This window comes from Cryptomeria japonica, chromosome 7, assembly GCF_030272615.1.
Source record: "Cryptomeria japonica chromosome 7, Sugi_1.0, whole genome shotgun sequence".
Taxonomy (NCBI): Eukaryota; Viridiplantae; Streptophyta; class Pinopsida; order Cupressales; family Cupressaceae; genus Cryptomeria; species Cryptomeria japonica.
Window position 1 is genome coordinate 645,819,366 of NC_081411.1, and position 72,089 is coordinate 645,891,454.

At 37.0% G+C, this 72,089-nt stretch overlaps 1 protein-coding gene across 1 annotated transcript; it reads left to right on the forward strand.

Annotated features, from left to right (window-relative positions):
• The first annotated feature begins 33,489 nt into the window (after positions 1–33,489).
• Positions 33,490–35,654, forward strand: LOC131057442 (GDSL esterase/lipase At2g42990). Its single transcript, XM_057991627.2, has 5 exons — positions 33,490–33,789; positions 34,041–34,171; positions 34,425–34,658; positions 34,917–35,172; positions 35,271–35,654. The coding sequence occupies exons 1-5, from the start codon at positions 33,543–33,545 to the stop codon at positions 35,465–35,467; spliced, it is 1,065 nt and encodes a 354-aa protein (XP_057847610.2). The 5' UTR covers positions 33,490–33,542; the 3' UTR covers positions 35,468–35,654.
• The last annotated feature ends 36,435 nt before the right edge of the window (positions 35,655–72,089 follow it).

Here is a 72,089-nt window from a genome sequence, read left to right on the forward strand (position 1 = left end):
AATAAAGAATGATCGGTGACAAATTGATGCGTAAAGGTAGCCGAATAAGGTTAGGTGTGAACCATTAACACAATGCAGAGGTATAATTGGTTATTAAAGAAGAAGCCATCATTAATTATTCCAAAGCCGACTCATATGACACTTAACTGTTTGCAGCCATCACAACAAACAAATAAGTCAATTCCATGCACAATGAATAGAGAAATTAAGGTGGACAATGAATAGAGAAATTAAGGTGGCCAGTATATATCAAAGAAGAGTATTTGTCAAAGCAGCGATAAATAATAAGACAAGTAGTATTTGTTATGAGTCAAACATTAGTTATAAAATACAACTTCAGCATTTGTTGTGAGTCTGACCTTAGCAATTAAATGATGTAAGTTGGCTTAATGAAGCAACTTAATTTGAGATGGTGTCATTTTATTTTCTTTTGATGCGACTTTATTTTGGAAGGGTGCAATTTATCTTTATGCTGCGATCTGTAATAACGAGCATTTGTACCAAAAGGTGTAAGGATTACATCAATAGCAATATATATATTTTTAATAATGTATTGAAAGATTTAAAATTTTGAAATGTAAAATATGAATAAATGCAAATTAATTTCAAAAAAATAAATTTTACAAAAATATCGAATTTTTATAATAACTGTGATCATGATAGAATTTAAGAATGCTTTCTTCATGGTTCTATTTTCTATAGGTGGCTATTTGAGAGAATCCTACAAAATTAATTGAAGTAGCTAGATATTCATGATTGCAATAAATGAATATTTGAAAATTGAATATGGACATAAGACAATTAGCTTCCAGTATAAACATGATATACATAATCATTTTAACCCAAAGAATTAACCCTGACAATTGCGCATCTCTTGAAGATACTCTCTCTAATATAAAATATAAATTCTCTTCTTTTTTTTATTCCAGATAATGTCAAATGCACAAACAAATGTATTTCAAAGCAAAGAGATAACCAATGATTGCATGCAAACATGTAGGTTAGGGAAAAAAAAATGCAAGCATTGACAAAATTTGACTTTGAAAATTCTGAATTTGGACTCATGTCATATAATCTCATTATTTTAAATCATATTAATTATGTATATTTTATATTAACTAATTATTTTTTAATTTACAAGTTTCCAAAATCATATAAAAGACAATCTTATTGATTAATTATTATGATTAATTTTAAACATATTAAATATATCTTATCTATGTAACAAACAATGTGTCACTTCAAATGAAAAGAAATGCATATTTATAATTATTGGAATCTATAAATGAAATTGCTTAGATGGTATTATTAAGATAATGAAATTTTAATGTTATATTATAATCGATAAATATCTATAAAACTCATACACTATAATTATGACTTAATTGAAACCTAAATCATGCTAGAGGATAATTAATAGTCTGATCAGGAATCAATAATTACATATACTCAAATGCAAATGCCTGTTATCTCAACCTTTCAATCTTGAAAACTCTCAATGATAAATATTGGAGTATCAATTGAACAATTGATGACACGATTATTCTTAACAGATTTCAATGATATTATGTCATTAACTGTCTGATCAAAAATCAATAATTACATATACTGGGACTTCTAGGTGTCCTCTGGTCAATTCTTCTTGTCTCCTGCCATTTCCGGTTTTTTTTTTACCATATTGGGGATGTTTCTGAATTTTTCTGGGTGTAGAATTACATTCATGGCTTCCCTCACCTTAGAGTCCTTATTAACCCAAAGAGAAACTTTTCACAAATCTATTGGTCAGAGGCCCAGACAAGCTAATTGGGCCTGTTGGGCAGGGGACCAAAAAATTATTGCTGTTGATTCTCTCGGAGCGCTAAAAGCCGGTCCCAAAATGTTCTTGTTCACTTTGGTCTTTTCTTTTAAGGGATTCGATCGAGTTCCCTATGAATCGACTTTGATCCGGCTATCTTTTCAGCTAATGTAGGTGACTGAGCGGTCGGAAAGGCCGATGAAGCAGTGGAAAAGACCCTTTGCAGACTTTGACCAAATTTGTAAATAGCCGTGTCAAAAATGTCATTGTCTATGCATCATCCAGACTTATCATTTAGTCGTGTTTTTAAAATAATTAAAAATTAAAATATAATGAGTTTTTTTTTCAATTAATTATTAAATACAGTCAATGGTAAATTCTGAATGCTGGATAGACGTTGCGATAAAAAATACCGGTCTGAAAAATTCGATGGAAAAAGTTTGGCATGAGAAACGTAGATTCCAGTGGGGAGTTCCCCACAATATATATCCTATCGGCTAATAACATATAATTATTGTTTGATGCATGAATCAAATTAATGCTTAGAAGTTGCCTCTCTTGAAGAAAACTCTTCATTTAGACGAGTCATGTCTTTTAAATAAAAGGCATTTCTTGGAAGGTATTTTGCATGATATAAAATGTAACAAGATGGACTGTAAAAGTTGTAGATGCTTAACCATAACATCATATTTAAAAGATAGGATTTGTGAAGCATTAAGAATGTTGTAAAGAATTCATGATCAGATTTGATGGCAAAAGGTGAATTCTTAAAGGAAACATTAGGCATGTATTTAGATATATTTGTGAAAAGAATAATGAAGATATATGTATGGATATGTATATATGTGTGTCTATATGTATACATATAAGGAATATTTGTAAGAATAAATGAAGAATTGAAAGAAGAATGTATGTAAATTTGGTATCAAGAATATATGAAGATTTGTAAGCAGATAGAAATCAATCAATAACAGATTTTAGGAGGTTATTATAATAGTTTGAAGAAGAGAGCTATAGCAAAATTTGTGGAGAAAATTATTAACCATCATTTGTTGAAGAAGCATCACTTATAAGGTGGAAATTTGAATGGGTGGTTGGTGCCTCTAAGAGAATGAGGGATCGGTGCCTCTAGTGAGTTAGTGTTTATGAATTGAATGAGGGTTTGGTGACTCTATTGGGCAAGTGCTCACAAATTGAATGAGGTGTTGGGTGCCTTTTGTAGGTTAAGCCTATGAAATTTGTAACAAATTATTATATAAGCAAGTAATTTGTTGTGGTTTTCTCTCATAAGGGCTTCCACTTAAATATTGTGTTATTGTTTTCTTCTCATGTGCATGACTGTTGAAATTAAATATATGATGCTATTGTGATTGATAAAGTTTAAATTGATAAAAGTTGTTGGTATACTGATTCACCCCCTCTTCTCGTTATAATTGTGTGTTATCAATCGGTATTAGAGTCGGTTCCTTGGAACAAGTCTAAACACTTGTAGGTAGATCAAGAGAGCACATATGCCAAAGAGAAAAGGAAGTAAGGGAAAAGGAAATACCAAGCAAGTTATTGATGACAAAGCAAAAAATGCAAGAAATGAAGTGATAAATAGAATACCCTTAGCAATAGAAAATGAATTTTTTGAAGAGAAGACCACGTTGCAAGTAAAAACAAGATGAACTTAGAAGATGATTCCAAACAATATGGTGAGAATGATGATATGAATAATGAATACGATGATGAGGAAAGTTTTGAGAAAGAATTCTATCACATTATAGATGAGATTGAAAATCTTAGAAAGAAGAAACAAAAATTGGAGCTACAGTTTTGAGACAATTAAATCTAATGTAGGGTTGATACAAAACCATAAAGAGTCTGTAGAGATAATTATCAAACTAAAAATGCACTTTCAAGAGAAGTGCAGATCAAAGGCAAAAATTTGTGAAGAATTTGAAGAAGTGATTGTAGATTTAAAAGCTCAAATTGAAGAAAGCAAAAAGACTAAAGAAGATGTGAGAACCCAATTAAAATCGAGGAAGAAAACTATGAAAGGTTAGAATCTAAAATTGCTTCTCTAAGGAAGGAACTAGAGAAAACAACCACTAAGTTGAAGAGAAGTTTCAAGTTTGAAAAGAGATCTGAAACACTAGATGGCATCATTAATGAGAAAATATCACCATCAAATAAAATAAGACGTGGCTATAAAGAAAATTAGACATTCAAGGAAGATTCCAAAGAGACTCTTAAGAAGACAAATGATGAAAAACAAAAAGTTTTGAAGACATATTCAAAATCCCTATATATAATCCCACCCCACCCTTCTCAATATAGTTGTATTCTTATCATTTAATCCATGTAAACCTACTATAACTTCCCTAATCTCTAAACAATAAAAACATGAATAAAAATTTGAAACCTGTAATAAAACCTAATCCTTAAACCTTAAATTTATTGTAGGAAGTCAGGTATAAGCATCATAACATATGAGCTAGCTAACCACAAAAACTAACAAGTTATAAAAATGAGTCCTAATACAATCAATAAAGGAAATGAAGATAAAATACTAAAATTAAAATGCAAACCAAAGCATGTATTCCCTTCATTGTTCCTCCATTGGCTTTCTTTCTCCTTCAAATATGATGTTTGTGGATCTCACCTACAAAGCAAGTGTGCTACAAGCAAGATGATAAAAAAATAGAGATGAAATCGACAGTGTAAGGTGTTGACTCTTAATTTTACATTAAACACTAATAGCCTTATGGGAAATTTAGTGATGGGGTAACTTTTGCGCAAAACTCATTGAATGACCTCCGGGTTTGAGAAGTTGTCTCTTCATACAATTGGGGGAGAAAAGGGGTTGAGGAAAACTTAATAAGATACACCACTTGGGAGATACACTGGAATATTTTTTAAAACACTAACCGTATATGAAACCCAGATACATGTAGTTTTAAATCTCATTCAACAATCTACATGCTCAACATCGTTAGAGAAGAAGATCGGACTACACTCTATTCAACATAATATGACATTCACCATTCATCCAACAGATAACAAGTTCTAAAACATAGTTTAATTTGTAGAGCCTCACAACATATATCATAAAAGTTAATGAATCTAAATATAGCACATCAGCCAATTTACTAAGTTTCAAATAAAACAACCACAGAGGCCATGGGCACAATTGGATATGTTCATCATTCACTTAATTTAATTAACATAAAGGCTTCTTAATGAGCCAAAGTCTAAAAATGTTCTCTCGGAAGTATGAACCTCTAAGAAAGAAGAAAAACAAGGCCTATATAGAGCCCCCGGCTCTTAACAAACAATACGCAAGCATTGGCAAAATCCTAGCAACCAGTTCTGACACGAATCTCCTAGTGTGGCACTTTGCGAGACGCTACCCAGCAAAAACGACCTTCAAAGTTGTTACCTTAACCACATCATGGCGACCCCTGCACCTACCAAATAAGAAAATTGCAGTGCAAACAATATTCTGGTTCACGAACCATCATGGAAGACACGCAATAACTCGGGGGAGACCCAAAGTCGTGTGAAAAAAGAGAAATGGAACGTGCAACATGGGGGCACCAAGTGTCGTTGCCAGCACACTAAATATGGTGGGCCAAGAGGCATACATCGAAGAAAAGACCAGCGCCACGCAACAAATCTACATCCTCTCAATATCAGGTGAGAAGAGTGAACCACTTAGAGAAATATCGAGACACCACTTGGCATGCGTGAGCGATATGAAGAGCGGGTCAAAAATTAAAGGAAGAGGCTGAAAATATACCAAAATGCCTCACACGAACGATCCTGAAAGAATATTAACATTTCTTGGCAACTTAATGGGGAATTCTGCCTGCGGAATGCTAGAACACAAAATGGTTGGTGGTTGGTTCGGAGACTAGACTTCATGCTTGAACAAGGAAAAGAAGATCAAAGACCTATTGCAACAGAAACCAATCATCTTTCGAGGGTAACACCTGAGCTTCTAGATTCTGGCAATTTTGGTCCAAACAGATCATTTCATCGAATGACAAGCTTATCAGTTCATCATGGACCATCTTCAGGAGTGCATAGATCTGGGCCAATGGGTGCAAGAGACTCTCGATTTCCTCTGCCAAAATAGGACTACTAAAGTGTTGTAGCAAAGTCCGATCTTGCTACAATTTCTCGATTTGATTCATGACTTTCTCAATCCCTAGCACGGAGCCATCTACAGGAAAAGGTGAAGGTAGACCTAGGAGCACAAACTTCTCTACATGCCGCTTGATATCTGAAACTGAATTCTTCAAGAACTCAAGCACTGCTGATGCTTTCATGGTAGCCCTGTGTTGGTTAATGAAAATGTTGGCCTTCCTGATCAATTGTTTGCGATTTGCCACTCCTTTTGCTCTTAATTCCTCATATGAAGCAACATACAACAATTGAATCAAAATTTGGGCCATTGGGAGTTTAGGACCAATGAAAAGCGTAATGTTATCAATAAGAGTGCCGGGTCTAGCACAGAGAAATTGTACCTCACCCAGGAACCTCAGCATGAGCTACAGCAAAGGGCAATTCAACTTGATCTTCTTCCAATCAGAAACATATAATTTTTCCACTTGGGGAACTTACAGAGGGGGAGGGAGATGAGATAAGTGTGCAATTTCATCGTCCTTCGCAATTATCTCATTCTAAAGATTTTTGCATCTGTCCTGCTCATAGGACACTTGATGTTCCAAAGCGAGTATCTTAGTACTTCCATCTTGAAAATCCTCCTAAAGCGACATTGTGCGATCCTTCTCTATCTGTAATAATCTCTCTATATCCTAGATTTTTTTCTTAGTCTGTTCTAGGTTACTCTGCATCTCACGCATTTCTGTTTCAAACTTTTATCTTTTGAAAATCGTGACCTATGTTTCACTCAGCTACCGCGTGTATTCTTCCTTCAAGTAGACCTCCTCTTGCAGCTAAGTATGAATCTAGGTAGCATGTCTGAAAGCTGCTTTCAGCTGCTATATCTCTTGCTCCCTCTCCTGAAATTATTTCAATGCCATGTTCCTCATCACTTCTTTCCCTTTCAATTGAGAGCTCACGTTGTTCAAGGCATACTGCAACTTTCCTTTTTCAGAGTTGGCTTAATTTAACAAGCACTGCAAGCAATTTATCTCATCACTTCTAACTTTGTCCTCTTTCCTCTGAGTATCCAATTGTTCTCTGAGGTGGATGATCTCTGATTGCATCTTCTCCAAATGACAACTCTTCTTGATGAAACCCAAAGATACCGCCTTCAAAGTTTCTTCCATCATTTCTACTTTATGCATAGCTATGGGATTTGAGAGATTAACCCCAACAACATGTAGAGTGTAATCATTGGGCTTCATTTGGGCCTCTAACTTGTTGACCTTTGGGAACATGGTTACAAAGAGGAGATTATCACTTTCTTCACTAAAATACGTCTGCACACACAGTTGGGCTGGCTTAGCACCATCTTTCTCCTTTCTCTTTTGTACCCATTTAACCTGCACAGATTTGGAAAAGGAAACTTGTTGATAAAAAGTATCCAGGACCAGAATTGCTTGCCCTGTAAACACTACACTAGGAGCGACAATATAGGGGAAATAGGAAACATGGATGGCGAAAGTGGTTTGAATGGGCTGCACTAACGTGGTCGGAGAGGGAAATGGTATAAAGGAAGAGGCTCCTAAAAGAGTAGGATCAACAAATCTTGTACAAATATTTGGGGGAGGAGTGGACTCTCCAAAACCAAGCCTACACAAAACAGTGGCTGAAGCAGAAATCTACAGGAAAATCATTGCAGGAAAAATCGACATTGGGTACAGGGAGCGAAGAAATAACCTGCAACAACGTGACTTGAGGCTCAACCGATGTTTCAACAAGGGCTACTATAAGAGAAGTAGGGATCTGAGTGGACATTGACGCAACTTGGGGAGCTGAGGAAACCGCAAATTGAAAAGAGAGGAAGGGAAGAGTAGACCGTACCTATCCCATAGAAGCCACCAGTTGCTGAGGGGCTAGAGGAACCACACCTAGGCTTGAGAAGATGAACCCTTCTTCACTGAACCCAAATATTGTTTCTTACTGGAAGAAGAATCAGGTATCTACTTCTCAATTAGTCTCTTGGCAGATTGGGAACGGGGCTTCTGAACTGAGCAAACGAGAGAAACTAAAATGTCAATTTCAATATCTTTCTCTTCTATATTTATAATCTCGTCCTCTTGGGGCTGGACCTCCTCGGGGGAGGATTCTTTACGTGAGGACTCACCACTTGTCTCTTCTTCTATCTTGTTATGATTACGCCATTCTTCCTCAAACGCTCATCAAAATGGGCATTCCCCAAATTAGCCCTAGGCTGATTAGTCTCTTGGCAGTAGATCTAGAAATCATTTCTCTTCTTTTTCGGCCAACAATCAATTTCTATGGCTTGCCACATGTTTCAAGGAATAGGAATAGCTGGATTGTGCCTTTGAAAGATATGGTAAAAAGCCAACCATGGGGGGCGCTCAAGGACAAGAAAGTCACTAGGACCCACATAGAGTCTTAGATCATTCACTAGTGGGCAACTGCATCCCTCACATGAGTTCCACGACACATGCTTAACAACATTTTTCCTATGTTTACTAGACAAATAGCCATCTGGGTCATAGCTCCATACATCATCCAACACTACCAATCCTAGTTGCACTAGCTTGGAGGTCAGGACCCTCTCTATGAGGTTTCTTCGCTAAATAATAATAGGGTCGTTAACTTTGTGGTCCTCGGTAATAGATGTATCATTCTTTCCTACCCCTATAGCTCTTTCAAATTCCACCAGCTGCTAGGACATCTCGAGAGATAGGGTTCTCTTAGTAACATAAGTAGGAAGGCGGAAGGGTTCTTCAGAGAAGTCATGCACTCAGACAAAAGAGAAATCCTTACCCAAGAACCAGTCACAGTGGGGGCGTTCATTACTCATCCAATTTATTGGAATTTGGAAAAAATGAACGAGACGCTCCTTAGGGATGACACCAAGATCGAGAAGGATGAGAGCTAGGAAACAGTCTGAAAAAATGGTATAGATTAGAAGTGGCTAATAGTACAGGGGTCCAGGCAAACATAGGCATTTTGTTTCCTAACTCATCATGAGTAGCCAATGACATGAATTGACTAAAGAAAGTGACATTTTGGTGCATGAACAAATGATCTAGGATTGAGGCAAACCTGAACCGTCATGATTGCTCAAAATCGATCAACTGCTTCACCATTTCTCTAGCTATCAACATAGAGAAGTCAAAATGGAATGGCTCTTTCTACTTCCAACATTTGAACAAGAAACCCATCATAGAAGTGGTGATCTCTCAGTAATTGTCATGACCGCATAGGAATGCAATGGTAGAAGAGATACCTTTGAGATCATCATTCTTTAAATCGCTATAGTGGATAGGAAACTTTGGAGGCTCGACTACCAAAACTCGATTCAGATTAGTTTGGCAAAATGAGACAATATCCCGCCTTCGATGCCAATAGTCTTCCATAGCGCCTTTATCAAACACCTCTGTGCTATCCATTATGGGGCAACACAGCATATCCCGAATAGCTTCTGGGGTTATGACGACTTCCAGAGAGGATCCCTATATCAAAAGAGAGTCTAGCATGAATCTTCTTGCATATGCAGCCACTAATTCTAAACAATGTGGAACCATAGGGATGACGAATTGAGGAGTGTCAGAATGCCAAAATTTGAATGTCGTAGAATGCAACTTGCTTCTATGATTTAGCATTCTTCTTAATGCAACCTCCCTGAGACCTCTCAATTTTTTGTGTAGTTGGGGCTCCATGACCTCTTCTAAGGAATCAATCACTGCCATGGGATCGGGGGTGACTTTCTTAGATTTGGGTTTGGTTCTGGGATATTCTGGTTTGGGGGGCATGGCATGAGATAAGTATGAAACTTCTCTGTATATATCCACCCGCATTTCAACCTGTGAAGGACTTGAGGCTATGGTATCCATCTCCATTCTTACAAGCGATCTTTTCTAACACTATTACTTTTGGAACTGGGAATGCAAAACGCAAATATGACATGCACTTTTGAATCTCTTTTCTTAAATGTACTGCATGCCTAGATTTGTTCGTGAAAATGAAGCATTCATGTTATTTAACTATCGACACGTATGCCACTTCATGTTCTAGGAAACATTAATGCTAAAATGGGAAAAAAATGCCACCACTTGCTTTTTTGAAAAGACGTTAGCCCACTGCACCATCATTCCAATCCGCTATGGATGCCTGTCTGGATGAATCTCCTTATTTAAGAGAAAATACACATGTAGCGAGGCTCGCACGAGCTAAAACAAACCCGCGGACTATCGGGTTAAGATACAATGTACTTGAAAATGCGTGTGGCATCTAGATATACTATTTTTATTTTCGATGCTTCGGACAGGATATACACAACCTTGAGGCTTGACTCCTTTCACTTGTGTGAGTAATGAGAAAGGATAGCCACATCAGAGATCAAGGGAATTGGCGCTTAATTTGATTTTATTACTTAGAGCTAGAAATCAGCTATAAATATGTCTTTTCAGACATTCTTTCGCACATAAATTAGCTCAACAGCGGAGTTTCTTGAGTTATGGATACTCCCGTCAGGCTTACTAGCAGCAAGGCACAAGTCAGTTTTCTTGGCAACATTTCAAACCAGAGGTTGCAAGGAATGACATAGCAGAGAAATTCGTTGATCACTATTGCAATTAAATGGGTGCTTAGGGGAGGATTTTATTGATGATGTTGATAGATATCGTATCAACACTGATATTTTCTCTCGCTTTGTGGCCTCATTGTTGGATGCTAGGATAGGCGACTACCTAACGACAGAGATGACCAAGGTGATCTTCCTGTTGAAGTATCTGGGCGGCCTTGAGGATGTTATGAAATACTTTGTCCCTTTCAGAGGTTTGCCCTTGGCCTCAGACTTGCAACGTTTCATCACCCTTAGAGAGGAGGTGACTTGGTATTCACTTATAGGCGGCTTGAAGAGCATGTCATTGTTCGATCATCACCTATGCATAGAGCACATTGTGGAGTTCCTCCTCATAGTCCATCTAATAGTGCCCACTCTGCCCAAAACATAATGGTATACTGAGTTCTACGACCACATCTTCTTGAAGATTCTGACGACGCACATTCTCCCAAACCTAGTGTTGGTGTTGATATCTCAGGAATCTGACTGTGACTTTGGCCATGATTGGATGGGAGATGATGATGACGAATTTGATGACTTGGAATTTCTCATGGACGAGGATGAGGACAAGGAGGACATCTGAAAAACTACCACCTTGCTACTAAGATCTGTAGGCTGCAAGCCTATTTATGCATTGTATAAAGATATTGATATATAATATAACGAAAAATTTTCTTATTACAGTGTATCTTATGATTTACTTATTTTCCTTGCAATGCATGAAGAAACATAATTAAATAAATAAGACACACTAGAATACAATATTTACATTAGGGCACTAAACTCAATAGAAAGGTTTAAGATGAAACTTGTTAACCAGGATTTCGAGAGATTCCCCCTACATATTCTCAAGATTGAAAGCATTAAACCTCTTACAATTCGTGATATGGAAGGGTCCCTCCCATAAACCATCAAACTTAGCATGTTGACCTAGCCTGACCACCCTCTCATTATATTTTAAAACAAGATTGCTCATTTTGAGCTCTGGGTTAGAACTTTTCTTGTTATCAAACTACCTCTTGATGGTTTGTTGGAATTTTTGAAGAGACTTGAATGTCACCTCCCTTGCTTCTTCTAGCTCCATAAGCTCTGCCAACCTTACCTCCATGGGCTCATTTTTTACCACCTTAATGGACTTGAGGAGCTACAAAGTTGGGATTTGCAAAGACACGAGGAATAAGGCATCCTTGTCGGAGACCAACTTGTATGGAGAATTCTTGAAAATATGCTTGGGCGTGATGTGATCTACCCATAATGTGCTTCTCAAGTGGTGATGCCACTCCCTTTTGTGTTCAAACCCCATTCTCTTAATGAGTCTTATAAGGTTCTTATTGGTAGACTCAACTAGGCCATTTCTTTGAGGGTAATAATTAGAAGAAGTCTTCAGATATATGCTCTAGCAGAGAGAGAATTGAGTTACACGGGAGCCCATGAATGCACGTGCATTATCCGATATTACGGTCTTTGGCAGACCATACTAGCATATTATCTCCTCCAAAAATGCTAGTATTTTTTTTCTAGATGAATTCCTAAGGGGTACAGCCTCGAACCATCTGGTGAAGTAGTCAGTAGCAGTAACGATCCACTTGTGCCTGGCTGAGCTAGGTGGATTAATCATCCCTATGAAATCCAAACCCCATTGGGCAAAGGTTTCTTCCACCATTATTGGCTTGAGTGGCAATGTTGCCTTCTTGCGCCTACCATTGTAGTATTGAGATTCCTTGTATTCTCTTACCAGAGCATGTGTGTCTTTAAACATTGAGCACCATAAATATCCAACACGGGTAATTTTAATGATGGTCGTTTGCACTGAATAATGACCCCCTGAAAGGCCACGGTGGAATTCGTATAATATTTTATGGGCTTGGTCTTGGTCCACGCAGTGGAGTAGAATCCCGTTAAAATTCCTTTTAAAAAGCACTCCTTCAACAAGGCAAAAACCGCTATTCTGCATCCTATAGAATATCCTCTTTTCAAGAGAAATATTAGCTGGGAAGGTTCCCGTCTCCATGAAGTGTCTTCAGCTCTCAATCCAACTTGCTTCCATTCACTTAGAGGCAAGCATTGCAACCTCCTCCGTAGTAGTCTCAACTTCTCGAGGGTTAGACTCTTGGGCTATATATTCACAAAGGCCCTTTCTGTGGATTACCTTAGTGGGCATGACATCAATGTCATATTATAAGATTTGGTAATCTATTTTGCCCTTTTCTCTATAATATCACCCTCCATTATATACTCCCAGAATGAAGGATGAATGACATACACAGTAGTCTTATTGTAGGCAATGAAATGCCTAAACTTTTTTAGGCCTTTGAAAATGGGTAGTGCTTGTTTTTCAACAAAGTTGTATTTAGCCTCATACTCTTTTAGAGTTTTGGAATGGAAAGCTATGGGATGCTCACCCCTTTTGTCTACATCTTTCTGGGTTAGTAACACAACAATGCTATAATCAGTAGAGAAAACATACATTATGAATTCCTTAGACATATCAGGGTTGGAGAGTATTGGAGTGGAAGAGATGGTGTCTTTGATCTTCACAAACACCTCTTTTCCTTCAGGAGTCCATTTAAAATGCATTTCCCTTTTAATAATTAGCGTGATAGGCCTCACCACTCCAACGAAGTCTGAGATGAAATGACTAAAAAAGTTGACTTTGCCTAGGAAGGACTGAACGCCCTTCTTGTTGGCAGGAAGAGGAAGCTCTTTTATTGTCTTCACTCGATTTGGATTGATGGAGACTCCTTCTTTTGACACTACATGTCACTATAATTTCCTTTACGGGACCCCAAAGATGCATTTCTTTGGGTTTAATGAAATGCCGAATTCCAAACACTTCTAGAAAACTAGCTTGAGATGATCGAAATGATCTTCTTTACACTTTGAAAACACTATCAAGTCATCCAAGTAGATGAGGATGATTTTATTAATGAAATCCTTAAAATTGAGATTCATAGCCCTCTGAAAAAGTGGGGCTTGTGTTTAACAATCCAAACAACATTTTTTGGTAAGCAAACGTTCCCCATTTGGTTGTGAAGATTGTCTTATGTTGGTCTTCTAGCTTTACCAACACTTGGTTATAACCTGAGAATCCATCCAGCATTGAAAAAATCTCCAACCCCACCACAATGCTTAACAACTATTCCATGGGTGGCAAAGGGTAATGGTCTTTTATAGAGGCTTGGTTCAAGTCACAGAAGTCTACACAGAGCCAGAGATCCCCATTCTTCTTTTTGACTGGTACCAAATTTGATACCCATGTACTATGCTTGATGGGGTAGACAATCTTGGACTCTATCAATTTCTTCAATTCCTGTGCCATAAGAAACTCAATCTTCAGATTGACAAGTCTTCACTTCTGTCGAACCGGCTTGGCCCCATCAATGAGCTAAATGGTGTGTTGAATGATGCTATAATTGTAACCTTTCAAATCCTCATATGACCATGGTAGCACACCCACGTATTCATCACAATATCAAGCTAATCTTTCTTGGTATTCTAGGGAAACTTCATTTTCGACCTTAAGTGTTCTCCCATTCCCTACTAAAATTTTGACGTAGTCACCTTTATCGGCCGTGAGTTTTCACTTGTCATTTTTAGGATCACCAAGGTGATCAATCCATTTGGGAGCTTGTTGGATTTCAATTGAATGATTTGATCCCCCTAAGCCTCCTTTACTTTACACTGCAATTGATTAGAAAACTCTCTGGAGTTTTGAATGAACAGAGCATTTTTCTCATCATTCTCAAAAACATGCCAATGGATGTCATTATCTAGAATAGCTTGTTGAACGATCATGCAGACCTCCTGGGGGTTGGTGAGCAAGTCCACAACAGGGTTGAATTGCAACCCAATAGTGGCCATATGATCAGCGGATGCATTTGTCTTTGAGGAATCCTCTAGATGTTGAAGGCATCAAAGCTTTCATTCAGATCCCATGTCCTATGATAGTAGGACCTCATGCGGACATGCTTGGTACTTGACATCATTCTAATGTACCTTGCAGGCATCTTAAAATCCTTTTCATCACAATCTCATGATTTTATCTAGGATCACTCTCAAATCTTGAAATAATACAAACAACATTCATAATGTCAGACCTAGTCTGAGTCAAATAAAGCAGACCTCCAATCATAGATTTATATCTTGTAGGATTTACTGATGTAAAAACATCTTTTCTTGTCAATTTCTCACTTGTAACTGTGTAGGGGAAAAAGCGAGACTAGGCTAACATGCCCTAATCCTACCTTTTGACACACATTGTGGAATACGAAAGAGTGTAGAGGTATCACACAATTGGCTACTTCTTTTTGTGGAAGAGAGAGCCACAGGCTACCTATTAGGGTTTCTATTCCTTTGTTGTAATTGAAAGATAAAATGATGCAAGTTCAATTCCTAACCCCAAAGTGCACTGATAACAAGATTGCAGAATTGAGTTTAAACAATGGAAAGCTATAAACACAAGGACAAGACAAGAATGCAGATGCATACCCGGAGTTAAAATCTAAGTGAAAATGTTTGGGACGGGGGCATAGGCGCCACTATCCTAATTCTGCCCCTGAAACTGCTCCGAAAACTACTGTTTTGCAACCTAAAAAGCTGTCGGAAATGCTAAAACTTGCGGTCTGACTGAGGGACCAGGGCACCCAGTGCCACTGTCCCAGGGACCACGGTGCCCAGTGCCCCTGTCCTGGCAGGACCAGGGCACCCCATGCCCCTGTCCTGGTCTTTTGCCCTGAAATTTGGTGTGTAGCTCAGTTTCTGTCTGCTTCTGTCGGATCTGCAACTTGCGGCATCGTCTAAATCCCAAAATCTGCACTTATATCTGAAAAGGTATGGTGGGCGGCTATATAGGGTTTTGCCTTAGTCAAACCCCCCCTTTGGTGATTTCCACCTCTACGAATAGCCAAGTTGTATTGTAAAAGTAGTGTGTGTGCAAGATCCTAAAATGCAAGTAAGCAAACTAGAGCAACCTAGAAAGTAAACCCTAATTGCTTGTAAACAATAATGCAAATGCTCCAAATCAAGATGCAAAGTGATCTAAAGCATGAATACAAATGATATAATGAGGCTTATGCAAAGACATGAAAACAACATGAAATCATACCCAACCCCAAGGGAGGGGTACAAGCCAATCTTCAGTTGGTGATCCCCTATTGCTCTTCAATGCCTTCAAAGCCCTAAATGGATGAATGAAATTAATGAATGCTTGATGGATGGATGTTGAATGTTGTTGAAGTCTTCAAAGATCTTCTCTTTCGCTGCATAGAAGGTCCCTGAAACTAAAATTCCCCCCCTTTCAAATGAAGAAAGAGAGTTCTTATATATGAAACCCTAGGTCTTAATTTCAACTTTTGGCCGACCTAGAGATTGAATCTCCCACCAATTTCTTGGGGTTAAGTTTATTTTATGATTGGATTGCGCTCCTAAAAATTTGAGAAAAATGTCTAGGACCATGTGCACTCCGGGCGCCATGGTCCCGACAACTTTTCACCAAATTTTCAGGGTCGTCGGATATGATGATTTTAGAGAGAATCCCAAAGTTACAGCTGATTTCAAGATGTTTTGACCCCCGAAATCAAGCCCCCAAGTTCAAAATAGGACCTAATTAGGGTTTTTGATTAAATGATGTATTGGAGGAATAAAATGAAAAGGGCACACTTTAATGAAAGGGCCCAACTTTATGATGTGGAAGATGATGAAATAGAACCTTAGACCTAATTAATTTAATTAATTAAGTGCTAAAGGGAAAATGCAATGCAAAATGCAAAATGCGCTAAGGCAAGTGCTAAACTAGGTGTGAAATTGTACCACCCTAGCAAGTGCGTACAAATTATGGCGCCACATTTAGCCCCCACTTTAGCGGTCATATGAACACTACGTGCATATGCAAGCTAAAGAAAAGTAAACATTATTTGAAAAAGGATATATCCATAAGTCTGTCGAACGAAGCCCCCAGCGATATCTGCAGTACACAGTTAGGAACCGCACCCTACAAAACACACGTTAGATCACAAAATCACCTAGTGCTTACTAAGGAAGGTGATGAAAATTTGAGGGTAGCTATATGCCCCCCCCTATTTCGGCTTGCTAATTTTAGTGAGTTGAAACAAGGTATCATGTTTACCACTTCGAATTGTTAAAGAATATTGATGACAAATGCTCACAAGAAGATGAGATCAAAAACTAATGGAGAATCATTTGGTAGGAAAGAGGACTAAATCTCAATTCCAACACAACAAAGAGTGTGAGGATTTGAGAGGTCTCTAACACAAGATGAAGGATGTAAATGGAAATAAAATGCAAAGAAAAGAAAAGAAAGGAAAAAAGCATGAATACACACATTGGTGATCCATGAGAAGAATAGTGAGAGAGAAAACATGGACTTCTCGCCCCTAGATCTTGTCTAGGTGATCCATGGGAAAAGGACATGGAAAACTAGCCCCTAGAGTCTGTCTAGGTGATCCATGTAAGGGAGGAGAGTGAGAAAGTCTAGCCTTATGTCGCTAGTTCCACTCAACCTCATGCATGTGTGTGTAAGGGAGGTTAGAAGCACCTCATAGGAGTCTATGCCCGAGTATGCTACAACCTGTATATGTATAGTACAAAAGCATGAAATCTCGCTCTAAGAGTCTATACTCTGGTTCTAAGAATAATCACCTCGCATAAAAGAAAAATGGAGACATCTCACTCTAAGAGTCTGTGCTCTAGTTCCGAGAATGACCCATTGCTCAAAAAGTGTAATGTTTATGTCATAAGTAAAGTAGAACAAGGATACCTACCTTCATCACAAAAGAAGATACCCCAAAAATGCAACAATGTCATAGATCCAAGCAAGAGAGTTTTGCACTCTTTAAGCAAGGATAAGATAGTTGAAAAAGGGATATCTTGTAGTATGTGTAAAGGAGATCCTTAGAGGAGAAGAGATCTTTGTACAAAAGACACCTATCCTGGAGAGGAATTGTCTTAGACAAATATAACATCTTCTAGAATAAGACAAAGAAGAGAATAAGAATGCAATACTTCCTTCTTTTGCGAGGTGAAAGTGATTCTAAATGAAGGATGATGCTCTTTTTAACCCAATTGGGAGAGTGAATTCATTATGGATGTATTTTACCAAGTGCAAAAGAGGTTGTAGTCAAGGACTTACACCTCTTGTAAGAGAGAATCCTTGAACAAACAACAACAAATGCATACAAGGAATAACATCAAGTAATAAAGTTCACACCATCCACGAAATAGGAAAAAGTGGATCCTTAGATAAAAATAAGGAAAGATCATTGCCTCCCTAGGATAAGGACGATGAGAAGGACTTACACAATATTCTAGGGAGAGATTTAGACATAAGCAAAATGTACTAAATACTCACATGAGTTCATGCAAGCAAGACATTAGTGTATGTAAAATGCTCCTCACAAGAAGTGGGTAGGATAAGAAAGAGAATACACATCTTCTCCCATATCTAGGAAAAGAGGATTCTAAAGAAAAGATGATCAATATTTCCACGCTATTACCCCAAAGGGAAATTTCAACCATAAAAAGAAGAGATGTATGAAATCACTCTTATCCCCATAGGAACAAGAGATAACATAGAAAATTAGGCTATTATGTTGCTTCAAAAATATGATTGCACTTGAAATTGTACCATCATGAATGACAATGAGCCCCCAGTAAATGAGCTACCAATGTCACATAATGATGAGCAACATAATAGCCATTAATGTTATTTAAAGACATGATAGACTGAATGAGGTATTTGAATATGACATGCTAAATGCTCAACTATAAGTGAGATCAAAAACATGTATAAAATGATAAAAATTGAAGAAGAAAAGTCACAAGAAATCTTAGAAGAGGGATGAGTGTAATTTATTAGAGCCTTATCCCTAGAGGAAAGGACTTTATGATGAATAGGAGATAAAGATTCATAAGTGGATTTAGAAATTTGAAGGGAGTCATAAAGAGATTTGTTCATCGCCAAGATTTCCTTATGAGGGGAATGAGAGTTGATAGAAGTAGAAGATGATTTAGTTGAAGTGAGATCATCATCACTACTAAATATAGCATTCACATTGAGAGATGGTCTTTTAGATGCTTTGGTGGGCTTAGAAAGATTATATCCAAGTCCAAATGAATATTCATGCATGTTATGTTCTAAAGGAACTTTAATTCCTTGTTCATTTGTGCCACAACCATTTCCACTATAGCCACTCTTAGCCAAAATGTGAAAACCACAACCATGAAGGAATGCTAAATTAGAGAGGGATGGTGATGCCCCATAGATCTCAGTGCTATTTGTATTAGAGGAAGATGTTGAAGAGTTATTTGAATCGGAGGTAGCCACAAAGTTGTTACTGAATTGCTTAGACAAAGTGGGCTTCTCTTTAGTTTCTTCCTTAGATTTTCCCTTCTCAATCTTAGGCACTCTATATTCTCCTACAAAAGTAGGGTTAAAGTCTAAAGATCCCCAATCATCATGCAAGAGAGCCTTTTCGGGAGAAAAGATATCTTTGGGAGAAGATTCTAATTGAGTAGAAGGATCAAGAGTACTAGAGGGGACAAAATCCTTAAAGGAAGTAGATGCATTTGAAGTGGTAGAAGGATTGGAAGTATTTGAACAAGAAGATCCAGTTCGTAATGGTTCTTGAAGATTAGTATCAGCTAGCAAGGTGTATGTTATATTGTCATAAATGAATTTGACTCGCCCATGCAAAGTTGAGGGGACAACTTGCATACTATGAAGCCAAGGTCTCCCTAATAGAAGATTGTAAGTCAAATTGCCAGAGATGACATGAATAGGTGTAGGTAAAGTAACAGGACCTATTGTAATAGGTAAGATTATGATACCCAAACATTCTTTACCAACATTATCAAAGCCTCGAATAGAAATAGAAGAACGTTTAATGAGAGAATGATCCACATTAAGCTTGTCCAATAAATCAATACTACAAACATTAAGGTCAGATCCATTGTCCACAAGGGTTCATCTTATAGCACTTTCATTGATAATAACTACAATCATAAGAGGATCACATTGATTTTGAATTTCATGAGAAGGTAACTCATCTTGTGTGAACACAATTTGAGCTTTGGGTTTGCTTGTAGAATCAATCAGGGAAGCCATGTTATTATTATTATTATTAGGTGTCACTGTAGGTGGGACATCTAAATTTTTTAAAGCATCTTGTAACATCCCATGATAGGCAGGTGAAGTTTGAACTAAATCCCAAATAGAAATCTTTACCGGAGTAGTTTTAAGTTGTTCAATAAGATCATAGTCCGTACTAGGCATTTGTGAAATACGTGGAGCTTGCGAAAGAATTGGTTGAGGATTAGGAAGAGAAACTGGAGTAATAGGAAGAGGATTAGGTTGCCTATTATTTCTAGTATTATAAGTATGGGCAACTGCATGATAACTCTCTCTAGTTAATTGCTTGGCATAACTATAAGGACTTATAGGTTTTCTTCCTTGCACAGTGATGATAGGTTTATTCGGAGTAAGAAATGAATCATGACCATACCCTCCTTAGACAGTAAGGAGAGGTGATTTAGGAACTTGAAAGGTGGGAGAAGGATAAGCACCTTGGACTTCAAAGAGAGGCTTATTATGCTCATTCAGGTTTATCATGTTAACTAATTTAGAAGTTTTGTTCTTGTCTAAAGATTTCGATAAAGCCACAAAGTCATCAAGAGCATCATCCAACAAAGCATGATCATATCGATTAAAAGGTTTATCTTTTGATTCAAAAGGAGACATCTCTTCATAGAGGGGATCATTGAAAACAACCATGTTACTAGATTTAGTGGAAGAGTTGATAGGAATGTACCCTTGAGAGGAATCATTTGACTTATCTTTCTCATCACACCGAAATGGCATGGTAACAATGTTTATGAGTTTTTGGTAAAATGAAGGTTTGGTATCTTTAGGGTTCAAAACTCATCTAAAGCTTCATCTAATTCATCTTGGTTATACTCATAATCAACATAATTGCATACATCATCATAAATATGAACATCTTGCAAATAAAAATCTGACATTTTGAAATAAAAATTGCATAAAACCTAAACACACAATGCAAAGAAACAAAGAAACACACTCTTTCTTTTCCTTTTTTTTTTTTTCTTTTCTTTAATGAAAATGAAACTTAAATGAAACACACTAAATTTAGATCTATAACTAACAAATGCAATGCAAGAGAAAGCAATAATAATTTCACGTCGGGTTCACCAAAATGTGTAGGGGAAAAAGTGAGACTAGGCTAACATGCCCTAATCCTACCTTTTGACACACATTGTGGAATACAAAAGAGACTAGAGGTATCACACAATTTGCTACTTCTTTTTGTGGAAGAGAGAGCCATAGACTACCTATTAGGGTTTCTATTCCTTTGTTGTAATTGAAAGATAAAATGATGCAAGTTCAATTCCTAACCCCAAAGTGCACTAATAACAAGATTGCAGAATTGAGTTTAAACAATGGAAAGTTGTAAACACAAGGACAAGACAAGAATGCAAATGCGTACTCGGAGTTAAAATCTGATTGAAAATGTTTGGGACAGGGGCGCAGGCGCCACTGTCCTGATTCTACCCCTGAAACTGCTTCGGAAACTGCTGTTTTGCAACCTGAAAAGCTGTCGGAAATGCTGAAACTTGCTGTCTGACTGAGGGACCAGGGCGCCCAGCGCCACTATCCTAGGGACCAGGGTGCCTAGCACCCCTATCCTGGTAGGACCAGGGCACCCCACGCCCCTGTCTTGGTCTTTTGCCCTGAAATTTGGTGTGTAGCTCAGTTTCTGTCTGCTTCTGCCGAATCTGCAACTTGCGGCGTCGTCCGAATCCTGAAATCTACACTTATATCTGAAAAGGTATGGTGGGCGGCTATATAGGGTTTTGCCTTAGTCAAACCCCCGCTTTGGTGATTTCCACCTCCACGAATAGCCAAGTTGTATTGTCAAAGTAGTGTGTGTGCAGACCTTGTGTGTGTGCAAGATCCTAAAATGCAAGTAAGCAAACTAGAGCAACGTAGAAAGTAAACCCTAATTGCTTGTAAATGATAATGTAAATCCTCCAAATCAAGATGCAAAGTGATCTAAAGCATGAATACAAATGATATAATGAGGCTTATGCAAAGACGTGAAAACAACATGAAATCATACCCAACCCCAAGGGAGGGGTACAAGCCAATCTTCAGTTGGTGATCCCCTATTGCTCTTCAATGCCTTCAAAGCCCTAAATGGATGAATGAAATTGATGAATGCTTGATGGATGGATGTTGAATGTTGTTGAAGTCTTCAAAGATCTTCTCTTTCGCTGCATAGAAGGTCCCTGAAACTAAAATTCCCCCCCTTTCAAATGAAGAAAGAGAGTTCTTATATATGAAACCCTAGGTCTTAATTTCAACTTTTGGCCGACCTAGAGATTGAATCTCCCACCAATTTCTTGGGGTTAAGCTTTATTTTATGATTGGATTGCGCTCCTAAAATTTCAAGAAAAATGTCTGGGATCGTGTGCACTCCGGGCGCCATGGCCCCAACAACTTTTCACCAAATTTTTAGAGCCATCGGATATGATGATTTTAGAGAGAATCCTGAAGTTACAGCTGATTTCAAGATGTTTTGACCCCCAAAATCAAGCCCCCAAGTTCAAAATAGGACCTAATTAGGGTTTTTGATTAAATGATGTATTGGAGGAATAAAATGAAAAGGGCACACTTTAATGAAAGGGCCCAACTTTATGATGTGGAAGATGATGAAATAGAACCTTAGACCTAATTAATTTAATTAATTAAGTGCTAAAGGGAAAATGCAATGCAAAATGCAAAATGCGCCAAGGCGGGTGCTAAACTAGGTGTGAAATTGTACCACCCTAGCAAGTGCGTACAATTTACGACGCTACAGTAACCATAGGAGTACTTACCAGTTTAGAATCTCCCATACCAAATTTATTCAACAATTCCTCAGCATATTTAGTTTGATAGATGAGAATACCTTTGTCAGTTTGAGTAATATGCAAACCTAAGAAAAAATTCATCTCACCAATCATAGACATCTCAAATTATTTCTCCATATTCTTAGAAAATTCTATGCATAACTTATCTTCACCTCCGAAAATAATGTCATCAACAAATACTTCAATAATCAGTATGTCATCATTAGTGATCTTATAATATAAATTATTGTCAGCACTACCCTTAGTAAAACCAAGCTTCAAAAGATATTAATCCAACCTTGCATACTAAGCTCTAGGTGCTTGTTTCAATCCATATAAAGCTTTCCTTAGCCTACAAACCATATTTGTATCATCTGATAGTGAAAAACCATCAAGTTTCTGAATATAAACTTCCTCATCAAGATCCCCAATCAAAAATGCACATTTAACATCCATCTGATAAACCTTGTAGTTTTTATAAGCAACATAGGCAAGAAATAATCTTACAGCTTCAATCCTAGCTACAGGTGTAAATTTCTCTCCATAATCAATTCATTTCTTCTGAGAATATCCTTTACAAACCAATCTAGCCTTATTCCTTATAACTTGACCATCCTCATTCAATTTATTCCTAAAAACCCATTTAGTTTCAATAACATTTTTATTTTTAGGCCGGGGAACCAAGGTCCATGTCTTATTTTTCTCAATCTAATCTAATTCTTCTTCCATAGCTTTCAACCAATACTCATCTTTACATGCCTCAATTACTGATACTGGTTCAACTTGTGAAATTAAACATACCTCATTAGTTGCCACTCTTCTTCTTGTCATCACTCCATTTCTCTTATCCCCAATGATTTGATCTTCTGAATGATTCAATCTCACATTCGTGGGAGTCTTCTGACTTTCTTTTTCTCTTCCTTGTTCTTCAGTTGCTGTACAATTCTCTGATACTGCTGAAGTAACTAGTTCAACACTCTATTCCGATAAAGGCGCTACAGGTTTAGATATAATCTTTCTACTATCGGTTCCTTCTCATAAACTCTGATTTGACTTTTGTTCAACTCATCTACTTTGACATTATCACTCTCCACAATTCTCTGCAATCTCTTGTTATAACATCTATATGCTTTTCTTTCTTTATAATAACCAAGAAATATGCCTTCATCACATCTAGGATCAAATTTCTCAATGATATCATCTCTTGATATAACATTTACTACCAATAATTCTAAAATACTTAACTGTGTATTGCCAAACCACAATTCATAAGATGTCTTACCGATTTCTCCTTTGATATGTACTTTGTTTAATGTATAAACCGTTGTGCTAATTACTTCTCTCCAGTAGATATGAGGTAGACTAGCTTCCATCATCATTGTTCTAGCAGCATCCAAGATAATTTTGTTCTTCCTTTCCACAACTCCATTCTGCTGAGGTGTTTGGGGAGCAGAAAATTGTCTTCTTATACCATGCTTCTCACAAAAGTTATTAAAATAACTAGATATGAATTCTCCACAATGATCTGACCTCAAACATTTAATCTTCAATCATGTATTAGTTTCCACTTTAGCCTTATAGATTTTAAATTTTTCAAATGCTTTAAATTTTTCTTTTAAAAAAGTAACCCGCATCATTCTAGAATAATCATCAATGATTAGCATGAAATACCTATCACCTTGAAAACTTTTAACTCTGGCAGTGCCACATAAATCAGTATGAATAAGATCAAGAACATCATTTTATTTATCTTGTATACTCCTAAAAGAGGTTTTGACCTATTTACCCATTTGACATTCTTTACGTACTGGATTATAGGGCTTTATAATCTTAGGTATATCCCTAACTACCTTCATTAAATTGATCTTACCAATGCAATCAAAATTCACATGACACAACCTTTTATGCCATAGCCAACTCTCATCAATCTAGGTAATCAAACATGTCTTCTCACCGGAGTTCAAATGAAATATATTACCTTTTGTTTGTGTACCGGTTGCAATCTCAAAACCAGATTTGTTAATTATTTTGCATTTTCCATCCTTGAACTGTAATTAAAATCCCTTATCTACCAATTGTCCTACACTCAAGAGATTATACCTCAAACCTTCAACATAATAAATATTGTCAGTCTTGTTCTTACCATCTAATGATATAGTTCCTTTTCCTTTGATCATACATGCTTTGTCATCTCCAAATCTAACTAGACCGCCATCAAATTCTTGCAAAGGTAGAAACTTCCCTTTATCTCTAGTCATATGATGTGAACAACCACTATCAATTACCCATTCATTCTTGTCTTCAATTTTAGCAGCAAGTGCCTTCTCTTTAGGCACATTCACTTCCAATGTCGGATCATCTTCCTTGATAGCTAGGAACATCCATTCCTTCCCATTGTCAGAACCACTAGCAGAGTCTTCTGTCGGTTCATCATCAGAATCAGTAATGCCTTCCTCATCCACTATGTAGCATGATTTGTCTCTGTTTTTCTTATAATTGTACTTGTTCTGATATCCAAGGTTAGGCTTAAATGATCGTCTAACTCTTTCTTCAAATCTTGAATTCCTTTCAAGACATATAGATGCAAAATGACCAATCTTATTACATGCAAAACATTTGAAAGGATCTTTTCCTTCATACTTACTTCCTACCGGTCCTTTAGGTACTCTTCTAGCAAATAATACTTCAATTTTCTCAAAATCATCATCTTCTCTCTTCATATCTTCTAATTACTTTGCATATAAAGCTTTCCAATCTTGTTTACCAGCTATAGATGTAGATGCTTGAAAAGCAAGTTCAGTCTTCACAACTCTAGAAGGTCAAAATTCTTCAAGCTCAAAAGCAGATAGTTTCCCAACCAAAGTATCTTTGTTGACAGATGTATTAGCCATTGTTCTCAATTCATTAATAATAGTAACCTTTATTTTGTAAGCCAGTGGTAGGGCTCTCAAGACTTTAGAAACAATTTCATCTTCGCTCAGAGTTCCACCACAATATTGAATTCCCATAACAATCTCATTTACCCTTTCCATGAATGTAGTAATCCTTTGATCTTCCTCCATCTTCAGGTTTTCATATCTCACCCGATAACCATAAAGTTTATCAATCTTCACTATAGGGTCACCTTCATTTAAGAGTCTCTATCTTATCCCATATATCCTTTCTAGATGATTTGTCGATTAATCCCATTATTTGTTGATCAAAAAGTGCACAAAAGAGGGCTTCTCTTTCTCTACAATCATTCTCAAGCTCCTTGTCCAAGTTTTCTGGAGGAGGATTGTTAGATCCCAGATTATAAGGTGTGACACCATTCTGTGTGATCTCCCAAATATCCTTACCAAGACATCTCAAATGAGTTTCCATCTAAATCTTCCATACTGTGTAATTTGTTCCATCAAGCCTCAAAATATCCCTCCGAAAGATAGCTCCAGAAGAAATAGATGAACTTGAACTGTTAGTCACCATAGGATCTTCCTCAAGTGGTTAAGCTTTCTGCAGAGAGGACCAAAGCTCTGATACCAATTGTTAAACAATTCAAATAACCAGAAAATAACTAAGAGTGGGGGGGGGGGGGTGAATCAGTTGTCACATATTACCGAAACTATTAGCAATTTAAACCTTTAATACCAGAACCCAAAACATTAAAACCAAAATAATAGTTAAACTAATTAAGAATAAACAGTAATCACAAAATAAAAACCATCCACATGACACCAAGATTTATATGTGGAAAACTTGGTAAAGGGGAAAACCATAGTGGGAAGCCTACCCACAATCATCTAATACTTCTGCAGTAAGTATATGAATTACAATTGAGGGGTCTGCACTTGTAGGAAGGCCAATAGCCTAGAGCGCACTGCTCATCACAAAAGGAGCCTCATTGACTACAAAGAAATCCAGATTACAATCTGGAGAAGTGTTTAACTGCAAAAGATAGCATCTCCTATGCCTAAGTACAGTTCCAGTTAAGCTTAATACCGAAGGACTAAATCCTCTTACAAAAACCCAATTCGATCTCCAATGATCGACCAACTCCTCTTCTTCAATGATATTACATTATTTGCACATTAGATTCCTTGACTATGACCTCTAACATAGCCATGATGATCTACAGTGAGATCTTACATCTATATATAGAAACCCTCGACCATAAACAATTAGGTCGGCCACTAGATAATAATCCAATTACATAATTACAAACCATATCGGCCTTAGACCAAACAAGTAATATCCAACACATAAGACATCCCAGAAACACATCAAGAGGTCCAATCAATACATTACATTAAAGTCGGTCAATAACCTAGGTCAACCAGGACCTAGTATAGGTCCACACGCTACAATAATGATCTTCATCTGCAAAGTCTTGAACATGATCACCAACAGCATCCTGAAACTCCACCAGAAGTTGAACCAACACCACTTATGCAATTCATATCTTCATCAAAAGCTCTGCCAATGAAACCCTCATCGGAACCAGAAACTAAGCTTTTAAGCAAGCGGGATAGCATCTGATCACCAGACCAAAACCAACTGACCGAATATGAGCATGATTATCATGAACAAGACAATTCCATCACCAAGCTATACCAGAGCCTATCGGATCATGCCGGATCCAAAACAACCAGAAACCACTCAACCTACCGGGACTAGAAGGGTACTGGTAAAGCATCCAAATAGCTAGTGTTGGCATCAATGACAAAACATCAATGCAACACATAATCAATTCCACCAAATGGTCAACAATCTGATATTATCGAATATTTGATTGGTTGGGTTTATGCCATGGCCAATTGTACTGACATCCAAGCCAAGCAAAAAGTCAACACATACCCCCCAACATGGTGTCAATGCATTGCAGCTAGAAGTTTATAATGCAAAGTGGCTTTTTGGGTTCCATATTTTATTTGAAAGGCTTTTGCGAGACAATTGCTAGGTATTTTCTCACGGTGGTCGCATGCTAGCAATTGAGAAGGTTGCCTTTTTCTTACTAGTCACTTTTTCACATCGGTAGGTATTTCTCCCAACCTGTCAATGGTTTTACATGAGCAACTTGGTGTATTTCCTAGGGTAACGAGTTCCCACCATTGTAAATAATTGTATATAATTTTTATGTGCTATAAGTTTTAGTTTGTTTTGCTATCCCATTTTTGGCATGTTCAGTTTTGGTGTGCTCAGTCTCCCCTCCACCTTTCTGCAAAGCAATGCCCTATCTTCCTTCTATGCTTTCTGGCTCTATAGCCCAATGGATAGGCATTGGTCTTCATACAATATTTTGAGTCCCTTGCTTCATTCTTAGAAGTCCTTGTCCCCAATCAGAGCCAGTTGTTAGCACCCACTCTATTTTCAAATTTAAAATTCCCTCTTTCATTTTATTAGCGGTCTTCTTTATCGGTTGTGCCTTCATTGGTAAAAACTGAAAAAAATTATTGAGTTCTAATTCAACCCAATGATGTGATTCCAAAGGAGGAAATGTTATCTATCAAGTGATCGGGCGACAACATAAATTTTGCATTACTCAAAATGACTAATTCCTCCCAATGGTCAATACACCCTTGTGAGCGAATGTCAGGCTATCGGAGATTTCAAAATATTTTGTTGCATGCTCCATAAGCTCCCAGGTCAATTAATTGTCATACATTACATGTAACTCCCATTGAATAAATTGAATGAATATTTGCAAGTACTTTCTTTAATAGTTGATTAAATGGCTAAAGGCATGTAAAGGTGGTAGTATGAATCATAGCATTTGATATTGTCACCTTTTGCAAATGAAATTTAATGCACCATCCTTTGAGATGGCCAAAGTGACACACATTGTCATTGAGAATGAGTTTCCTTTGTCAAAATTGTTTTGCCTTGTGATAACCAATTGTTGGTTGTTAACCCTGACTTAAATTAGCCAAATAGCGAACAAGGGAATATTATCCAAGGGTTGCATGCCCTTGCATGGAAACAACATATTAATTTTGCAGGATATAGAAAGACAATCACCTTATTAGGTAAAATTGTGAAATAGGCCGAAAATCATGAACAATAGTTGCAAGAAGAAATAATTGTGAAGAGAAACCTTGGTAATTACCTTTTTAGATGACAAGGAAGATGGTGCTCAAAGGGAAAGCTCCAGTGATACAACTTGATATGCAAGAGGATATCCTCTTCGATTTGACAGACTTTTCTCGAGAGTGCATAAGGATGAAGAGGAATTTGTATAGATTCTCTTGGTACTGATTGAAGAAGAGACAAAGGCCGAAATGCTTCAAAATCAAATTTCGGGTAGGAATCTAGTACCTAATGGAGAACTAGCAAATTAGGATTATTTATGGTATGGGTTTAGTGTTAAATATACTTTTTGATGAGTTTGGCTTTGCTTAGGGTAATTTTTGATATGGTCATTTTCAAGACCGTTACCTTCTCGAAAACCGTTACTTGAAATTGCAAATGGATGTTAGTTATAAAAAGGGTTGTTAGATAATAGTTAGGGGGAAGGATATTCTCATGTAATCTTGTTGAAAATAGGGACGAGTCTGTGAACTCGTGTTTTGATAATGAAGAAATAAAGAAGATATTTTAAATCTTTGAATTTCTTAATGTTTTCTTTAAATTGGACTGAACTGTGTTTCTTTGTGGTTACTCTTCAATGTTACTCTGCTATAATGAACTATATATGTGTTTAATTTTGGAGCTTTGAATTCAAATTAAATTATCTATTGAAAAGAGTCTGCTATTCTTTCCTAGATAACATCCTTGGGTGTGGAATAAGTAAACTTTATGTTATTTATCTACATTCACTTGATTTTGGGTTCAATCTTTCACATCTACTTTTATGGTTATGGGTAGGTGTTAGTTTGCCTTTTTTGCTTTCTAGTGAAAACCATACCTTGTGTTTTCATTCAACGCATACCATTCAAAGGTAGTTGTTCATTGTAAAATAAGTAAAGGGCACTTGCAAATACCATTGCAAGTGACTCAATTGTTGGTCAGATTGTAATTGATATGGGCAAGAGAGTATAAAACTGAAGTGACAAATCTGTTAACCAACAACAAGTTAAGAGCTTGAGATAACACAAAACAACAATTCAAGTGTATCAAAAAAATTGTTGACATTATCAATGTTATTTTGAAAGAAAATCATGTTATCATCAACAAAGTGGGAGTGAAGAGAAATAATATTACCTAGAAGAGAAACACAACGGATGAGTTGGTTTGATTAGGCAAGGTGCAAGAGATATCAAAGGAAATCAATTGTTATGACATAAAGGATTGAGGCAAGAGGTTATCCTTGCCAAATGGATTTTTTGGAGCAAGATTTGAGGGGATGGAGTTCCATTGATGGCCTATATTGCATTAGCACCCATGAACAACATTTTCACATGAGCACTTAACCTAGGAATAAAACCTAACCATTGAAGCATTTTAAGGATGAATGATCATCTTATACAATCATAAACCTGTGAAAAATGTTGTTAAAAATCAAAGAATCTTGATCCATTTGTTGAGCTTATTCTAAGGATTCCCTAACTATACCAAGTACTCTAAAATAAATCTACCCCTAAGGAAACTAGTTTGGTGTGGCCAAACTATATCTTGGCATGTATAATTTTCATTCTTTTGGCTAAGGATTTAACTATGATCTTGTATGAAGTATTTAAAAAAGTTATGGAGCATGAGTCATTCATGAATTGTCTTCTTGTGTCCATTTGGGTATAAATTTAGTGAGTACTTGATTAATATTATCTTCTAGAGACCTAGTTTCAATGCCCTCTAGACAAACATTTTAGAAGTCCTCCATGATATATGGCCAAAGCATTCGATAAAATTCAACAGGAAAGTCATCCAACCTCAAGCTCTTATTCAAAGCCAAATTATACAAGGCTTCCTTTGCCATTGTAGACAAACCCTCAATTGAGCTCCTTTTCCCTTATGAGTATCCATTTTCCGAAGCTAGTTCTCAATGTAAGAAACTAATTGTTGAAGAGATATTTTGTGTGGGTTGTTGTCTAGGCTTTTTCTACTAGGAATAAGTTTCCTTTAATGGATTTCTCAAGCCTTCTATTCTTCTCCACAACTCATCTACCAATGTCATGAAGGAAGAGAGTGCAATGAGATATATATTTCTTTAGAGCATCAACGCATTCATCTATCATCCTATGGCTTAGGTTGAATGTTCCAAATGGTTATTAGGAAATCAATTCTTTTTTGATTTTTAAAATGTCAAACATTCAATTTGGATGGGATCATTAGGTTGAATTGAAGTTCTAGTCAAGGATGATGTGATAAAATGGGTAGGTGGTTTGAAAGAGTAGTAGCCAAATAGAGATGGACGAAGTGTCCTAAAGGTGAAAAGAGGAAAAGAACATTGGCAAAAATATAAATTTGTCCAATTGACCATTTTTTTGTTAAAACCTTCATGACGTTTTCTCATGTAAATCAATTGGATTTACGTGAATTCAATTTTCCCATAGTTGGATCATACACACCTATGTAATATATGCAAGGTCCCTTGCCTCATATTATTATTGTGGGAGTTGGGGGTGGCTTTCCTAAGTATTGCTAGCAGTATGTTCCACCATGTTGAAATCACCCCCAAGAACCCATTCAATTGCAGGCAAATGGGAGAGTAACCATTCACACAAAGTATCTTTGCAAGGAGAAGAGTTGGGGGCATTAATACACCATAAGTCAACAAGAGAATCATGGAAGAGGTTGGCAACCCATACACAATAGTTATTAGGAACTGTTCCTCTAGCAACAATTGACTTGGCAAGTGAGGGTGCAAGACCCAAAACAACCCCTTCTTGGTGGTTTCTATGAAAACGTTGGCTTCTTTCCACATCGTAACAAGGCTAGCATCAAGATGGGTGTGACAATATTTCACTTCTTGAAGCATACATACATTTGTGTATGATTGTTCATAATAGACTATTTAACTTTAAACTTACAAGATGGGATTATCAATCCCCTCAATTTCCATGATTATATGTTGCAACTCATAGAGAGTCAAGGATTTCCTCATCTGTGAGGAGAGTATGAAACTAGTTAAAAGTAAAAAAAGCTTAAGGGTCAACAGGGCCATTGATAAGAGGTATTTCTTTAGAAGAAGACTATAAACACATTCTCAAGGGTTTTGATGGAGGATATCTTTAGGGGATCTACCTAGTTGAGAGGATGAGGTCACATGGTTATCTAGAGGGAAACTTTGGGGAAATGGTGGTTGGGGATGGGTTGGGTATTATGTGGGGAAGAGGGGGTTGATTCTTTCCTCCTTTTTTATGATCATAATTCTGAATTACAGGACTTCTTTGAAGGAATCACTATCAGAGGGTGGGGAAGAATGGGAAGGGGCATAATGGATAGGTTGGGACATAGGATGGGAAGGTTGTTGGAAGGTTGTGGGATCTTAGAAGCATCAACAAATGGGGGGTTGGAGAATTGGGATCCAATAGCAAAACCTTAAGGTTGACGAGGTTTGTAGTAAGGGAAATCTTGAAAGAGATGTCCTTCCTTTGGACAATAAAACATGTGTTAGGCTTGTTGAGATAAATGATTTTTTGTGTGAATTCATAGCCATGACCTAAGAATTTGATGGATTTCGAGAGTGGCTTAGTTAAGTCCATTTCTATGTAGATCTGGGGATGCACATTCAAGCTTGCTCATTTATTAGTGTTAGCGTTGCACTAGATAACCCTTCCTAGGTGAGCTACTATGTACAAGGCCTGGAACCAACATAAAAACTAGAAAACCAATCAAAATGACAATAGTAGAATGCACCAAAATGTATCAAAATGTTCTCTTTTCTTCCCTTTCTTCCCTTTCTTATTTGGAACGATCATACAATGCCTTTTTATAGACTCTTGGTCAGGTTTGACCTTACAACTACCTCTCAAAACCAACTTTTAACCCCTTTTGCAACTTTTGTTGCATTTTTGCAACTTTGCTTGGCAACTTTTACACTTTTGCACAAATGACTTCATGGGTTTATAAAAACCTTCAATACATGTCCAAATGACCATTTAACAATCTTATACATGCTTATTACCACTTCAAGGCTCATTTCACAATTTTTAACCCATTTGACCAATTAAGACTTTGACTAGGACAATTTGACTACTTTTTACAAATGGCTCTAATTAGCCTTACATATTGATTCACCATGACTTAAAATGAACATAAAAACTCAAATGTGATTGAATTTACTCATGAATTGTATTTTATCTTCTTGTAGCCTCTTGGTGCTTAGGTACTCCTGCACCAGAGAGCTAACCATCCATGGCATTTATTTGTTTGGGTGATCCTTATGGACTACTGGGCAGGTTAGGGTTTGTAGTTTAGGGTCTGGTGGTTGGAGAATCCAAGGTTTTTGTGTTAGTTTGTAGAGAAGCAAAACACAGGGGAGTGTGATCATCATAGGTAGTCATTTTTTGAAAAGCGGACTTGTTATCCTCCGACATTCCTTTTCCTTGTGCCTTTTTTCATTGTTGTTACACATAGATTGAACTATGTTTGGAACTTTATTAGTCAAGCCTGAGCCCATGTTCCGTTTCTTTCACTATTAGTAGTTGATGGACAAAATCCAAAATAGGACTTCAGCTATTTTCTTTGCAAATTGTTAGGGTTTCAGCATTTGATTCTAGGTATATTTAGTAAAGCATGTTTATGAGAAGTTAAATTAAAAGACCCAACATAAAATTTAATTAATCAAAAAGAGACGATAAATACGTCTAACATGCGTAATAAATGTGCTGCTTAAGCAAAAACGTTTTCGTGAACGTCTTGGATATTTGTAGAGTACGGCGTGATCAGTTGCAAAATAAAAATTAGAAGTGTCAATTGAGAAAAAGACGCAAACCAAAACTCTCTGGAGTTCGGTTTGTAATTAAAACAACATAATAACTTGTCAGTCTCAGCAATTCAATGTGCAGTACTGCAAAAGCATGTAGAATTTTATGGATCATCGAACTTTTCTCTTTACTTTTCGCTGTTGGAATAAATTCTTACATCACACTTTTGACTCATCATGGGAAATCCAAGGTTTCTATAAATTTCAAGGTAGTACGAACTTATGGCGATTCATACCAAGACGTATACTGTTATGCAGTGAACATGGGTTATACCAACGGCAGTTTGTATATTTCTCTTATGATCTTGTGCACGTATGTCTGTACAGGCAAAGCCATTGAAGCCAAAGTTTCTGCTCTCTTCACATTTGGGGACTCAATCGTGGATCCGGGAAACAACAACTTCATACCCACAATTGCTAGGGCCAATGCTCCTCCATATGGCCAAGATTTTCCTGATCGCATGGCTACAGGTCGCTTTAGCAATGGCAAACTCTCTACGGATTTCATATGTATGTATTATATGGATTCAACAATTTTGAATTTAGATGTGCAAGCTTTTTGTTTAAAATATATATATATATATATATATTTAATGATAGACCATGGGTATGATTTGAAATGATAGATCATGAGTATGATTTGAAATGAAAAAAAAAATTGCTTGCCCAGTTTAAACTAGAAGCTTGCAGATCTACTCAGAAAACTTATACCAACATTGAATCTACTATTCTAGGATTTCCATCATTGTTATCGTCTGCAGCTGCAGAGCTTGGTCTGAAGGACACGGTGCCGCCATTTTTAGACCCCAATTTGAATACCCAAGACCTTCTCACAGGCGTCAGCTTTGCTTCTGCTGGAACTGGATTCGACAACCTCACCGCGCAAGTAGTTGTAAGTGATTTCTTGTCTTGATTTTTCAGTATTTAATTCTTCAAATTAAATATATAATTTTGATGGGTGTTATGAATTGGTGAGATTTAAGATTGGGATCTCAATTTTAACATGAACATTCAATAATAACAACAATCAAATGGTCACCATTAAACTATCACACTACACTACACCATTACGGATTGAAGCTAATAAGGGTGATCTATATTTTTGCAGAGATTGAAACTAATAAGGCTGATCTATATTTTTGCAGAGTGCGATACCAGTCTTGAAACAAGTGGAATACTTTGAAGAGTATAGGGCTCGCTTGGTAGATCTGGTGGGTGAGGAAAATTCTTCCAATATAATTGGGGAAGCTATATTTCTGTGCGTTGCAGGTTCCAACGATTTCTTGGAGAACTATTATTCCCTTCCCAATAGACGAGCTCAATTCAGCCTTGAACAGTACCGAGACTTTCTGATTAACATATACCTCACTTTCATCGAGGTAGACTAAATTTACTTGCTGAGTAAATATATATAACCGTCATTTAATTTATAGTTTGTGAGTCAATGGGTTCTTTTAGTGTTTCTTAATTCTATTGTGTGTATTTTAATGGCATTCTGTAATTTAATGAGAAAATTCAAGAATATGAAAATGATCTGAAATGCTGATGTAAACATACACAAATTATGATCCAGAAACACTAAGAGGAACTATTAAAAACTAATCTAGCCTATATAATGAATGGGTTCTGTTAAGCAGGATCTGTACAAGCTTGGCGGCCGGAAATTTGCTATGTATGGTCTACCCCCGATGGGATGCGTGCCCCTCGAGAGAACTTTATATGGGCAATCAATTTCGGGATGTGTTGAGATATATAACCAGGCTGCACTTTCTTACAATACACAACTCATGTCAACCATCAGTACATTGAATACTAGCCTTCCTGACATTAAAGCAGTTTATGTAGACATCTACAACAGTTCCTTGGATATTATTGAAAATCCCTCCAAATATGGTACCAATTGCAAAATTTCTCAGAACTCTTTTTTTTTCTCTTCTGAACTGAAAATGGGTTTGTAATGTTTTAACCAGTGTTGGTGTGTTATGTACTAGGGTTTGAGACATCCAGCAGAGGATGCTGTGGAACAGGATTAATCGAGACAGGAACAACAACCTGCAATTCCGCAACTCCGGTGACTTGTTCAGATTCAGACAAGTTTTATTTTTGGGACTCTGTTCATCCTACGCAGAGAGGGTATCAAATCACTGGACACGAGGCGTTTCAGAAGTATATTTCAAAACTTCTGTAAATGTTTAAAGCTACAATTAATAAATGAGGTTATACCATTTGTGCACTGAAATCTTTTTTAACGAGCTAGGCTAATTGTTTATTGTTCCAAATATAGGCTGGACTGTAGCCTGAAATTCTTTAAATGATGCCAACTATATGTTGACTTTTTTTATTATTTAGGAAAGGAATGAATAACATTTTACTGATATTGGTTTGATTTGATAATTAATGATTACTTTATGGCAGTTGGTTTTGGAATAAATGTATGTCCTAAATGAATAACATTTTACTGATATTGGTTTGATTTGATAATTAATGATTACTTTATGGCAGTTGGTTTTGGAATAAATGTATGTCCTAAATGAATAACATTTTACTGATATTGGTTTGACTTGATAATTAATGATTACTTTATGGCCGTTAGTTTTGGAATAAATGTATGAACGGCTAATTAAAAGCTGTGTACTTACCTGGTTTCATAAATGTTTCCAACTATTTACAACAGGAAAATTCAAAATTTTGATGATAATTATATTTCAAATTTTTAAATTAAGAAACTTTTCATTTTAATTGACTTCAATTGAAAAGAAATGTGTTAATTATAAAAATTAATATTTTTAATTATAATTATTTATATATTTCATTTTTTTAAATAATAGTAAAACGATACCAAATTGATAATAGATCATAAAAGTAAAGTATGTAATATATTAGTCTTTTAAAATAGAATATGATTTTTAGTAATATAAGATATTTTTTATTAAGGAGATATAACCCAAAACTTTGTGCGGTAGCCATATGACATTGGTGTTGCTAAAAAAATGTTTTTCAATGATAATAAGGCTTTTAAATTGAAAAAGACTTTGAGTTTATTGCTATTTTTTGGTTGTGGGACAATTCTTTTTTGAGAAATAGACTTGATTCTATTTAGAATAATTATTGACAAAATTTCTAGATATAATATAAGTCTATTGTTTCTTATTAATAATGTGTAAACTAATAAAGGTTTTAAAAATAGTATTAAAGGGATAAATTATGGAGGAATGATTCAAAATACTTCTATATATAATATGAACATGGTGTAAAAATATGGTAGAACATGGTTAAGCAAATAAAGTACAATGTGCATGTACTAACAAACAAAGGATCAATTAACAAGTTATTTTCAATATTATTTTTTGAAGAATTTCAATTAATATTGAGGGTTACGATGAATATTTCTTTATAATTTATAATTAAATATTTTGTATTAATTATTTTATAGTATAAATGTAGAAAACTCAAAGCCCTCATATAAAAGCATCTTATATTGACTAAAAATAACACAAGAATATTCATTATATTTTAAATGTGTAGAATATGATGTACAAGTTTGAGTTATATAGTTTTTAAATGATAGATTTAACAATCAAATGTTTTGATTTATAAAAAGCAAGACAAGTCCGTACCATTACAAAGTACTACATAACTACATAAAAGTGCCACCTAGAAAAAAAAAACCCTACCAAATAGAGACTGACAAAAAACTGCTAATACAGACTAAACCAGAGACAAAGCCAACATCAAAAACCACTAACACAACAAAACCAACAAAATAAACCAAACATGAAAGGCACAAAGAGATGGCCCACTGGGCGTCCTAGCATGACCTTCCTATGAATCCTTACATAAACTAAGAACTTTATCAGAGAAGGAAATATTTTTGTTTGAATCTTAAATATAATTAGGGGTAGCAAAATCCAGAGTGTCCTTAACTATGGAAGCAGTGGACTCCTCCAATGTAGAAGGAGAGAGAACATGTTGCTTGTGTTTATCCCTCATCCTATCGATTTCATCATGTATAACTCTGAGAGAGGATAAAATTTTGAACACCATATCCTGACTTCATTTGTCCATTTCCTCAAACTTTCTCATTAGGAGCTCCTGGTTCTCTTTCAGTTCCAACATAATTTTGTTCTTGTTTTTTCGCATCATATTCTCAAAGAGATCATTCAATCTTCCCTCCACTTTTTCCCAATCTCCAACTTCTTGACCATATTACTTGCCACTTCCCAAAGACATTCATCTCTAAAATCCATAACCCATTTATTTGCTCCCACCCTCGCATTGACGATTGCCTCCAGTATATTGATTTTTCTAATTTCCAAATTGAACTATGAGAGAAGCCATTTGATAATCATTTCCTATCTTTCCACATTCTCCTCCAGTTTTAAAATCTATGGGGGCCTATTTAGGTTGAGAGGGATCTTGATTAGAGGTAAAGGGGGCCACTGATGGGGAGGTGTCCTCAAAGAGAGTTAATTCCTTATTTAAGGGCAGTCAGGTGTTATCCTAGTGGGCTTCATTCATTGTTCATCTGGTCTACTAACCAATTTAGACACCCCAACTCTCTAAGAGTGCTCCCAATCTAGATGTGCTCACTGGTTGCTCAAGCATGGTTGAGATTCATAAGCGTAAATCCAACCTTACACTCTAAAAATCCTAACAAATGCTTGCAGAGGTTGTAGTAGGTGTTTGAGATGTTTTTTCAAGGGCAATCAATTGGTTTTGAGTGAGGGTTTGATTCTTGTCCCCATCGCTCCTTCCTTTTCCTATTTTCTAGGCCTAGTAGCCCTAGAGCCCCAATTAGCCCTACCTAACTGGTTTTTGTGGATTTGCTCCCAATTTCTCCAAAGACCCACACAAACTCTTTGCTGATTAGGATACGCTTTTGGAAGTAATTTCCAATTTCTAAATTTAAGAATCTCATTATGACCATACAGGTATGGAACCCGAGAAATGCTTATTGTAGGTGGTTTTGGGCTTGTTTTGGTCTTTTTCCAAGGGTTAGGTGTCTTCCTTGATCTGCCACACCTCCAAACTCAGACATATGTTCTACCACACATCACTTATTCATCCCAAACACTCTGCAACTCCAACCCTGCTCATTCCTGTAAACACTTGCATAATCTCATTCATTTCCTAACTGGGCTATGACTGAGCTCGCCTAGGAAATGATGCTCATTGGCCTTCCAAAGGAAAATAAAAGCTATATATATTGTACAAAGGTTCCATGGCTCAATTCCCAAGGGCTATTGAGAAGAACTCAAAGGACTTCAAGCTGGAACCATATTTGGGCCTCTCAAACCCTTACTCAAATCGAGAGCTTGCAAAATTGAAAAATCAATTCAAACCTGCAAATTAAATAATCAAATTGCTTCTTGAGCACTACAAGAACATGTACAAAACAACAAAACAAAGTATAAAAATGCAATCAATCCATTAGGTACAGATTGTTGCTCTAATTCTTGAAAAAATCAATGTAGAACTTCAATAATGGTCACAACACGTATTCCATCAACTCCAGGCGTTCAACAACCTCATTACATTCATTCTAAAGGATTTTATATGTCATTTTTATCCCAACTAACTCTCCATCTATTTCCTAACCAACCCTTTGCTCAAAAATGCAAAAAGTTGCTCAACATTGCAAAAAGTTGTCAAGCAACTTTGATGTAACTTTTGCCAAAAAGTGCATTTTTGCCTTACATGCTTTGTTTTCTCCTCCAAACCATCTAAGATGACTAAAAACCATTAAATTGACATGTCCCAATGCCAAAAAAGGCTATTCTAGGCATTTTTCATCAAAATGCAAGATTTTGCCATTTTAGGTTTATAAGGGCTTACAAGCCAAAATTGAGTAAATGCGTTGTCCTAAGGACATTCAACCTACCAAAGCATAACAAGAACATATTAAGACCTAATAATCTTATTCACCACTCCAAACCATCCTATGAACAAACACACCAAAATGAAGAAACTGGACTCAAAACTAGGTGCTCCTGCACTATACTCCCCCAAAGAAAAGAAGTCAAGTGACAACTTGAGACAGCATAGAAAATGGAACTCCATGCTTAGAGAAGTATCCCTTAGGTATCCAAGTAGCCTCTGATGCTGTAAGGTATTGCCACTTGACCAAGTTCTCCATGTAGGTGGTATGCCTTGTTTTCTTCAAGATTCTAGAATCTAACACCTTCTCGGCTTGGGGAATGGGTGCAATTGGTAAGGGAAGGTCTAAAAGTGCTTGAGAGACCTTTGAAACTCTGCTATCTTCTGTTGGAAGTGTGCCCTTATACTGCACCAAATCTGCCACATTGAAAATGGGTGACAAAGCCATATCATTGGGTAAGTCTACCTTGTATGCATTGCTACCATACTTGGCCAAAACTTTGCAAGGACCTATCCTCCTCATCTGAAGCTTACTAGGGACACCTTTCTGAAGTCCTTCCTTGTTCAAATGAACCATCACCATATCACCAAAATCTTTTTCGATATCTTTCCTTTTCTCATCCACTTGTCTTTGATATTTTGAGTAGTGTCCAATAGGGTTGTCCTAACCTGCTCATGAACCTCTTGCATTGATTGGGGCATGTCCAATATATTGTCCCATCTTTCCCACATCTTTGAGCTCCAAAAATCCTCTAAGATGAATTCCATACACCACCTCAAAAGGACTTTTACCAGTGGACCTATTCACACTATCATTGTAAGCAAACTTAGCTTGATGGATGATCTGATCCCAAGCTTGACCATACTCTTTTGTTAGGAATCTAAGTAGATTCCCAAGTGTTCTATTGACCACCTCAGTTTGACCATCCGTTTGGGGATGATAGGCTGAACTGAAAGACAAATTAGTACCTAATCTTTGCCACAAACTCTTCCAAAAATGACCAATAAACTTTGCATCCCTATTTGACACAATGCTGATAGGTAAACCATGAATCCTAATAACCTCTTTGAAAAACAAGTGAGCAATGTGGCTGGCATCATGAGTGGCCTTGCATGGAGTAAAATGAGCCATCTTACTAAACCTATCTACCACAACATAGATTCTATCAAAACCTGATTTGGTTTTTGGCAAACCAACCACAAAGTCCATACTTACAGACTCCCATGGCTATTTGGGAATAGGTAAAGGCTGATAAAGACCAACATTTGAAGATGTACCCTTATCTCTTTGGCAAACCACACATTTCTCCATGTATCTTCTTATATCTCTTTACATTTTAGGCCAAAAGTAGAACATTTGGACAAGTTCCAAAGTCTTGTTCAAACCAGAATGTCCACTCAAGCATTCATTATGCTTTTCTTGCATCAGTTTTTCCCTCATAGACCCATTTGGAACACATAGCTGCCCTCCCTTGAATAGAAGGTCATCTTGCAAGGTGTAATATGCATATTCACTGTGAAAATGGTTTCCAAACCCTTGGCAAACCTTGTAGGTAGTAGCAAAATCTTCATCTTCTTCATACAAATTCTTGAAGCTATCCACTCTAATGCTTTTGAGTTGCACTTCTTGCACTGTTAGTAACCTCCTACTCAATGCATCAACTACCTTATTACATTGTCCTTTCTTTTTCTTGATGGTAAAGGTATATGATTGCAAATACTCTACCCATTTAATATGCCTATGGTTTAAATTTTCTTGAGAATTAAAAAAGCTAAGAGCTTGATTATCAGTGTAAACCAGAAATTCCTTAGGTAATAAATAGTGCCTCCATTTCCTAAGTGATTGGACAAGTGTATACAATTCAAAATCATAGGAGGAATACCTTTTCTTTGCATCATTGAGTTTCTCACTGAAGAAGGCAACCGGTCTATTGTCTTGACTCAAAACTGCTCCAACAACTATGTTGCTTGCATCACATTCAATTGTGAAGAGTTTGTCAAAGCTTGGTAGGATAAGTACCGATTGAGTAGCCACCTTTGTCTTCAGAAGATCAAAACCTCTTTGTTCTTCCTTTTTCCATACAAACTTGGTTCTCACACCTCCCTTGATTGTCTCAAGCATGGGTGCACATATTTCACTGAACCCTCTGATGAACTTTCTATAAAATTGAGCCATGCCATGGAAAATCCTCACTTCACTTGTTGTCCTAGGTGTGGGCCAACTGATTATGGATTCCACCTTAGAGGTTTCCATCTTTAAATTACCTCTAGAGATACAAACCCAAGATACGCCAATTCCTGTTTCATAAACTCATATTTCTCCAAATTGATGGTTAGTTGTTCATCACACAGTTTACTCAAGACAATTTCTATATGCTTAAGATGATCATCTTTAAACTTGCTAAAAATTAAGATGTCATCTAAGTAAACAAAAACAAATTTACCAATGTAGTCTTTGAGTACTTCATTCATGAGCCTCATGAATGTGCTAGGGGCATTTGTGAGTCCAAATGGCATAAAAAGCCATTCATAGAGTCCTTCTGTAGTCTTGAAGGTTGTCTTCCATTCATCACCCTCCTTTATTCTGATTTGGTGGTAACCACTCTTGAGATCTATCTTGTTGAAGTATTCAGCACCTCCCAAACAATCCATCAAGTCTTCAATTCTTGGGATGGGAAATCTATATATGATAGTAATCCGGTTTATGGCTCTAGAGTCAGTGCAAAGTTTCCAAGTACCTCCCTTCTTTGGAGCCAAAACGGTGGGTACTACACATGGGCTAATGCTCTTCCTGATTAGACCATTATCTAGAAGTTCTTGTATTTGCTTGGCTATCTCCTTATTTTGATCCGGTGTCATTTTATAAGTTGTCTTATTAGGCAAAGAAGCTCTGGGTATAAACTCAATTTGATGACTAATGGCACTTTGAGGAGGCAATGTAGCTGGTGTTCCATCACTAATGATGTCCTAAAACTAATCTAGAACATGTTGTACTTCTTTAGGAATGCTCACCTTCTTCTCCTTGTTGTCCTCTTTTGGCTTCACAACAATGGAAAACCCCACTCCTTCTCCCTCCTTGAGTGTGTTGATGAACTCTTTCTCACCAACCAGCAGCACATTAGGACCTCTGGATCTACCCTCTACTTGGTCTCCTATGGACTGGATTTTGTATGTGGTTCCATCCTTTTGGAAGGTATAAGCATTCTTCTCTCCATGATGTATTGCCTTTCTGTCAAACTGCCATGGCCTACCTAGGAGTAGGTGGCAAGCATCCATGGGCAAGATTTCACACAAGATTTTGTCTTTGTAACCTCCAATGGTGAACTCAACCCAAGTTTGTTCATTTACAAGAACATGCTGCCCTTTGTTGAGCCATGTAACTCTATAGGGATCACTATGTGGTATTCCTGGCAAATTGAGCTTACTCACCGCTTCCTCTGACACTATATTGTTTGTGGATCCAAAATCCACTACCACTCTACATACCTTTCCCATGATCTTACATTTTATTATGAACAAGGATCTCCTTTGGCTAGGTTCCTCCTTAACCGGTTCTTTGATCAAGACTCTCCTTATCATGAGGTTCTCTCCAACCTCTGAATCCAAACTTACTTCTGATGCTTTCATGTTTGCTACATCCTCTTGAGCATAATTTACTTTCCTCTCACCTCCTTGGGATGAAGAAGACTTATCAGGGAACCTATAGAGTGGGTGTCCAAGTTGATGGTAGTTGTAGCACTTGATGGTGGCAAAATAGGACCCTCTTCCTAATCCACTAGACCTTCCTCTACTAGAGTTGCTAGATCCCCTTCCTCTATAGCTTCTCTTGCTATTGGAGTCCCCACTTTTCTCAACCAACTTGGATTCCCCTTGGGATCTTTGGTCTATACTTCTTCCACCAAAACTACCTCTCTGACCTCTGCCATCTCTTCCCCTACCTCTACCTCTGTTGCTTTGTTCTTGTTTTTTCTTGCTCTTTTCCTCCACTCTTAGTGCCAACTGATAGCACTTGTGCATGATGTTGGGGCATAACAAGCTTAATTCCTCTTGAATATTCCATCTCAAGCCATTTAAGTATCTGGCTACCTTGATGTTCTCATCCTCTACCACCTTGGATCTCAGACACAACTTCTAAAATTCCTTAGTATAGCTGCTCACATCCAAGTTTCTTTGCCTCAAATTTTGTCTCCTTTTGTGCAACTAGATCTCATAATCTTCAGGGATGTATGCCTCTTTCACCTTGGCTAACATGCCCTTCCAAGTAGCTATGGGGTTCTTGCCCTCTTTTTGCCTCTCTTCTTGAATAAATTTCCACCAAGTCAATGTTGCCCCTCTCAACCTAGACTTGGCTACCTTCACCTTTTGTCCTCACTAATTCCATCACATTCAAAGTGATTCTCCAATCCCTCTATCCATTCTAGGACTACCTCAGGCTCCATTTTTCCTCAAAAAAGTGGCACTCCTTCTATGGATTTTCCTCCTAAGGCTTTAATGGCTTTAAGGAAATGTTCTTTAGGTAGAATAGGGTCTGGTTCAGGATTCCTATCCTCTTATACAACTTCTTTTCCCTTTCCCTCATTGACCTTGATTGTCACTTTCTTAGTTTTATCTTCAACTATGTCTAGTTTGCTCTCCAATTGTATTAGTCTTTCTCTGAGGAGCCTATTTTCTTCTTCTTGGTCTTCTACATTCTTTTCTAGCTCTGCATTGGTCACCATCCTTAAACTATTCTCTCCTACTAATTTAGTGTCTATCATATGCTTGCTTCTTCCTAAATCTTGGAAGCTTTGATACCACTATGATGGGGAGGTGTCCTCAAAGAGAGTTAATTCCTTGTTTAAGGGCAGTCAGGTGTTATCCTAGTGGGCTTCATTCATTTTTCATGTAGTCTACTAACTAGTTTAGACACCTCAACTCTCTAAGAGTGCTCCCAATCCAAATATGATCACTGGTTGCTCAAGCATGGTTGAGATTCATAAGGGTAAATCCAACCTTACACACTAAAACTCCTAAAAAATGCTTGCAGAGGTTGTAGTAGGTGTTTGAGATGTTTTTTCAAGGGAAACCAATTTGTTTTGAGTGAGGGTTTGATTCTTTTCCCCATCGCTCCTTCCTTTTCCTATTTTCTAGGCCTAGTAGCCCTAGAGCCCCAATTAGCCCTACCTAGCCGATTTTTGTGGATTTACTCCCAATTTCTCTAAAGACCCACACAAACTCTTTGCTGATGAGGATACTCTTTTGGAAGTACTTTCCAATTTCTGAATTTAGGAATCTCATTATGACCGTATAGGTATGAAACCCGAGAAATGCTTATTTTAGGTGGTTTTGGGCTTGTTTTGATCTTTTTCCAAGGGTTAGGTGTCTTCCTTGATCCGCCACACCCCCAAACTCAGACACATAACTTGTTCATCCCAAACACTCTACAACTCCAACCCTGCTCATTCCTATAAACACTTGCATAATCTCATTCATTTCCTAACCGGGCTATGACTAAGCTCGCCTAGGAAATGATGCTTATTGGCCTTTCAATGACCTCCAAAGTAAAATAAAAGATATATAAACTGTACAAAGGTTCCATGGCTCGAGTTCCAAGGGCTATTGAGAAGAACTCAAAGGACTTCAAGGTCGAATCATGTTTGGGCCTCTTAAACCCTTACTCAGACCAAGAGCTTGCAAAATTGAAAACTCAATTCAAACCTGCAAATAAAATAATCATATTGCTTCTCGAGCACTACAAGAACATGTAAAAAACAACAAAACAAAGTACAACAATGCAATCAATCCATTAGGTACGGATTGCTGCTCTAATTCTTGAAAAATGCAATGTAGAATTTCAATAATGGTCACAACATGTATTCCAATAAACTCCAAGTGTTCAACAACCTCATTACATTCATTCTCAGGTCTTTTATATGCCATTTTTTTCCTAACTAACTCTCCATTGGTTTCCTAACCAACCCTTTGCTCAAAAATGCAAAAAGTTGCTCAACGTTGCAAAAAGTTATCAAGCAACTTTGACAATTTTTGCCAAAAAGTGCATGTTTGCCTTACATGCTTTGTTTTCTCCTCCAAACCATCTAAGATGATTAAAAAGTATTACATTGACATGTCCCAATGCCAAACAAGGCTATTCTAGGCATTTTTTCATCAAAATACAAGATTTTGCTATTTTAGGCTTACAAGGGCTTACAAGCCAAAATTGAGTAAATGCATTGTCCTAAGGACATTCAACCTACCAAAGCATAAAAAGAACATATTAAGACCTAATAATATTATCCACCACTCCAAACCATCCTATGAACAAACACACCAAAATGAAGAAACTGGACTCAAAACTAGGTGCTCTTGCACCAGCCACCTCCTTAGGTATAATGGGAGACCACTCAGATTCTGAATCTGAGGAAGATTCATAGTCCTCCACCTCCTCCTCTTCACTAGACTCTAGCACCTCCATTTTTTTGGGGGGTGGGGTCGGAGAGGACTTTTTCTTCGCCTCTCTACTAGGGTGAAAATGGTTGGGGACAAGTTTGGTCTTAGAGGAAGAACCAATAGCCGAGGTGGTATTAGCCAAAAGAGGCCCAAAGATCTCAATTACCAAATTTGGGTTTGGAAGTGGATTAGAGGGCTTAGAAGGGGACCCACTTGAAGGGGTTAGAGTGAGATGAAAATTATAAATCCTAAGGATTACACCCTGATGAAGGGGCAGACATTTCTTTGACTTAGCTCTAGCAACAAACTGAGATAAATACAAACAAGCCCAAAAAGAAAAGTTCATGTGAATTCCATACCTCAAGTGGTTATGCATGGGAAAAATCTAAGTGTGAAATATTTTATAATGATAGTTGAGGGTGAATAATTTCATCAATAGAAGGGTTGTATCCTTCCATTTTCTAGGGAACTCTTCTCCATTATCATCGCTTTGCATCTTTGATACTCCCTTTCCCTCCTTGAAGAATCACTTGAATTCTTCCTTATATGAAACCTTCGACTTATTATGAAATTTTCTTCCATCCTGTAGGAGTCCACTAATGGCCACAATCAACTCCGATGTGACTTTAAAGGCAAAATTTCCAATCTGCACCTCTCCCTTATGGTAGGCCTTCACAATGTTTTTTTAGAGCTCCATTTCAAAACTCTGCATGCCCTCTACATTACTATCTAAATGCCCCTTGATAATTTTTTACCATAGCTTTGGTTTGCACTTGAATTCCTCATAGTTATCGGGTTCTACTTAAATTAAGTCCCCACCCCCATTTCCACCACCAAGAGCATCTTAATAGAAACCAAGTGGGTGAAACAAAAACCAATAGTTTGGTTGTCACAACACTTACGAGGAGAAATGAAACTACTACTCGAAAAGGAAATTCACTAATGTAGCAAAAAATGACTTTCCAAAAGGGTGGCTAGGATTAAAAAAGGCGAATTTTGAACTATAACCCATCATTATGCATTGTGTCCTCGTATTCACCACTTGAACCAAATTCAAAAGATCACAAGAATTAGTCTAGATTTTTAAATTATTTAAAAATGGACCTAAGGAAGCCAACCTTGTTAGACAGTTCAAATAACCGAAAGATAACTTAGAGGGGTGGGTGGGGGTGAATCAGTTGTCACAGATTACCAAAACCTTAATAAATTAAAACTTCAATAATGAAACCCAAAACATTAATATCGGAATGCTTAAACCAAATACTGAAATAACAGATAAACCAATTAAGCATAAACAATAATCAAAGAATAAATATCATCCACATGACACCAAGATTTATATGTGGAAAACCTGGTAAAGGGAAAAACCACAGTGGGAAGCCTACCCACAGTCAGATAATACTTCTGCAATAAGTATGTGAATTATAATTAAGGGGCTTGCACTTGCAGGAAGGCCAACAACCTAGAGCACACTGCTCATCACAAAAGGAGTCTCACTAACTACATAGAAATCTAGACTACAATCCGGAGAAGTGAATGAACTACAAAGATAACATCTCCTATGCCTGGATATAGTTCCAGTTAAGCTCAATACTAGAGGACTAAATCCTCTTACATAAACCCAAATCGATCTCCAATGATTGACCAAATCCTCTACCTAAATGATATTACATTATTTGCATATTACATCCATTTCCCATTCCCATGACCATCTACAATGAGATCTTACATCATATATATACAAACCTTCAACCATAAAGAATAAGGTCAGCCACCAGACAATAAACCAATTACATAATTATAAAACATGTTGGCCTTAGATAAAGCAAATAATATCCAACTCATAAGACATCCCGAAAACACATCGAGAGGTCCAATCCGCACGTTACATTAAGTCGGTCCATAACCTAGATCAACTGGGACCCAATATAGGTCCACATGCTAAAGCAATAATCCCAATCCATAAACTCTTGAATATGATCACCATCAACATCCTGAAAGTCCACCAAAAGCCGCACCAACACCACTTATGCATATCATCAAAGATCTTCATCAAAGCTCTACTGGTGAAATCTTCATCGGAACCACAAACCAAGCTTCCAAGAAAATAGGATAGCATCCAATCACCTAACCAAAACCAATTGACTGAACATGAACATGAGTAGAATGAATAACCCAATTCCATAACCCAAACATACCAGAGCATATCGAATCATGCCAGATCCAATACAACCAGAAACCACACAACCTACTAGGACCAGAATGGGGCCGGTAAAGCATCCAAAATAGATAGTGTTGACATCAATGACAAAACATCAATGCAACACATAATCAATTCTACCAAATGGCCAACAATCTCCCCCTTTGGCATTGATGGCAACACTAGATGTGAAAAACATCCAAGTGCCAAGAAATGCCAAACAAGTCTCCCCCAATGGAAGACAACCAACAATCTCCCATATAAAGCTATAGAAATGAAGTTTTGAAAATAAAGACCAAACACCCCTTATGAATAATATCTCTTTAAAGCTCTGTATTACACATGTATCTCTCCCCCTAATGTATACAACTCCTTAAGTTTTTCACATCAATATCTCTCTCCCTTTGACATCAATGCCAGAAATTTGACAAAAATATCAAAGCAAAAACAAAAAACCACTGAAACACAAGGCTAACTACTCCCCCTAAGCAGTAGCATCCCCACATCAGTGTCAAAATAAATAATATATCTGATAATGCATACCGAACTGATGCCAAAAAGCATCAATCAGTTCTCTGTCATAGGGGCATAAACCCCTAACTTGTCTCTCAGGTACTCAAATGATTCTTTGGGAAAAGGTTTAGCAAAAATATATGCAATCAACTCTTTAGTGTTCACATAAACTAGTCTGACTTCATTTTCTTCCACCTTCTCCTTCAAAAAGTTATACTTGATAGATATGTTCTTTGTCTTAGAGTGAAATACTGGATTCTTTGACATGTCAATAGTAGTAGAGTTATCATAGTGAATAACTACTGGTCCAGTGCAATGCACTTTGGTATCCTTCAACATTTGATTCATCCATAAAACCTGTGTATAATTCGTAGCAACAAGAACATGCTCGGCTTCAGTAGTAGATAAAGAAGTACATGATTTCTTCTTTTTGATATATGAAACCAATTTCTTTCCAAGAAAGAAAGCTCCACCCGAAGTACTTTTTCGGTCATCAACATCACCAGCTCAATCTGTATCTTTAGTAAAACCAAGCTTCAAAAGATACTTATCCAACCTTGCATACCAAGCTCTAGGTGCCTGTTTCAATCCTTATAAAGCTTTCATTAACCTAAAAACCATGTTTGTATCATCTAAAAGTGAAAAACCATCAGGTTGCTCAATATATACTTCCTCATCAAGATCCCCATTAAAAAATGCACACTTAACATCCATCTGATTGTTGAGAAAAATGGTGTCTCAACCTTGCATTTATGTGAGGTTACTATTTATAGTAAGTTTTCATTTGAGCACGAAATGGTGCGAAACTCTCCCTGAAGCTTCTGGTTGGCTAGATAAGCATTCCGGTAAAGTTGCGTCGCAAGGTCACAGCTAGTTTTGAAGATATTAAAGTTTTCGTCTTGGAGGGGTGCAATAAAATGTTTAAACTTAAATTTGGGGACTTTAGAGGCTCCGAAACATCCTGAAAAGTGGCCATAACCGGCGAAGCGGGTTACAAAGTGATAGAGCACTTCGCGAGCTTTCCGGCGCTTCAAACGGTTCGTCAATCGGACACCCGGTTCTCAAGTTATGGCCTCCGGAAGTTTGTACTCCTGAAATAGGAAAAATAATTTGTATCGGATACATAAATGAGCTGTAAAAGGGAGCGACACGTGTTGATGTGTGCTTTAACATGTCATAGAAGGGAGATAAGGTCGGCTACACCTTATTGGGTGGTTTTAGCCCATGGTTTTGTAATACCGTTTGACGGTTTCTTGTATTGTATCTCCTATTTATGAGGTGTGTGAGATAGAGGTTGTGTGTAAGAGTCTTATGGCTATTGAGTTGCCTCTGAATCTCTGATTAATGGTACTCCTGTGAAGAACTTGCTCTGCAAGTATGTTGTAATCTGTCTTTGATTGCTGAATAAAATATTGAGCTACTTTTGGAGGGTGGGGTTTTTCTCCCGAAAGGGTTTTCCCCACGTAAATCATTGTGTTGTGGTATGAATGCTATTATATCTATTTCTATTTTCTGTAACTGTTGTAATGATCTGAAAAAGTTTTGCATTACCCTCCTCTCAAGGTTAGTGTAGGAAGTTGTTTCCGCTACTTAACTTCCTTACAAGTGGTATCAGAGCCTGATCACCTTTGGTTTCAATTGTGGGCAGTTGGGTTTTTTGAACTAATCCAGATTTGAGTGGGAGCTTGTGCAGAAGACACTTTTTGATCTTGTTGCAGGAATATTCAGATGGCGAGTTCATCAGGGAGAATAGAGGTGGAGAAATTTAACGGAAGTAATTTTGAGATGTGGAAGCTGAAGATGGAAGATCTGCTAATAGATCGAGATCTTTGGGATGCTGTTGATGCGAATGTCCAAAGGCCCTCAGATCCTACTGCGGCAGCTCAGTATGATGTTATGGACCGAAAAGCCAAGGGTCTAATCAGACTGTGCCTGGCAGACTCTGTTCTAATCAATGTCCATGAAGAGAACTCTGCAAAGAAGCTATGGACTAAGCTTGGTGAGATGTATCAAGTGAAATCTTTATTAAATCAAATTTTCTTAAGAAAGAAATTGTATTCCTTGAAGATGGAAGAGGGTGGACGAATTGCAGACCACCTAAAAGCATTCAATATGTTGGTGGCTCAATTAGTATCCGTCGGTGTTAAGATGGACGAGGAGGAGAAATGTCAGATCTTGCTTTGTTCTTTGCCTGATTCGTGGGATTCTCTTGTTATGGCTATCGGTAGTACTTCTGTTGTTTTGAAATCTGAAGACGTGGTGGGTGCCCTACTCGGTGAAGAGATGCAAAGGAAGGTATCCATCAGTTCAAAAGAAGCCCTAACCGTTCGTGGAAGACCTAGGGAGAAAGGCAAGAAGAATGAGAAGCGCGACAAGTCCAAATCCAAAGGGAGATCGAAATCTCCTGGAAAGTCCAAAGTCATTTGCTGGAATTGCAGTAAACCGGGTCACATCCGTAAGGACTGCAAAGAAGAAAAGAAGAAGAAGAAAAAGAAAAGGTTCGATTCTGATTCTGAGTCCGACAAGGAAGATGGCGATGCATTTATTGCGGCTTTGGCGACTCATACAGGTAATGATGCCTGGCTAATTGACTCAGGTGCATCTTTTCATATGACTTCCAATAGAGATTGGTTTTCTGAATATGAAGGATTTAATGGAGGTAAGGTGTACTTGGGTGATGATTCACCTCTAGACATTGTTGGTCGAGGTAAAGTTAGAATTAGGTTTTCTGATGGTAGAATAAAAAGGATTAATGGTGTGCTGCATATCCCTGGATTAAAACGAAACCTGTTATCTGTGAGCAAACTGATAGATGCGGGTGTGCAGGTAGTCTTTTCTGAAGCAGGATGTAAGATGATTAAGGGTGCTATGGTAGTTGCTAGAGGTGTCAGGTTTGGCACTTTGTATAAGCTTGAAGCATACACTGTTGAGTGTAATAGCACTTCTGTAAAAAGTAAATCTGCGGATACTTCACTGGAAGATTTGAAGGTTTCACCTTCAGCAGATGGAAATGGTTTTTGGGTACCTAAGGGTGCTCTTTCATCTGAAGCAAAGTTACCTGCAGAGAAGACTATGTTATGGCACCAGAGACTTGGCCACATTGGAGAAAAGGGTCTAAGAACCTTGAAAAATAAAAATCTTGTTGAAGGTTTGAATGATTGTAATCTTGACTTTGATTTCTGTGAGCATTGCATTTATGGAAAACAAAACCGCGTTCAGTTTTACTCGAGTTCTCATAAAACTTGTGGTGTTTTGGATCTTATTCATTCTGATGTGTTTGGTCCAGTAGATGTCTCTTCGATTGGAAAATCCACATATTATGTTTCATTTATTGATGATTTTAGTAGGACATGGGTTTATTTTCTAAAGAGTAAATCTGAAGTTTTTAGTCGTTTTAAAGAATTTAAAGCAATGGTTGAGTTGCAGACTGGAAAGAAAATAAAATGTTTGAGAACTGATAATGGCGGTGAGTTTTGCTCTAATGATTTTGATAGATTCTGTAAAGACTGTGGAATTAACAGGCAGAAGACAACTCCGTATTCTCCATAGCAGAATGGAGTTGCAGAAAGAATGAACAGGACACTGATGGAGAAGGCTAGGAGTATGTTGAGTGGTGCTGGTCTCAGACAAAAGTTTTGGGCTGAAGCTGTTGCCACTGCTTGCTACCTGATTAATAGGTTTCCTACATCAGCTCTTGTTGATAAAACGCCTATGGAAGCATGGTCAGGTCACAAGCCTTCATTGAGACATCTTAGAGTTTTTGGTTGTGAGGCATATGCACATGTGCCAAAGGAGAAGCAAACAAAGTTGGAGAACAAGGCTGTGAAATGTATCTTCATCGGGTATAGTTATGGTGTGAAAGGATACAAGCTTTGGGACCCTGTTGCACAAAAGGTAATTCACAGTAGAAGTGTTATTTTTAGAGAAATTAAGTCTCCTTCTGTTACATTGCAGCCAGAACAGACTAAAAAAGAAGATGTGATTCAACTTCCTTCTACACCTGAAAGAGTTGAATCGAGACTCCTAGATAGGCAAGAATTTGAGGAGAGCTCGTCTAGCTCTGGATCTTCAGAAGAGGAGGAAGAACCTCCAACTCAGCTTGTTCGAAGGTCTACAAGACATAGACAACCACCTGAAAGGTATTCACCTGATGATTGGAGATGTATTTTTGCTCTGAATACTAGTGTGGATGAACCGAAATCTGTAGAAGAGGCATTAGGTATGAATGATGCAGAATCCTGGAAGATTGCTATGGAGGAAGAAATGGCAGCTTTGAAAAAGAATGATACATGGGATCTTGTACCATTGCCTGAAGGACGAAAACCTGTTGGTTGTAAATGGGTGTTCAAGAAAAAGATTGGTTCAGATGGAAGCATTGAGAAGTATAAAGCAAGGTTGGTTGCAAAAGGCTACTCTCAAGTTGAGGGTGTTGATTACGGTGAGATATTTTCTCCTGTTGCAAAAATGACGTCCATTAGATTTTTGCTTTCTATTGCTACTGCTTATGATTTAGAGGTTGAGCAAATGGATGTGAAAACTGCTTTCCTTCATGGTGATTTGGAGGAAGATATTTATATGACATAGCCAGAGCACTATGTGGTGAAAGGCAAAAGTAATTTGGTCTGTAAATTGAAGAAATCTTTGTATGGCCTCAAACAAAGTCCTAGGATGTGGTACCAGAAATTTGATACATATGTGTTGAGTTTGGGATTTGAACGTTCTAAATCAGATCACTGTGTTTATTATAAATCTTATGGTGATCATTTCTTATTCATTGCATTGTATGTTGATGATATGTTATTCATTGGTAAAGGGAAAGGTATGATTTCAGAACTGAAGTCTCAGTTCGCTGCTAAATTTGAAATGAAAGATCTTGGTGCAGCAAAGCACATTCTTGGGATGGAAATTAGAAGAGATAGGGTGAACAGAAAGCTATGGCTAGGCCAGAGTAAGTATGTGAATTCAGTGTTACAGAGGTTCAACATGCAGAATTGTAGACCATTGAGTGTTCCTTTTACAGTTGGAATGAAACTATCTATTTCAGATTGTCCTACATCCCCATTGGAGATGAAAGACATGAGCAGAGTGCCTTACCAGAGTGCGGTTGGAAGCTTGATGTATGCTATGGTCTGTACTAGACCAGACATTGCCCAAGCAGTGGGAGTACTTTCTAGATATATGTCTAATCCTGGTAGAGTTCATTGGGATGCAGTCAAAAGAGTCTTCAGATATTTGAAGGGTACTTCAGAGTATTCTTTGTGTTATCATGGTAATTCAGTTGGAGACATGACTTCCCTTGATATCCATGGTTATGTGGATTCAGATTGGGCAGGTGATATTGATAGCAGAAGATCCACCAGTGCTTATGTGTTTACTTTGTTTGGTGGTGCAATTAGTTGGATGAGCAAGCGACAGGCTGTGGTTGCTTTATCCACTACTGAAGCAGAGTATATGGCAGCTACTCATGCTTGTAAAGAGGCCATTTGGCTTAAGAGACTGTGTTCGGATATTGGAATAAAACAAGGTACAGTGACAATTTACTGTGACAGTCAGAGTGCAATTAGCCTAGCTAAGAACCCGACATTTCATGCCCGGACCAAACATATTGATGTTCAGTATCATTTTGTTAGAGATATAGTCGAAGATGGTAGGGTGAAGCTGGTTAAGGTGGAAACTTTGATGAATGTTGCAGATGCTTTAACTAAGGCTGTGAGCACAGAGAAGTTCAGATGGTGTTCAGAGTCTATGGGCCTTATGGCCCCTAGCAATTGATTCATTGTGTTGACATTCCCTTCCGCTCGTGCAAGGTGTTCGACAAGTGGGAGATTTGTTGAGAAAAATGGTGTCTCAACCTTGCATTTATGTGAGGTTACTATTTATAGTAAGTTTTCATTTGAGCACGAAATGGTGCGAAACTCTCCCTGAAGCTTCTGGTTGGCTAGATAAGCATTCCGGTAAAGTTGCGTCGCAAGGTCACAACTAGTTTTGAAGATATTAAAGTTTTCGTCTTGGAGGGGTGCAATAAAATGTTTAAACTTAAATTTGGGGACTTTAGAGGCTCCGAAACGCCCTGAAAAGTGGCCGTAACCAGCGAAGCGGGTTACGAGGTGATAGAGCACTTCGCGAGCTTTCCGGCGCTTCAAACGGTTCGTCAATCGGACACCCGGTTCTCAAGTTATGGCCTCCGGAAGTTTGTACTCCTGAAATAGGAAAAATAATTTGTATCGGATACATAAATGAGCTGTAAAAGGGAGTGACACATGTTGATGTGTGCTTTAACATGTCATAGAAGGGAGATAAGGTCGGCTACACCTTATTGGGTGGTTTTAGCCCATGGTTTTGTAATACCGTTTGACGGTTTCTTGTATTGTATCTCCTATTTATGAGGTGTGTGAGATAGAGGTTGTGTGTAAGAGTCTTATGGCTATTGAGTTGCCTTTGAATCTCTGATTAATGGTACTCCTGTGAAGAGCTTGCTCTGCAAGTATGTTGTAATCTGTCTTTGATTGCTGAATAAAATATTGAGCTGCTTTTGGAGGGTGGGGTTTTTCTCCCGAAAGGGTTTTCCCCACGTAAATCATTGTGTTGTGGTATGAATGCTATTATATCTATTTCTATTTTCTGTAACTGTTGTAATGATCTGAAAAAGTTTTGCATTACCCTCCTCTCAAGGTTAGTGTAGGAAGTTGTTTCCGCTACTTAACTTCCTTACACTGATAAACCTTGTAGTTTTTATGGGCAGCATAGGCAAGAAATAATCTTACAGCTTCAATCCTAGCTACAGGTGCAAAAGTCTCACCATAATAAATTCCTTCCTTCTGAGAATATCCTTTACAAACAAATCTAGCCTTGTTCCTTATAACTTCTCTGTCTTCATTCAATTTATTCCTAAAAACCCATTTAGTTTCAATAACATTCTTATTTTTAGGTCGGGGAACTAAAGTCCATGTGTTATTTTTCTCAATCTAATCTATTTCTTCTTCCATAGCTTTCAATGAAGATTCATCTTTACATGCTTCAATTACTCATACTGGTTCAACTTGAGAGATTAAACATACCTCATTAGTTGCCAGTCTTCCTCTTGTCATCGCTCCATTGTTCTTATCCCCAATGATCTAATCTTCTGAATGATTCAATCTCAAATACCTAGGAGTCTTCTGACTCTCTATTCCTCTTCCCAGTTCTTCAGTTACTATTGAATTTTCTGATACTGTTGAAGTAAGTGGTTCAACACTCTGTTCTGATAAAGATGCTACTGGTTCAGATATTATCATTTCTATCGCTATTTCTTGCTCATAAACTCTAATTTGACTTCTATTCAGCTCATCCACCTTGACAATATCACTCTCCACAATTCTCTGCATTCTCTTGTTATAACATCTATATGCCTCGTTTTCATTAGAATAACCAAGAAACATTCCTTCATCACATCTAGGATCAAATTTCCCAATGATATCATCTCTCCTTATATAACATTTACTACCAATTATTTTTTCTAATCATTTGTATGAAGGTTTGCTGAGTGTTTACATGGATGATAAGATTGGAGGTGCTTATATTGAGTACCATTTGCTTGGGAGGAGTTGCAATGAGCCACCAAAGCATATAAATTTTCTTGCAGGGTAAAAACAACAAGTACCTATGAATTGGAAGACCACAAAGAGGAGGCAGCCATTCAAGGGGACCTTGAATCTTTTGTCCCAAGGAATATGGTGCAGGAGCACCTATGAAACACCTATACAACACCCATGAAGACAGGTTGTAATAGGGTCACTGATAGGCCCTCAAGGAGAATAAATGAGAAATGAAGTCTAAAAGGCCTTCAAGGTCTTAAAACAATGTAATCATGGCTATTAGAGCCAATAAATGCACTGAAATGTAATAGAAAGCCAAAAAGTGTAAAATTGTCAAAATTGGCAATTAGGCCTAGAAAGGGCTAAACTTGGGTTTTGAAGGGCAGAATAGGTAATATGATGAATAAAATAATGTAATAATGTTTAAAAGGTAATTTTATGATCATTTGGGTTGGGTAGGATGATTAGTTTCCAAAGTATCAAGTTGACAAATGAAATTGTCAATCTTGACAACTTTTGAGAGCAATTTTTATTGCCAAAATTGCAAAAAATGACAAAATAGTTGGTTAGAGGTAGTTGGGTGGTTATGGTTTGGTATTTTAGGCCAAAATTTCTATAAAATATTTTTAAAAAATGATATTGGGGGATATTGTGAGTGTATGGTTGAAGGAAATCATTTGGAGCAATAAAAACCATATTTTTATGTACATTTTCTGAGTTTTTAATGTGACAGTCAGATCTCTCATTGGTTTTGACATGTTTCATGTTTTTATTTTGAGATATTATTGATTATAGGTGATAGAGGAATGAATTAAATTTACTTTTGAGTTGGTGGCATTCATTTTCATTGTGTTTTACCAAAGTTATTTGCATTTTCATAAAATCTGCCAGAACCCTGGCTTAGGGTAACCAGTGGCTTCATAAATGTAGTATCCTTTGTTTTGATGCAAAACCAATCCTAATTTTGGGTAGGGATGAGGCCACAAGTGTATAATACCTATCCATGGTGTGTGTAGGGTGTCATGCAAGGTTTTGGCACATGCTACATGATGGTTTCAGACTATTAGGATAGTCATAGGTGCAGTTTGACTATCACAGTCAAGTGAAGAAGGATTTGTTTGATATGACAAAGTGTGTGATGGCCAGGAGGGATTAGGGGAGTGTTGGTTGGTGTGTTGAAAACCTTACTAAGGTATTGGAGCAAGTGGAGTTCCCAAGGAAGGGCTTAAAATAGTAGGTTTCCAAAGATAGTAGCAGACTGTCATAGTGTAACAGAATGACAGTCACAAAAAATAGATCCTGATGCGGGGGCCATATCTTAGGGAGTTTAACTATTGGATTTGTCTAAATTGTGGATATGTTGTTCCAAATATAGTTCTTCAGAATCTCACTGGAGTGATTGAGGATTTTTGATGTAGAGATATGGTTCCAACAACTTGAAAATGCTCCAAGTTGCTCACTTGCTCAATAGGCAACACTACCCCTTTGGACAAAGAGGTTCTCCCAACCAGATCTCACACCTTACAAGAACAAATATAACATCACAACACATATTTTTCCTTCCCCATAACCCCCCATTGAGACATTTTACAAAGATTATCAACTTTGGTTTGTCAACCCCACAGGCAAAGTGCTCAAAAGTTGCTCAAATGGCTCACACCCCTCCAAAATGGTTCTACAAGTCCACAAAGACTCAAATCAGGTTTATTAGGATCCAAAAACCTCCAATGATGGTAAAAAACCCTCATATTTGGTTGATCAAGTTTAAAAGGGGTCAAAGTGCAAAATGGCTATTCTAGCCAACTAGCCCTCAAAAGTGACTTTTTGGTTTCTCTCCCAAAAACTACAAAGGACCAAGAAATTTTATTTTATATTCACCATTAAAAACCTAGGATAGCACTTTTCCCAAAAGGATTTGATCTGGAACCTTCTACAACTACCATTTCTAGTAAACCCTCAACTAGGCTAAATAGGGCTAAATGAGCACTTTAACAAAGGAACTACCCTTAAAATTGGAAATTTATCAAGGGAAGAAATTGGAACACCTTGGGGAACTCAAAAAAACACCAAATCCAAAGTTACAAGTCTTGGTTTGCATCTGATAAAAAATTATGGGGAAATGTCAAAACCTTCTTCACCACCATATGCCAGTCACATGGGGATGCCTGGCTTCAAACTTGAAGAAAATAATCTCCAACTGCATTCTCTTGGTATGAAACCTCTTGAATATCATAGTACACTCCCTGATCTTCCATCCAACCAAGTTTTAGACTTTTTGCATGATTAGATTGGAAGAAAAGGGAAAGAAAAGATGAAACCCTTGGTTTATGCCCTTTTCACAGGCTGTTTTGGACTGTTACACAATAACTCACTCAAAACTCCACTTCAGAACCTATGGTTGGACTCAAAAGAAAGGTATTTCACCCCTCTAACTCCTCATAAATAATTTTTCTGTTTGGAGGTCTAGAAATTCCGTACCAACCAAAAGAACAGTAAATTTTCTGGAAAATACAGTTTTTTTTATTGATTTCAAATGTCAAGTTTCATAAATTTCGACCACACCAACCCCCAAACGAGTTTGTTGAGGCCTTTTATAGTTTTCCCAACATGTTAAAACTGATTTTAGATGGTTATGAACATTGGGAACTAATTACAACAACTTTTTTAAAAAGTTGCTTTACAAATTGACAACTTTGTCAATTTTTGACAATGCTTTGACAATTTTTGTATTTTGTCATTCAAACTAATTTATCATCAACCTAGGGACCTAAACACATTTAAATGCATATAAATAGACCAAAACAACCTTGACTCCCTAAATCTACTCATCCTAAGTCCCTTTGACCATAGTTGACCATAGGGTTTATAATGCACCCTAGGCCACTAGGCCTTACAAAATGGACAATTAGGACCTTATTACAAAAAAAACATAAAAAAAAGGATTCTTTGATCCTTCCCAACACATTTATATCAAAAAAATTAAGTTTTCAAATAATAAATTATAAACTTGAGGCTTATGCCCCTGCACCAATTTTTTATCCGATTCAAAAGTTATAAACCTCTATGTATAGGTATATCTAATAGGACAGCAAGAAGGTAACTTTGGTTTTATTTAATCGAAGTGTTAAGCATTTTTGGCTTGTGAACCTAATTTGGAGTCTATTGGATTGTAGGGCTTTCAAATCAAATGTGGGAAGATTCTACCTTTGGGTTAGGGTATGGAGAGGCTTAAGAGTCAAGTGTTGATCTTTGAGTATGGTCCAAAGGTGTGAGTAGGTCACTAAAAACTTGAGAGTGCAGTCTTAGACAATTAATGAGATGATTAATCATGATCAATAGGAGTTGGAAGGGAGAGTGTGTTTCATGTAGCATGTAGAAGGATCCTCTGGAGTGTCACCTTGAGTGATTGAACCCTTGAGAGTTCTAGAGTAGTAGATCCCTCTGCATCAATTACCTTTTGTCTGTGTACTGGTTGCAATCTCCAAACCAGATCTGTTAATGATTTTGCATTTTCCATCCTTGAACTGTAATTGAAATCTCTTATCCACCAGTTTTCCTACACTCAAAATATTATTCTTCAAACCTTCAACATAATAAACATTATCAATATTGTGCTTACCATCCACTGATATAGTTCCTTTTCTTTTGATCATACATGCTTTGTCATCTCCAAATCTATCTAGACTGCCATCAAATTCTTGCAAAGATAGAAACTTCCTTTTATCTCCAGTCATATGATGTGAACAACCACTATCAATTACCCATTCATCCTTGTCTTCAATTTTAGTAGCAAGTGCCTTCTCTTCAGGTACATTCTCTTCCAGTGCTAGAACATCTTCCTTGATAGCCAGGAACACCCATTCCTTCCCATTGCCAGAACCACTAGCAGAGTCTTCTGTCGATTCATCATCAGGATCAGTAACACCTTCCTCATCCACTATGTAGCATGATTTGTCTATATTTTTCTTGTATTTATACTTGTTCTGATATTCAGGGTTAGGCTTAAAAGATCTTCTAACTCTTTCCTCAAATCTTGAATTCCTTTCAGGACATCTAGATGCAAAATGACAAATCTTATTCCATACAAAACATTTAAAAGGTTATTTTCCTTCATACTTACTTCCTACCGGTCCTTTAGGTACTCTTATAGCAAATAGTGCTTCAAGGTGCTCAAACTCCTCATCTTCTCTCTTCATATCATCGAATTCCTTTGGATATAAATCTCTCCAATCTTGCTTACCAGTTGATGATGCAGATGCATGAAAAGAAGGTTCAGACTTCACAACTCTAGAAGGTCCAAATTCTTGAAGCTCAAAAGAAGATAATTTCCCAATCAGGTTATCTTTGTTGACCGAAGTATTAGCCATTGTTCTCAATTCATTAATTGCGGTAGCCTTCATCTTGTAAGCTGGTGGAAGGGATCTTAGAACTTAAGAAACTATTTCATCTTCACTAAGAGTTCCACCACAACATTGAATTCCCATAACAATCTCATTTACCCTTTCCATGAATGCAGTAATCCTTTCATCTTCTTCCATCTTTATGTTTTCATATCTCACCTGGTAACCATCAAGTTTAGCAATCTTCACGGTAGGGTCACCTTCATTAAGAGTTTACAACTTATCCTATATATCCTTTCCAGATGATTTGTCAGTTAATCCCATTATTTGCTGATAAAAAAGTTCACACAAGACGGCTTCTCTTTCTCTACAATCATTCTCAATCTCCTTATCCAAGTTTGCTAGAGGAGGATTGCTAGATGCCGGATTATGAGGTGTAACAACATTCTATGTGATCTCCCAAATCTCCTTGCCAAGATATCTCAGATGATTCTCCATATGAATCTTCCATACTATGTAATTTGTTCCATCAAGCCTAGGAATATCTCTCCAAAAGATAGCTCCAGATGAACTAGATGAACTTGAACTATTAGTCACCATAAGATCTTCCTCAAGGAGTTAAGCTTCTGTAGAGAGGACTAGAGCTCTGATACCAATTGTTAGACAATTCAAATAATCGGAAGACAAATGAGAGGGGGGGGGGTGTGAATCAGTTGTCACAAATTAATGGAACCTTAAACAATTAAAACTTTAATACTGGAACCCAAAACATTAATACCAGAATGCTTAAACCAAATACCAGAATAATGGATAAATGAATTAAGGATAAACAATAATCAGAGAATAAGTACCATCGACACGACACCAAGATTTATACATGGAAACCCTGATAAAGGGAAAAACCATGGTGGGAAGCCTACCCACAATCGGATAATACTTTTGTAGTAAGTATGTGAATTAGAATTTAGGGGCCTACACTTGCAACAAGGCCAATAGCCTAGAGTGCACTGCTCATCACAAAAGGAGTCTCACATACCAAAGGACTAAATCCTCTTACATAAACCCAACTTGATCTCCAATGATCGACCAAATCCTCTACTTGAATGATATTACATTACTCGCACATTACATATCTATTTCCCATTCCCATGACCATCTATAATGAGATCTTACATCATATATATACAAACCCTCCACCATAAACAATAAGGTCGACCACCAAACAATAAACCAATTACATAATTATAAAACATGTAGGCCTTAGACCAAAAAAATAATATCCAACTCATAAGACATCCTAGAAATACATTGGGAGGTCCAATCCACACATTACATTAAGTCAGTCCATAACCTAGATCAACCGGGACCCAATATAGGTCCACACGCTAAAGCAATAATCCCAATCTGCCAAGTCTAGAACATGATCACAATCAGCATCCTGAAAGTCCACCAGAAGCCGCACCAACGCCACTTATACATATCATCAAAGATCTTCATCAAAGCTCTATCGGTGAAACCCTTGCCAAAATCACAAACCAAGGTTCCAAGCAAATAGGATAGCATCCGATCACCAGACCAAAACCAATTGACTGAACATGAACATAAGTAGCATGAATAAGCCAATTCCATAACCCAAACATACCAGATCATGTAGGATCCAATCCAACTAGAAACCACACAACCTACCAAGACCAGAAGGGTGTTGGTAAAGCATCCAAAATAACTAGTGTTGACATCAATGAAAAAACATAAATGCAACACATAATCAATTCCACCAAATGGCCAACAAACCTATCTGCATCCTTGTACCCTCCCTTCTCATGTGAATGATGTTGACTTGGCTAAAGCTTTGAAATGAGAGATTTGCACTTGTCCACCAATAAAAAGAGGCTTCATTCTTAAGGAAAAGTATTGTCTTTCTCAAGTCACCTTCAATAATAATATGATTGTACTTCCTTTCATTAATGATGATTGAACCATAATAAGTGGTAGCCACCAAATAAAAGCTTGAGGTTTACACTCCCAAGTTTTCCATGTAAGCCAAAACAACATTGCCTATGTCGTACTAGACGACCCCACCCCCACCCACCCAACCTAGATTCCCTTTGGACAAGTTGTTGAAGTTTAACTTCAGCCAACCTAAGTCAAGGGGGGCCATTTGATTGAATTTTTGAATCTAATGGCAGGGGCAATAAATTTAGGCAGAAAGTCAGTTAAGCCCCATGACTTCGCAATTTACCAATCTAGATTGGAGGGGGGAGAAGAATGTGTTAATTTTAGAAAGTTTCTTAGGTTTTCTTTGACTTTAGAAATAATGGTAGTGACAAGTACCTTCGAGCAACATCTCCTATCCCTAAAGATTTTATTGTTTCTTTCTTTCCACAAATGCCACCCCAAATGGAAGAAATCTTGCCACCATAGCTCTTTAAATAGGGGATGACTTGAAGTGGGTAACCATATAGAAACATAGTCCTTCAACTCTCCAAGACAAATTCAGTTAATAAAAAATAGATTAGAGAACTTTTTTCTAATGGTCCACAAGAAATCACAATGGAACATGATGTGATTGATGCTTTCTTCTTCTTTCTCGCACAACACACATCTGTTGACAAATTAGTTCAAGCCATGTTTTCTTAAATTATCAATAGTGAGGATTCTACCATGGAACAAAGTCCATCAAAAGAAACACACCTTCAGGATCCTGCTAGTTTTCCAAAGGATAGACCAATTAAATTGGGGAGGGGCAGAAGGATAAGCCAATTTTTAACAGTTCAAAATTGTAGCAATGCAAAGTTGGATGTCATTGTGGACATTCAAAAATTATAAGGCACTTTTATCCAAATTTATTTTTTGCCTTGAAGCTCTGGAATAGTCCAAAAACAAAAAAAAAACATCATCTAGCCTTCACCACTGAACCTTCTCCAAGTAAAATCGTATCATCAACAAACTGTTGGTGGGAAATGACAAAGGGACTTGATGAGGGCTTAATACCTTTGAGATTACCATGGGGAATGAACTTGTGAATATTGTACCCAAGAACATCTACCATTAAAATGAATAGATATAGGGAGAGTAGATCACCTCGCCTGAGGTTTCCAGATGAGGAGATTAAACCATTTGGGGAACCATTCACCATCATTGAATAAAAGAGATTTTTGACACAAGATTCAATTAGCCTCAAGAATTTCCCTTTACAACCAAATTTTCTCAAAATCATGGAAACAGAAGGTCAAGGAATCATGTCATAGGCCTTGGAGATATATAGCTTTAACAACATAGCTTGTTGTTATTTTCAATGGAATGTAGAGTTTCATGGACCACCAACACCGCATCAGAAATCTAAAGGCCAGGAACAAATACTTTTGATTCCCGTGGATAAGTTTATCCAAAAAGGGCTTAATACTGTTGACGAGGATTTTAGAAAAGATTTTATAAAGGGTGTTGCAAAGATTTATGGGTATTAATTCTAACATATAGTTGGCTCCCAATTTATTAGGGATCAAAACAATAAATGTGTTATTGATCTCTTCAAAGCAAACTAGTTGAAGACATAAACTCTCTTGTTGCTTGAATCATGTCTGAACTCACTAGATCTCAATATTCTTGGAAGAATAATGCGAGAAAACCATTGGGACCATGAGTCTTGAAATGTCTAAAGGAAAAGATGGCATCCTTGACTTCTTCATTAGAAACTCTCCTCTTTAAAAGGTGTAGGCCCCCTTGATTAATGATAGAGGAATAGCTTGATCAGTCTTTCTAAAGTTTTCAAGATGACTGGGTCTTTGAGAAACTGGGGATTGAGCAAGGAGTTGAAATGAGAGACAACTTCCCAACTAATATTCTCAAGCTTAGAGAGAAGAACATCATTTGCACCATATAACTCCTATATCCTATTCCTCTTCAAGTGTCTACTTGTCGATTGATGGAAAAACATAGCATTCCTATCACCCTCCTTAATCCATTGTGCATGTTAGGTCCCGGAGACAACTAAGAGGGGGAGGGGGGGGTGAATCATTTGTCAAATAAATTCAAACCAAAAACAACTTAACCAATCTTAATGCTTTATACCGATAAACCAAACTTTATGTCGGTAGACATTTTATCAGTTAATTACAGTACCGGTAAAGATTAATGCATGAAAGAGAAAGACAATAACATCCACAATACATAACACCAATATTTGTACGTGGAAACCTTGTAAGGGGAAAAACCACGGTGGGAAACCTTACCCACAATCAGATGATACTACTACAGATAGTATGTGTATACAAATGGGGTCTGCACATGCAGAAAGGCCAAGCGCCTAGAGCTCACTGCTCAAACACAAATAGGAGTCACACTGACTGCAATTGGATGGTTAAATCCAATAATGATGTAATGCTCAAAATAGCATCTTCATATGCTGGATTCAGTATCTGTGTAGTTCTGATTACCTTTACAAAAACCTTGCTTCACCTTCAAATGATGTCTGCATGTATAACTCTGCTTAATCTCGCATATACCTTCTTACAATTCCTTTTCCCAATCGCCTATCGATCTTACAAATAAGATCTTACATATATACCATAACCTAAGACCAATTTTAGTAGGTCAGCTCTAAAAGATATTACAATAAAATAATTACAAGTAAATCAATAACCGATGAAATATCTGATTCAACATGTCGGCTTAATGCATTTACAATAACAACAAAATCATCTCCAAAGCGTGTTGTGCTGATCTGGAATAGATAAGCTTGCCAGTGCATAACCTGGACCTATTTGTCGGTAACAACAAATATGCAAATACGAATATGCCAATGAACAAATCTCCAAGACAAAGTGTCCAAATGATGTCTTTGACATAACCAAGTGATTTTCATGTCATTCCAAGTGCCGGTGAACAATATATCCTGCCGGTGTACCAGATACTGGTGACTATGCATAAAGTCACTTGCTTGCCGGTGAACATTGCCAATCCTCCAGAGTGCTAGAGTTGATAAGTGATATAGGTGTTGCCATCAATGACAAAACCATATCAACATAACCAAAATACCAACAATCTCCCCCTTTGGCATTGATGGCAACACAAGATGGAAAAACCATCAAAGTGCCAAAACAGAAATGCCAAAAACCAAAAACCAACAATCTCCTAAAAGAGATCATAACCAAAAATCAAAATTCAGATACAGAGAGTAATCAATCTCTCTCCAAAGTAATCAATCTCTCCCCCTAAGAGTAACATGTGTTATTCTTGTGTTTTTCCATTTCAATCTCTTCTCCTTTGACATCAAATGCCAAAGCCAATACAAAAGCCATGTTCAAATACAAAATACCAACCAATTTAGTATGCAAACTACTCCCCCTAAGAAGTAGCTCTCCTCATCAAAGCCAGAATAAAAGATTTCTTTGTTAGTTTTGTTGGTTGATGACAAACATCAACTGTCTAAGTCTCTACCAGTGGGGGTATGACCCCAAGCTGGTCTCTAAGATATTCAAAAGTCTCCTTAGGCAAAGGCTTAGTGAAAATATCTGCAATATGCTTTTTAGTATTCACATAAATCAGTTTTACTTCTTTTGCTTCAACATTCTCTTTCAGAAAGTTCAATTTGATAGAAACATGTTTAGTTTTAGAATGTAGTACCAGATTCTTAGATATATCAATTGATGCAGTGTGATCACAATAGATAGTTATAGGTTCCTTGCATTTTACCTTTATGTCCTTCAACATTTTCTTAAGCCATAATACCTGTGTACAGTTAGTTGCTGCTGCAACATATTCTGATTCTGCTGTTGATAAAGATGTATAGCTTTATTTCTTACTCAACCAAGAAATTAATCTGCTTCCAAGAAAAAATGCTTCGCCAATGGTGTTTTTTCTGTCATCCACATCTCCTACCCAATTTGCATCTGTATATGCACATAATTCAAAGTTTTCATCTCTAGGATACCATAAACCAAGATTTGTAGTGCCTTGTAAGTACTGGAAAATCTTTTTTACTGCTAATTCATGATTTTCTTTAGGATTACTCTGAAATCTTGAAACAATACATATTGCATTCATAATATCAGGTCTTCTTTGTGTCAAATACAGTAGGCCTCCTATCATAGACTTGTACCTAGCCAGATTAATAGGTGTAGATTCATCCCTTAGTGATAATTTGTCATTTGTAGTCATAGGTGTTCTTACCGATTTAGAGTTCTCCATCCCAAATTTCTTTAGTAACTCCTTCAAGTACTTGGATTGACTTAAGAATATACCTTTATCAGTCTGTGAAATCTGCAATCCTAAAAGGAATTTTATTTCTTCAATCATAGACATTTCAAATTCATATTGCATTTCAATAGAAAAGTCTTTACACAATCCATCTTCTCCTCCAAAGATTATATCATCAACAAAAATTTCTATAACCAAAATGTCATCATTTGTCACTTTATAGTATAAGTTTTTGTCAACATTACCTTTAGAAAATCCAATTTTCAAAAGATATTTATCCAATCTAGCATACCAAGCTCTTGGAGCTTGCTTCAACCCATACAAAGCTTTCCTTAACCTGCAAACCATATCTTTATTATCTGTCAAAGAAAATCTATCAGGTTGCTCAATGTAAACTTCTTCTTCAAGATCTCCATTCAAAAATGCACATTTAATATCCATTTGATATACTTTGTAGTTCTTGTGTGCTGCAAAAGCCAAGAATAATCTGACTGCCTCAATTCTAGCTACCGGTGCAAAGGTTTCATTATAATCAATTCCTTCTTTCTGAGAATATCCCTTACACACTAGTCTTGCTTTATTTCTAATTACCTTCCCAACTTCATTAAGTTTGTTTCTGAATACCCATTTTGTTCCAATCACATTTTTGTCTTTAGGCCGGGGAACTAATGTCCATGTGGTATTCTTCTCAATTTGTTCTAGTTCCTCTTCCATAGCTTTAATCCAGTGCTCATCTTCACATACCTCATTAATTGATTATGGTTCAATTTGAGAAATAAGACATACCTCTTCATTTGCCAGTCTTCCTCTTGTCATAACTCCTTGATACTTGTTCCCAATTATTTTATTTTCAGAGTGGTTCAATCTTACATACCAAGGTGTCTTCGTTTGATGTTGTTCCTCAGTTACAGTGAAATTTTTAGATGATACCGATGTAACTGGATCTTCATTTTGTACTAGTGGATTCAATGTATGTTCATTTGTTGGTTCAGAGTCTATATACCTTGAAGTTCCTCTAAACTGTTCATCAATCTTCACATTTGTACTCTCAATAATTTTCTGCAATCTCTTGTTAAAACATCTATATGCTTTTCTCTTAGATGAATAACCAAGTAATGTTCCTTCATCACTTCTAGGATCAAATTTTCCAATATACTCATCTCTTCTAATATAGCATTTACTTCCAAATATTCTGAAATATTTAAGAGTAGGAGTAATACCAAACCATAGTTCATGAGGGGTCTTACCGGTTTCTCCTTTGATGTGAACTTTGTTGAATGTATAGACCGCCGTTCTTACTACCTCTCTCCAATATACATGTGGTAGATTTGCTTCAGGTAACATAAATCTGGTTGCATCCAAGATAGTTTTGTTTTTCCTTTCTACAACTCCATTCTATTGTGGTGTCCAGGGTGTTGATAACTGTCTTTTGATTCCATTCACTTCACAGAATGTATTAAATTCCTTAGATGTGAATTCCCCTCCTTGATCTGATCTCAGACATTTGATTTTCTTATCGGTTTCATTTTCTACCATTACTTTGAATAATTTGAACTTCCCAAGAGATTTTGATTTTTCTTTGAGAAAAGTAACCCAACACATTCTAGAATAGTCATCAATGATTAGCATGAAATATCTATCACCTTGTAAGCTTTTAGTTCTAGCTGAAACACGTAAATCAGTGTGAATTAAGTCAAGAGCATTATTGGATTTTTCTAGAATACTTTAAAAAGATGCTCTAACTTGTTTTCCAAATTGACATTCCTTACATACCGGATTATGAGGTTTAACAATCTTAGGTAAGTCTCTAACTGCCTTAGTAGTACTGATTTTTACCATGCAATCAAAATTTACATGAGAGAGTCTCTTATGCCATAGCCAAATTTCATCAATGTGTGCAATCAAGCATGTCTTTTCATTGTTATTCAAATGAAAGATATTTCCTCTAGTTTGATTACCGGTTGCAATTTCCTAACCAATTTTGTTCATAATTTTGCATTTTCCATTCTTGAATTGTAACTGAAATCCTTTTTCAACTAATTGACCAACACTCAAAAGATTATGCTTTAAACCTTCTACATAGTAAACATTGTCGGTATTATGCTTACCATCAAGAGATATAGTACCTTTTCCTTTGATCAAACAAGCTTTATCATCTCCAAATCTTACCAGACCTCCATTATATTCCTGAAAGTTCAAGAATTTACCTTTATCACCAGTCATATGATGTGAACATCCTGAATCAATGATCCATTCATCCTTAACTTCAACTTTAGCTACCAGGGCCTGCTCTACTGGTTGAACAGTAGGTATCAGTTGATCTTCTATTATAGCAACAAAAACCCATCCATTGTCTGTCGGATCCTCATCAAAATCATCAGTGACTCCTTCATCAGCAAGATAACAAGATTTATCTTTATTCTTCTTAAATATGTATCTATGATATTCAAGGTCAGGCTTGTATGTTCTTCTAGCTTCTTCTCTTAGTCTAGCATGTCTATCAGGGCATCTTGAAGCCATATGACCAATCTTATTACAGTTAAAACATTTAAAGGGTGCTTTACCTTCATACTTACTTCCAACTGGACCTTTAGGCATTTTCCTTGCAAATAGTGCTTCAAGTTCTTCAAGTTCTTCATTTTCTCTCATGCTTTCCTCAAGTTCTCTTGCATAAAAGGCATTCCAATCAGATTTGTCAAAATATGGTGCAGATGATGTTGATTCTTTAAAGGCTAAATTTGTCTTTATAGTAGCAGCAGGACCAAATTCCTCAATTTCAAAAGTTGAAAGTTTTCCAATCAATGTATCCCTAGTTACTGATGTATTAGGCATTGTTCTCAATTTATTTATAGCAGTAACTTTCATTTTATATGCTGGTGGCAATCCTCTTAAAACTTTTGAAACAATTTCATCTTCCCTTAAGGTTCCTCTACAACATTTAATACCCAAAACAATTTCATTTACTCTTTCCATAAAAGCAGAAATCCTTTCATCTTCTTCCATTTTCAGATTTTCATACCTGACTTGGAAGCTTTCAAGTTTTGCAATTTGACTGTGGAATCTCCTTCATTCAATTTTTCCAAATGATCCCAAACAGCTTTAGCAATAGACCTATCTAATAATCCCATGATTTGATGATCTGATAATGCGCTCAAAAGTGTTTCTCTTGCCTTGCAATCATTTTCTTCATCTTTTCCTAAGGTAGGTGGATTAGGCTGACTTTGAGTAGGAGCAATGTAGCCATTCTTTGTAACATCCCATATGTCCTTTCCAATGCAATTTAGATGTGTCTCCATTCTGATCTTCCATATACCATAGTTGGTTCCATCAAGTTTAGGATTGTCCTTCCTGAAATAGTTAGTAGGCATTGGATCTCCTCAAGTTGTTAAAATTCTGCAAAAAGAGGACTAAGCTCTGATACCAATTGTTAGGTCCCAGAGATGTAACTGAGAGAGGGGGAGGGTGAATCAGATGTCAAATAAATTCAAACTAAAAACAACTTAACCAACCTTAATTCTTAATACTGGTAAACCAAACTTTATGTCGGTAGACAGTTTATCAATTAATTACAATACCGGTAAAGATTAATGCATGAAACAGAAAGACAATAACATCCACAACACATAACACCAATATTTGTATGTGGAAACCTTTTAAGGGGAAAAACCACAATGGGAAACCTTACCCACAATCAGATGATACTACTGCAGATAGTATGTGTATACAAATGGGGTATGCACATGCAGAAAGGCCAAGCGCCTAGAGCTCATTGCTCAAACACAAATAGGAGTCACATTGACTACAATTGGATGGTTAAATCCAATAATGATGTACGTCTCAAAATAACATCTTAATATGCTGGATTCAGTACCTGTGTATTTCTGATTGCCTTTACAAAAACCTTGCTGCACCTTCAAATGATGTCTGCGTGTATAACTTTGCTTAATCTCACATATACCTTCTTACAATTCCTTTTCCCAATCGCCTATCGATCTTACAAATAAGATCTTACATATATACCATAACCTAAGACCAATTTTAGTAGGTTGGCTCTAAAAGATATTACAATAAAATAATTACAAGTAAATCAATAACCGATGAAATATCTGATTCAACATGTCAGCTTAATGCATTTACAATAACAATAAAATCATTTCCAAAGTGTGTCGTGCTGATCTAGAATAGATAAGCCTGTTGGTGCATAACTTGGACCTATTTGCCGGTAATAGCAAATATGCAAATACGAATATGCCAATGAACAAATCTCCGAGACAAAGTGTCCAAACAATGTCTTCGACATAACCAAGTGATTTCCATGTCATTCCAAGTGCCGGTGAACAATATATCCTACTAGTGAACCAGATACCGGTGACTATGCATAAAGTCACTTGCTTGCCGGTGAACATTGCCAATCCTCCAAAGTGCCAAAGTTGATAAGTGTTATAGGTGTTGACATCAATGACAAAACCATATCAACATAACCAAAATACCAATAGTGCCCTCGGTCTCTGTTTCTAGTACAACTCTTCTTTGACAAACAAGTTGTGAATATCTGCAATAAGGGATTTCTCTTTGTCCAATTTGTTTATGGAAGCTCTGAGAGCCTCAATCTTTTTTTGAATCTGATTTATCTGACAATCAAATGTTATTAAAAATGAGTAAATATCATTTTTCAAGTTTTTGAGAATAAGCTTAACAAAATAGATATTTTAAAAATAGAAATCCTTTTAAGAAGTCCTATTAATTTCATTAAAAAGATTGCAAATTAAAGTCATCAATTATATTGTTGAAGTGGATTTCATTAATGGATATCATCATGAAATTGTATCTGTAGGTCAAAGTCTAAAACCAAAAGAAATGAAAAGGAAAATTATGATTGTCGTGCCTGTGAAGTGTGATACTTGAAGCTGCAACACAAACACTCAATAGATCATTACAAGAATGGTTAGCAAATTAGAATCAAATAAAGATGAACCATGACAAAGCAACCTATCGCCTCCTAAGAGATGTGAGAATGGATTTTCTCTCAGATTTGGATAAGCAATCCCAATGACTTGACTACACCTAGATGGAGGATTTGAAATGATAATGATATGCAAAGATGAGATTGATTATGCTAGATTGATCCAAGAGACTAATTAAGCTAATGATATGCATGATTAAGCTACGATGATGATGCAATGAAGCTAGAAAAGAGATTGATTAAGCTACATGATTCAACAATTATGCTAGAAAATGATCAAATTAAACTAAATCTAAGACGCAATTGCCTATAACAATAATGCTCAAATGATATGCCTATAGTAACAATGCCTAAATTGATAATGAAATGGGATCCTTTGTGCTCCAAAATGGGGGATATTTATGGGATTTCCAAGGCCAGGGGTGAGGTGGTAGGAATCAACGGTCAAGATTGAGTCTGAAGACATCAAGGGTGAAATTAGAGGAGGTTGGAGAAGAGGTTGGAGGAAGGGACACTTGTCATCTCTGTGGTGAGAAGTGTCAAGAAGCCTTGCTCATAAAAAGGCAAGTGTCCAAGAGAGGAGACATGTGGCCAAAGTGCCATGTGTCTTAAGGATCCATACCATAGGAGGTTAGGATAAGGAGGTTAGAATGTGCAAGATAGGATAGGGTTAGTTAAACCCAAGGTTAGGTGGAAGGGGTTAGGTTAGAGGGATGGTT

Excerpts from the sequence above, each read along its gene's own strand:
- LOC131057442 (XM_057991627.2), top strand. The coding sequence starts at position 33,543 with ATGGGTTATACCAACGGCAGTTTGTATATTTCTCTTATGATCTTGTGC. Across the intron at positions 33,790-34,040 it reads ACTCTCTACGGATTTCATAT|CTGCAGAGCTTGGTCTGAAG; the intron begins GTATGTATTATA and ends TATCGTCTGCAG. Across the intron at positions 34,172-34,424 it reads ACCTCACCGCGCAAGTAGTT|AGTGCGATACCAGTCTTGAA; the intron begins GTAAGTGATTTC and ends ATATTTTTGCAG.